Genomic DNA, 72089 nt, shown 5'->3' on the forward strand with positions numbered 1-72089 from the left:
TTTTAAGGCTTTATAGAATTTTAAAATGTTGAAGGTTTCTGACACAGGGTTTCCTCCAGGTCACAGAGCTTATTTGTATAAAATGTTGTGTCGCAAAAAGTTTTTGTTCTTTTTACAGGCTTAAAATTTTATAAAAAGTAAACAATCATATTTTGTGTTCTTTTACTGGTTCAAAATGTGACACAAAAGCAACAGGTAAAAAGGCAGAGTTAGATGTCCTTCCTTTCTGACAAACACTTAAGGAATCATGTGATTGACTTGCCAAAATACACCACGAAAATAAACCAATGAAATGAAAGCTCACTTTTTTTACACGGTAGTATAGGACCGTACTGTCTCTTTTCCTATTATTTTGTCTTATCTTTGTCAGTTCCTTGTTTATCAATCAGTCACCTTATTTGGTACGGGTAAAATTGTTGCAGTCAAATTTATGGTACATTTTCAGCGAACTGGTGGCCAGATCCACTACCACACAATACAATCAATATGTCTTTTGCAAAGTACATTCAGGTTCTTGCTACCCATAAAAAAGTATTAAATTATTTTTAATAGTTTATTTTTATAAAATTTTTTTTTTACTGGCTACCCATATATATGATTTAACTTTGTAACCCTTTTCCAGAAGTCTTGTTCGCCTCTCTTGTCGATGCTGTGAATGAAAACGGAGAACTGAGCCATTCAAATTTGAAAGGAGGAGGAGGGAGGCAAGAATAAGGTGTGAAGACAATATCCCTTTGGATAAAGAGAGAAGATGGAATGGACGAACAAATATTTTCTTCTTATATTAATCTATTATAGGAACTTATATGGTGATTTGAATGTACAGCAGATAAAATCAGAAATTTTAGCATTTGAATAAGTTGACTCAAAATGGTTATAGACTTACTGGAATTTATTTTAGTCAATTACAGTTTTTAATTGGTCAAATTATTTTTTTTAATTGGTCAAAACAGTTTCAAGTTGAAGATATTTAAAACTTAATTTCCAACCAATCATTTCAGACATTGCTTAGATAAAGGACTATTCAGTTAAAAAATAATCAATAATATTCCGGAAAGACCGGTATTATGAAGCGACGAATAACACTAAAATGAATAGTAATTCAATTAGTTGATATATTCATCAGCTAATTGCGGAGAATTTACCGACTGATGCAGTCATAATTAAGACGAAACGGTGTGTCCTATACTTTCTTTATTTTTTATTTACAACTTCTACTGAACCACATCAAGCCACACGAGGACAAAATAGCTACAAACCCTCTTCCTCCGCCCCAATTTATTCCAAGCCTTACTCATTACTCCCTCGCATAAATTTCCGACTTCCTTTAAATCCTTATAACCTCTTTCCACTCCATTCGGGGACGGCCTGCTTTTTTTAGGTCCTAGAAAGACGACTAAAAAACACATTTTTTGCAAACCATCTTTCTTTATAGGCCTGGAGAGAGGGCTCGAACCCTACATTCCGTACAGCTTCAAAGTGGATACGTCTCAGAGCCATATTTCATTAATTTCACTACTAGACTTCCAGTATTCTAATCTTAGTTGGACAAATTTCATGACGTGTTCAATTCTACCGCCACTTTACACTCTTTACTTGGTTCCCATGCTTTCTGGGTCACATGATTGGAACTGTTCCCTTTTTTTATTGACGAGATTGACGTCAAAATTGAAGAGCATTAAACCTAAACCAATATATTCGATTTTCTTCTGACCTAGGTAGCTTCTAGATGTGTATATCGAAATGGTTATTGACAGGAGTTCTGGCCAAAAACATTGTTTTTGAATCAACCAGCAAAGGTTATTATGATGAATTACCCCTGGTTCCACTGCCGCTTCAACCCCGACACGATTTTTTTTCTGGCGGAACAGACGTACGACAAAATCGGATAGAGGTTCACAAAGAAACGCAGACTTTTGCGTCGCTACGACAAACTCTAGAAGAATTCAAACTAGAAGAATAATGAAGAACTAGAAGAATTCAACTTTGATTATGATTTTTTTTTTTTTTTAATCAGAACAACGCATGCGATTTGTCGTGTGAGTTGAAATTATTTAATGCATCCGACATTGGAGCAAAACGGATGGTTTTGCGTCGTTTGTTGCACGATTTGTGTCATTTGTCGCATGTCGCAGGATTTTGCGCAAAATCGCAGCAGTGGGAACCATGGGTTATCGGTGGAATTTCCCAACAAAGAAGGTGTATTTTCGCTGTCCTATGTATAGCAAAAAATGTTTTATAACGCATTTATAACAAAGAAGGCGAGTTTTCGCTGTCCTATTTAAAGCATCCAACGTTTTATAATACATTTTAACAAGTACGAAGAATTATTGGTTACCAACAAAGTCGTTACTGTCCTATCTACAAGGAAAAACGGTTTTTACCCAAGCAAATGTTAAGCAACAACAATTTTTTCCAATATTGAGTACTGAATTTAAAAGTGGAATCCTAATATGAAGGAAGATTGCAAATAACAAATAAAGGCTAATTAGATAATTATAATAAGATAATTTGGGGAATTGTAAAAAAACTCCGCAATTACCTCTTAAGGTTCCGGTATCCTATAACATGTCCGACATTTCAATATGTCAAAGGAAGAGGAGAAGTTTAATATTTCTCCATAGATGAAATTCATTCCTATCCATTTACCGAAGTAAATTTTTGAAACACGGTGTAGAGGGATTTCTAAATTAAAAATACGTTGAAAATAGGCTAGAAAGGACGATTTTTTTGTTTTTTGAGATCCTATTTAGATCCGTTTATATCCTTCTTCAAAAAAGCCGGAGTAATGTAATAATTCTGGCCGGGTGAATGGAAAGATATGAGACTAAAATGCAATGATATAAAAACCTTGTCATTTTGTGCAAGTAGGCTTGTTACAAAATGCCTTGTTTCAGAGGAAACCTTTACCTTAAGAGCTATATAGACATGGGTTTTTCCTTTCGGAATCTTAAGACCTTATGCAAGTAAACAGTAAGCTGGGTTCTCCACAGAATACACCGCATTTTTTGGACAATTAATTAAAATTTTTCAAACGTACAGTAAAACACGGAAATTCTTAAGTTCAAGCGATCAAGCAGCATACTAAGTGATACTTAAATAGAAATTCAAATATTTAATAAATATTTGATTTAAATATTTTAATAAAATTTAAATAATAAAATAAAAAAAATTAAATAAATTTTTTTAATATTTAATAACTGTTAAATTAAAGTATTAATATCTAAATATTAAATAGACAAATTTATTGTAAAAAACGTTCTGTTTTTTGTCAACCTCTCCAACCTAAACAAGTCATAAGAAAATCTTCATTGATTTTGCCACCAGGATTGAAATGGGAATATTTCTCATTTCCATACGGTGATGAATTTATGTCTAATTGCCTCGTAATTAGCAGGCGGGTATAGTGCCTTCCTAGTGGTACCCATGAAAGCTGCGGCAAAATAGATCTTGGTTGATTAGATTGCTCCATCCGTCAATCCTTTACTGTTATTTTCTTCATGCTGCACAAAATCTACCAACAGTTTTGACAAAACAAAAATTCTTTTTTCAGCTCATTCACTTGCAATTTTGAATATAACGCTTAACCCATACCGGTCAGTGCCGACTATCCATAACCATGTTCAGTCCATGTAGATTCAGTAGACGAAATCACATGACTTAGCGGAGGATCGAAAAAACATTTTTCAAAATCCAGGGGGTGCTAATTTGCTGACTAATAAAAAAAAATTCAATGAAAGTACAAAATAATTTTTTTTAACGAAACAACGCATAAAGATATGTTCCAAAATCTAGAAGGGAATAATGTTCGTTTTGTGCTGCCATCTATTTTCTTATGATTGCTTTTCCATCAAGAAAAGGAATTGTAAGTCGTTCAGATATAACAACTATAAAAAGCTAATTACATAATTAGTTATAGTTGCGCTACTTTGATATGTGAGGACTAAAGGCTCCGTGCGCTGAGCGGATGAAGGTCACAAAAATTCATAAAGTTAATTTTTTTCTAAACGAATGGCTAGCAAAGCCATTTAGTACTTTCATTATCCCTGAATGATCCCCTTGACTTCCTTCGTTCGCAAACATACGAACATTAACACTAGGTACAAATCATTACCTTTAGTTGACATTTTAGAAAAGCCGAGTTGTTTTCGGGGAACTTCGGGGGAACCCCAACGAATTTAGACACGGGAAGTGCTAAAGCGTCTTATTCTTAATGGCTTTCAATCTTATAAAAGAAAAAGAAGCCAAAAACGTAATAATAGCATGTGGAGAATGTACGCTCGTAGCTGCGTTGCAATAGGAAAGATGATAGTGACAGTAGTGTCCCGAGGTATCCCTAAGGCTTCAGTTATTTGCATTACCTTCGTGTCTACTTAATCAACAATTTTACGTTTTTAAGGCTCTCTATGTTTAAAATGCGATGTAGCGAAGGAACGATGCGAAATTTTTCTTGATTCCAGCATTAATCCCATTCACCCTTCAATATTGTGATTTCTAAGCATATTTATTCAGAAGTTCAGGTTGGTTCATTCCATTGACTGGGTTTCTGTTGAAATCAAGCGGTGAAAAATCTGACAATAAACAACAAAACAAAACACAATTAATTAACTATAAAAGAGAATTAATTAACAAGCATTAATGAATTCAATGAACATAATTTCCGTCATTATTTTACCCTTTTTTTTGGAAGACGACCAAATCTTTCGGATACTTCAGTTACGCATTGCTTTAATAAATGTTTAAGGACTTTCTGGTAAGGCTAATCCAGTTCTTCAGTACCAAGGTCGGAATTATTCAGGTCTAAAGTTGGAACAACAGCTTGCGAATAGTGGTACCTACGACATTTGAAGGTATCTAAATCGGAGATGCCAGTTGTTAATTTCGGTGCTCAGAAAAATCAATAATATAACCTAGATGGCATAATAGTACTTCTATGCATATAAGCTACCACTGTGATTATTTCTCACTAAAACCGTTATGGTAAGTCAGCTCAATTTCAAAATATAGAGAGAAAACTTGAGGACAATTCTTTGCTGATACACCCCCCCCCCCTGCTCTATGAATCAAAAATATAAAGTCATGGAAAAATAAACATTTGTTTTTACTAGAAAATCTTCGCTGTTGCTGTTATCGAAGAAAAAGTTCCCAGAGGTCTATCCCACAGAACCACATTTTAAAAACTTGTCAGACCTGAAACATAAACACTAAAATTTTCAATGCAATTTCGATAGCTAGGGATGAAAAATAAGGAACTTCATTCAAGAAGCTCCAACCCTCTCCTAGAAAAAAAAATCAAGTCCTCAGACTTCAGAAAGTCTCCAAGTATCCGTGATCAATAACTAACAAACGTTTTTAGGGTTTAGCACAAAGTGCGCAACATGGCAAATTTTAACCCTTCAGAGGCGACGACAAAGGTATCCTGCATAGAACTGTTGCATGTTTCAATCGCAAAACAGCATATTTAATTTGAAGTGTAGTCAAAATGCTGACATACCACACAAATTCGAAAAAAAAACTAAGAAATGTGACGTCATGATAGAAGCGTGTAATGGCGCCGAAGAATCCAGTAGCTAACCATGGAACCGTTGATTAGTAAATTTTAAATTAAATGTATTTTATGCATAAGGAAAGAACATATTTTTGGATGTATCTTTCTTGTCATCACATTCTACTTTTGTTTTGGTTTCTGTAAAAAAAAAGGCGCACAATGATTCAATCCAACCGCATTACTTATAATAAATAAAAAGAGGCAAATCCAAGTTCTTTCCGTCTTTATTATTGTCTCACTCGTTATTTACTCATTTTTGATGTTTTAAACTAACTAACCTAAGAGCGTGTTGGACACAGAAAGAACCCCTCCCTCTGCTCCTCCCCTAACTGACGACGCTAAAATTAAGTAACAAAATTTGAAAAAGAGAGGAGTTACACCCTCTAGTTAAAGACTGACTGGATAACCTACTTTTAGACTAACTAACCTAAGAGCGTGTTGGAAAACAAAAAGAACTCCTCCCCTAACTAACGACGCCAAAATTAAGGAACAAAATTTGAAAAAGAGAGGAGTTACACCCTCTAGTTAAAGACTGACTGGATAACCTACTTTTAGACTAACTAACCTAAGAGCGTGTTGGACAACAAAAAGAACCCCTCCCTCTGCTCCTCCCCTAACTGACGACGCAAACTTTAAGGAACAAAATTCGAAAAAAGAGAGGAGTTACGCCCTCTAGTTAAAGACTGACTGGATAACCTACTTTTAGACTAACTAACCTAAGAGCGTGTTGGACAACAAAAAGAACCCCTCCCTCTGATCCTCCCCTAACTGACGACGCAAAATTTAAGGAACAAAATTCGAAAAAGAGAGGAGTTACACCCTCTAGTTAAAGACTGACTGGATAACCTACTTTTAGACTAACTAACCTAAGAGCGTGTTGGACAACAAAAAGAACCCCTCCCTCTGCTCCTCCCCTAACTGACGACGCAAAATTTAAGGAACAAAATTCGAAAAAGAGAGGAGTTACACCCTCTAGTTAAAGACTGAGTGGATAACCTACTTTTAGACTAACTAACCTAAGAGCGTGTTGGACAACAAAAAGAACTCCTCCCTCTGATTCTCCCCTAACTAACGACGCCAAAATTAAGGAACGAAATTTGAAAAAGAGAGGAGTTACACCCTCTAGTTAAAGACTGACTGGATAACCTACTTTTAGACTAACTAACCTAAGAGCGTGTTGGACAACAAAAAGAACCCCTCCCTCTGCTCCTCCCCTAACTGACGACGCAAAATTTAAGGAACAAAATTCGAAAAAGAGAGGAATTACACCCTCTAGTTAAAGACTGACTGGATAACCTACTTTCAGACTAACTAACCAAAGAGCGTGTTGGACAACAAAAAGAACTCCTCCCTCTGATCCTCCCCTAACTAACGACACCAAAATTAAGGAACGAAATTTGAAAAAGAGAGGAGTTACACCCTCTAGTCAAAGAAAAAAAAAAGCTAAAGATTGAACATAAAGATAAATCGTACCCATAGTTATCCCCATAAGTCTTTTAATAGCGTACTTACCCCTTTAAAAAAATTAAGAAGTTTCTTGAAAGTTTCAACTGGATTCCCAGGCCATGTAACAAGACACGGTGTATTTTCTTAACTACATGATAAAACATAACGACTGGATGCACTCTCCATGATGAAATACTCTCTTGTCTGGAAAAAAAGCGTCCTCTTTTGTGAGCATTCAACAACCAACTGACTGATCTCCGTTCTCTCGAATGACTTTTCTGTTACGGGCTCTATAAAATCTACAGAGTCGTCTATTGGTTTCAGAACAGCAGCTGGCTGGTTGCATATCAAAGACACTGTCCATCATGTACGGTAGATGAGAAGGTAGATCTAAGAAACTATTAAAAAGAAAAAATACACTTCATAGAAACCATTTATTAAGGCAAATTTTATTCCATCTCCTTTTAACAAACAAAACACTTGCAAAAAAAAAATTGAGCATTTCATGCCAGTTGATGAACAGAACTACAGCCGTAACCATCATAAGTCAAGCAAAATTTAAATTTTATATAAAATCATAAATTTATTTTTTGTAACTCGCTCTGTTATAAACGAACCAAGAAATGTGACCCTTTTAACTTCAGGCGCAAAAATATTTGATTTTCAGCACATATTACTCATTTTTTTTTAATAAGAAATCTGCTTCACAAAAAAAAAGAAGAAGAAAAAGATAGAAATATATCTAAAATTATACTTATTTATGTGTAGCGAAAATATCCCAGGTTAAAAAAAAAAGCTAAATATCATTTAAATGAACTTTTAGAGTAACTTTGGACACATAAGCTCGATAATATTTTATATAAGTCGTTTAACTATAATCAAACGCCTTACTTTCAGTTTTCAGTTTACTTACTTTCAGTAAGGCGTTTGACTATAATCAAACGCCTTACTTTCAGTTTTCAGTTTACTTACTTTCAGTAAGGCGTTTGACTATAATCAAACGCCTTACTTTCAGTTTTCAGTTTACTTACTTTCAGTAAGGCGTTTGACTATAATCAAACGCCTTACTTTCAGTTTTCAGTTTACTTACTTTCAGTAAGGCGTTTGACTATAATCAAACGCCTTACTTTCAGTAACTTAGTTTCAGTTTCCAGTTTACTTACTTTCAGTAAGGCGTTTGACTATAATCAAACGCCTTACTTTCAGTTTTCAGTTTACTTACTTTCAGTTAGGCGTTTGACTATAATCAAACGCCTTACTTTCAGTTTTCAGTTTACTTACTTTCAGTTAGGCGTTTGAATATAATCAAACGCCTTACTTTCAGTAACTTAGTTTCAATTTCCAGTTTACTTACTTTCAGTTAGGCGTTTGACTATAATCAAACGCCTTACTTTCAGTTTTCAGTTTACTTACTTTCAGTTAGGCGTTTGAATATAATCAAACGCCTTACTTTCAGTTTTCAGTTTACTTACTTTCAGTTAGGCGTTTGAATATAATCAAACGCCTTACTTTCAGTAACTTAGTTTCAGTTTCCAGTTTACTTACTTTCAGTGTTTTTGTACAATTTAAGTGGCTTGCTGTAACAAAAGTGACAATGCCCCGGTAAATACTAAAAGCAATGAAGATAATGCCATATAGCTTGTGGTTGCTACTGAAAGAAATGGTGTAATTTTACAGCACATCAGCAACTGCTGAAACATATCAACCAATGCACAAAAGCTTAATCGTTTGCGTTATCAACAATGTTTTGGTATGTTACTATGAATATGTAACGAAAAATAGATTTTTTGGCTTTCATGTTAAATCTCAAATTTATATTACTTTATAAGAGAGAAAATAACACTAACATAACATAAAAATAACAGGCACATTTCTTGCTTCGAAATTGAATTAGCGGTATAAAGGAATGAACATTTACAAATAATTCTGAATTCCAAAAACCAACACCGATAGCCTAATCAATCAATAGCCTAACAAGCAACGTTTGGCGAAAAAATTTGTTATCCAAATAAAACATAACACAAAAAGTCTTAGTTTCGTCAAATTCAATCAAAAAGTTAAAAGCTAAGGGCCCACGAGAATGTTTAACCTAAATGGGCAAATAAAACTACTTGTCTTGTCCATTGTCTATAGGCAGGAAAGAGTAATTTTGAAAATATAGATGATATACATCAAAATGACAAATTCGTGACTTCTAGTGAAAGACAACTTCGAAAACGTTTACTTATTTTTTTCGGGGTATGGGATGTAATCAAAGAATTTGTCGAGTGTTGGGGGGGGGAGGTAATAGAAAAAAACGTACTAGATAATTTGAATGATAAGTGCCTATAAATTAAATGGAATTTAGGATTTCGAGTAGCTTGAGCCCCGATTGCCCCTCCCCCCTTAGAATTTGAAAAATCCTTTTTTTTCCATTTAAAAAAAATACCCATAAAAGTATTGCGTCTTCATTCAAAAAGTTCTCGCCCCCTCCTTTTATTTTTGTGCATCTGGGTCATTGTGGCCACACAATTTAAGAACGCCTTTAAAAAAATGTAGTTAAAATAGTTTCATACCTTTCGCACTAAGAGGTTCAATACCGTGCGAGTAGAGAGCATAGTTCCACAAAAGTAGATTTTTTGGAAACTAAAGCAGCACATAAAAGTTACTACCCAAATTTATTTTTTCTTGGAACATTCCAAGTTAGGTTATTGCAATATTATCTTAATAAGGGTGAAATGATAGTTCTAGGAAAGACAACGCTTTGCAGGTAATTTTTAAATTTTGGCCACTTCCTGAGACAGATTCCTAAGTATTACTGATTTTAGAAACAAAACTAATAAAATACCAGGAAAAAAAGAAAAATATATTATAGATTAAACCCCCTTTTCTTTAATACAATAAGCAAAATTTGTGGTCGACGTTTTTCTTTGCCCTAATTTAGTTAAGATTTACAAATGAAACATCCCAAACGGGTTTTTCTGAAGTGGAGGAGGGTGTGACATTTTATCAAAATCTGTTTCACATAACAAAAAAGATTAAACATAATAAATAAAACTGATGTTCATTGCCCATAAAAACACTGGGGTTAAAAACACATTCTAAAATCCTGATATACTAAAAAAAACTTATCTAATAAAACAGTCAAAGACGAGATGGGTCGGTCATTCATCAATGTAAAAAATAACTCTTTAAAAAAGGGGTAATCAGTGGTCAATATTGACCCTCGGCACATAATTTGTGATGGGCTTTGCCAGAATCAACGAAATAGCCTACATAACTACCATCGTTTTTTATGCTCGTCCATTGATACGCCACCTGGTCCAAGCGATACAACCATCAACAGTCCGCCAATGACAGATAGCGTCTAGAAAAAATAATATATTAAATAAAATAAATAAATAGTCATGCTATAACTTAAATCTATCTATATAGGGGTACTTTGAACTGGGATAATTTCCAAATTTCCAAATGAATACTAATGATTCCAGGGACACAAAATTGGCTGCAGTAACCCAAAAGGCATGAAGTAAATGAGGCTATCAAAAATAGCCTCAAAAATCTGTGACAAATACAAGTAGAATTATTCTACGCAATATGAAGAAAGAATTGTCCAGAAACCAAAATAAGGAGTTTGGTGGGGGGGGGGGGGGGGATTTAGCCCAAAGGCCCTCTGATCATACACCACCTGGTCCAAGACATACAGCCATCAATAGTCCACCTATGACAGATAGCGTCTAGAAAAAGTAAGATATTAAATAAAATAAATAAATAGAAAATACAATGATTAAACAAATATTATAAAAAAATAAAAAAATAATTTCATAAAAATATAAAACTTTAAATTAATAATAAAGTAGATAATAAATAAAAATTAAGAAAAATAATATCCACTAGAGCTCTATTAGATAGATGGACAAAATAAATGTGTGTATACAAAATAAACATTGCAAATTTACAAATTTATATCCGTATATCCATTTTCACAATTGTTTTTAAGGAGTCGGGAAAACACTCAGGGGGAGAGCTCAAGCCCGGTAAGATTCACCCAAATAAAAAATGGCTGAAAACAATGGCGTTACCCTACCCTCATACATTACACCCCTGCTAACAAGTATATCAGATAACACCCTGCAATCAAGAACGCATCTAATAGGTGTACATCACAAAGCTTCCCCGTCTGAAGTACCTTTAAGGAACTTTTTTCGAAATTTAAATAACAAGGAGTCAAACTCTAAGTCAGAAACAAGCAGACTTAAAATAAGAGAGCACGCTATTCAAAATAAACAAGAGATAGTTTAATAGCAGAAAGTTTTCAAAAATTCATCAAGCCCTGTACACAAAAAAGAACTGGGAAACTTCCACTAAGTGTACATCAGAATGTTTTCCAGCCGGTAGAACCTTTACTTATATGAACTAAGCAACTTCTAAAAAATGAATACGTAATCATGCGGCATTATTTCTTTTGCAACAGGGATGCTCATTTTATAATTTTCTTTTAAATACTTTTAATTCGATTGGCTATCTCTGCAAATCCTTTCAAAAATTCGTTGCTTCGGGTACAACACCCACAGTCTTCTACGGGCATACCTGAGCTAAGTACGCCCCATACTTGAATACGCCTGTCCCGTCTGGGGCCCATCAGTATTAAGAACCGCCTATTTAATACAGGAACTGGAGTCAGCCCAAAAACGGGCAACCAGGATCATCCTGAGTAATAGAGAGATTTCCTACCACGATGCCCTAGCAACCCTTGAATTTCAAAGTTTGGAACTCTGTTTGGGTGCCCTTGTCCTGAGGTTTGGCAAAATGCTGCTGTCTAATCCTGCTCACCGTGACATTTTACTCCCAGAAGCCCAGACAGTCAGCCGAAGGAGACAGAAGCTAAACCTTGTGCCTGTGCGTGCTCGGACAAACCGTTACCAGAACTATTTCGTCCCTTCTTTACGTCAATGTATAATAGCGCATAAAAACATGTTTTGTATTTAAACATCAAATTAGTCATTTGAGCTACGATTGTTGTTTAAATAAACCTTTCTCTCTCTCTCATCTAAGAATTTTGGTCGAAAGCAAATTGACCCTCCGTTGGGTAAAATCTTAGTCTGGCTTGGAGGCCAAAAATGGCAGAAAAGGCCACTTTACCGTGTCAAAATCTGAGATTAGTTTGAAAGGGCTCTAGATCTTGGAGTTATCGTTGGTAATTTTAATCTTCTAGGACAATTAGTTCAGTAGGATCACCCCTCAGGGAAAAAACAACAAACAAATAAACACACATCCGTGATTTAAGTCCAGGAAAAAAGCAAACTTCAAATTTTTTTTTACATAGGAGCTGGAAACCTCTATAGTATGGTTTCTAGTATACCGAATCCAATGGTATGATTTTCGCTAAGATCCCTCGCCTTTTTGGAGGTATTTTTCTCATTTTCAAAAATCAGACAAATTTTTTCAGGCCCGTAGTATTTGATGTGTATAGCTTCATATATTGGAGCTTTATATATTGGGAAGCGGCAGAAAAGGCCAATTTTCGATGCATTAATTGCCATCAATATCCTTTATTTTTGAGTTTTGGTTACTATTGGCCCAAGACGCTCCTTACTTACAGCTCGTTTCCAAGGACTGTTTGATTCGACACCATATATTCCGTATGTATTTCAGAATAGAAAATTCCAGAATTGCTTCTTTTCTCCATTTTTTATTTGTCTTTTTCTTTTCTTTGGCTGTTCAGCTTCACAAAAGGAGAGAATTTTCCAGGAAAACACACTGGAACCCTTAAAATCGAGGATCCCTTAAAATTCACCTGTTTTGCTCTTGGCATTTTGTAATTTGTCCCCGTATATACGGCAAAGCAGCAAATAGATGGGACATATAAACAGCTGGAGCAGAAGGCAAATTCAAAAAGCCTCCAAAACACATAAATTAAATGGATAACACTAGAAATTAGTCACCTTTTCAATGAAATTACCAATGGAGATCAAATTTCAACTTAATATCTTAATAAATTTATCTTTCAAATTGCAAAAGTGTAAGAGACACTAATTATATCCTGTGCTAAGACATACTTTAAGTCAACAAACTCTAAAAAAAATAGAACTTTGTGTCCGTACTTTCTTCTACCAGGAGGGAGGGTGGGCTGGTGTACCAAATTTTACTACACAAAAAGGCCCAAGTAAATGGAGGTAGGCTAAACAGAGAGCCAGCAATTTCGGTTCTTTTGGTAGTACACATACCGCTCTATAGTAATTTCAAGACATTACTATCTTGTCACTCAGCCAAAAAAAGAAAGAAGATGACTCCCTGCATGTTAAAAAGGGTTACGATAAAGGTTACGATAAGATAGACAGCGAAAATGATGATCAGCAGAAAAAATTTTCAACCTTGTAACTCACAACCAAAAATTTCGGCTTCTTATCATAAATCCTACTTATTTGCTATTAGGAGGAGACGTTTGTCTCCTCCCAAAATATAACTCAAACTTACGGTTATAAGTTTGAAAAATAATAGAAATGACTAATTTCAACTTTAAGGATTTAAATAGGGGAAACAAAATTTTGGATGGGTAAATTTTTGCAATAAAGTACACCAAAGCCGTTCCTAGGGTTGGTGATGTCTGGGGCAAAATTACTTACAGCGCCCTCCTTCTGACAAAAATATAAACAAAAAACCCGAATCAAAGACAAAAATTTGATCTAAGTGGGCACTTCCCTAGTCTCAGTGACCCTATAGTTTTATTTGGACAAGACTACCTTTTTTTGTCAAAGTATAATTAATCAGAATAATTAATTGATAAATGATCTTTTTATCCCTGCACCAGAACAAACTAAACAATTTTGTTCCACCTAGTGAAGGAGCTCAATACTCAGTGCTATTTGCATTTGCAGATGATAGTACTCTTAGGTGTCCAGAAATTAAGGATTCTTCCCTTGTCACGAAAGCGTATTCTGTTCTAGAAAGTAGTAGTAGTAGAAGACAGGTTAAATAGCAAAAAACTTGGCAGCTATCGCTGATTTGTGTTTCTTTGCAACATATTCAAAATCAAACTACACTCGTAAATATAAATCAGACTATAAACATCAACTCTTATTGTACCTATCGATGAAAACCGGGACGATAGAATTACCATATCGGTTTGTTCTTGCTTTAACGGGAACTAACTTATCTTGCTTTCTCGTTCTTGATGGTAGATGTTGATCAGGTAGAATGTCACGGTGCTGGGATTTAGAAAGCAAGAACTTTCCAAAACTCACTATCAGAGTTTCTTACCGGTTTTGGAGTGACAGCAGTCCGAGCACTTCCAGAGCCTTTTTGTAGGGGATGTCATGGCGACCCAGAACCTTTGCTTGGTTCGATACAAATCATCTTGCCTTAAATCTAGCTAAATCTAGCCTACTTATTTTTTTTTTCAGATCAGGTACTTTTTATCCTTTGGTTCAAACTATTTCTACCACTCATGGTGATATAACTCATCCCCTTGATGGACATGCTTGATTCCTGGGTATTTTATTGGACAAAAATCTTACTTTCAAACATCAATGTGCTCTTGTCAAACTTAGGATCTCCAGAAACCTAGGCGTTCTTCAGAAGCTTCGTCATTGTTTCCCTGGTTCAAGAATAAAGATCATCTTTCACACTCTTCACTTGTTTCATTGTTAAGTATTTTCATGGACTCCTCCCTAACTTTTTCAAACAGATTTATCTTTTAAATTCTGAACTACGAAATGAATATTGTGTTTCTTTTTCTTTCAGATATGACATGGATATTTGCATTCATAAAACCAAAACCATAAGATCAGATTTTAACCCAGATTTATGTTGTGCCTCTATATGGAATTTCCTATCAGTTAAAATTCGGCTATGTCATTCTTATGGACAATTTAAAAAAGAGCTAACCCACCATCTCTTATGCCTAGAGAATTAGTCCTCACATCCTTTCTTTTCCTTCTCTATCTTCCCTTTTCAATTTGTTTAATTCATTTATTTTGATTGGCATGGTAGTCTTTGTTGTTGCTGTTTAATTTTTTTTGTGTTTTTCTTCTTTTTTCTTCTTGTCCTTCTGTTTGATTTTAGTGCTATTATTTAATGTTACCTTTATTCTCCCACTCTCAAATGCCAGAGTCTTTGTGGGGGTCTAAAGTTTTGTAATTTTTTCTTTGTTTTTTTTTCTTCAAATAAATTGATTGATTGATTGGTTGCATGATTACAGTTTTAACAAGCTGCAATATTCTTTTGTTTTTTTTACTCAATATATCTATAAAAAAAACGAGCCAATTGTATTTTCGGGCTCTTGTACTCCAGGGCTGCGTGACTCATACCCTCCTTGGTGGCAGATATTACCATCTTTCAACCTGTCTCAGAAAAACAGCTGCCTTAAAATCTGCATAAGATACCAAGAGGGGTTAAGAGGGTGTCCGGGAGCAGAAAGGTTGTGGGATGGAGGACAGAATTATTATGGAAGAATTAAAACTATTTAAAAATATTAAAATATTTATATTTAATTTAATATTAATCTAATATTTGAATATTAAAATGTATAAGTTAAAATTATTACGGAAGAATTGTTTTTATTATTAAGAGACTCCAGCCAATCAGTTATAGCTTTTCAAACTCGAAAGAATAACTCAGAACGAAGAAATAAAAGGTTAAATGAAAATATAATTAATTTTTATATTTAACTCTATATAAAAGAAACAAAAGGAGGCTTACCTGGAAAAAATCATATTTCAAGAAATCCCTCAAGGCTTTGTAGGCAGGGATAGTCCAGAAGGCATTCTGATAAAAGTTTATAACCGTTAGCCAAGCAACTAATAATAAAGCAGTTAGTTTTGTCTTGTAACCAACTGTGACAAAAACCATAAATGCACAGCCAATAAAATTCTCCAGTATCTATAAAAGAATTTTTAATTAAAAAAAAAGTCTTTAAAATTTCAGGACCTCATCTTTTGAGAAAAAGATTTAGTAAAGATCCACTAGCTATATCCATTAATAAAAATAATGGTCCCTCTTATTTTCCACTCATAAACTTTATATATATATATATATATATATATATATATATATATATATATATATATATATATATACACATATATATATATATATATATATATATACACATATATATATATATATATATATATATATATATATATATATATATATATATATATATATATATATATATATATATATATATATATATATATATATATATATACAGAAGCCTATTCAAATTCAAAAGAAAACCATGTCTAAAAGTTAAGCTTTCTAAAATTGTTGCAGTTTTATCTTTTGGGACAATTGAGTGACCTCAAGGATCTTTTGGGGATCCTATGAAAAGTTTGCATAGAAATTTTTAAAAACAAAGGTTCATGGTACATAATCTTCGACGAATTATAAATTGAAATTGACGGTGATTGTCTAGAAGATGCAAAAAATGATGATACTATTTTAATGTTTAATAAATGCTAAAAAAAAAATGTTAATGATTAACAACAGTTAAACCAAGTCTCACAAAAGTATGGGATTTTATGAGATTTCTTAAGGTTAATCTCTCTAAATTCATTGCAATGTTAATTTTCCTACGCTATGAAAAGAGGCCTTGCTCTCTGACCAGACAAGTCAGCAAAATGAATTTGTTCACAAGGATCTTTGAAAAAGGATCTAAAATTTGGCCAGCTTGTTTTTTATGACTTAATTCCCTTGAAATAGAAAAAAACTAAAATGAAACTTGGTAGCTTTTTTGAAAAAGGACTGGAGCGTTAAAAAATGGAAAATTTCAAAAATCGAAAGTACCGTAAATTAAAAAATAACTTTTAAAATTGACTGGCCGGAAGAAAATTATCATTTTTTGAATTTATTCCTCCACGATTGTTTTTACGTTCTCACAATTTAGACTCTTTAGGGCATGTATAAAAGCGACGAAGTCGAAACTAATTTCAAATTGTAGCCCTTTTTTCATTTAGTATATCCCATGCTTTTCAGCTTTCGAATCGGAGTCGTAAATTTTATATCTATTTATAAAAAATTACTTTATTTCTGCTGTTCTATTTAACCCCACTTTACACCCCCTGGCTGGATACATACCTGAGGCTAAGACAAATCAGACACATTTTTAATTTGAGTTTGACTGCTGAGAGAATAACATAAAAATGACTAGGACAAAAAGATCAACAAAGAATGGCTTAATCAAATACAAGTGCGGTAAGTACCTAATTATAAGTAATTTGATTGTTCGGATTAAAAATTTGGTATTGTATTTGATAAGTAGCGGTTTTGGGCCTCATAGTCAGGGGGGGAGGTACACCACAATAGTGCAAGAATATAGAATACAAGTACTGCCCCCTCCTATCAAGGCCTAAAACCGACAATGCATTTGATCAAAACAATGAGGGCAATAGAGGCGTAAAAAAACAATGTGCTCATATACGAAAATCGTTTTATTATTCTTACCTTTTCCTTGCCGACTGAATTTTACTTGTGGAGGTCTTTTGAGGATATTGTCCAGGGAAATTTTCATCTGGGTTGTAACTATCGGGAATTTTCATGAAAAAAAATTCTTCATGGTGAAATTATCCATTGAAGCAGTTTTCAACTGAAAAGGGGAGGGGGAATCTTTTTTGTTTGGATTAAAAATTCGTATAGTATTTGATCAGTAGCGGCCTTAAGAGCCAATAATATGGGAGGGGGAAAGGTATACCACTGAAGTATAAATATGCAAATACAAGCGCTGCCCCCCTCCCTGCCTTGACCTAGAACCACCAATGTATTGGATTAAAACGATGAGGGTACTCATTACTTAATTTTTTTTAAAAATCCCAGGGGAGAAGAAAAGAGTACTCATTTGCAATGAGCAGCCAACAATGGAAGGAACTGATCAAAATCTAATCCAAGGGTATATTAGGTTTATTTGGGTGGTATGCAACGCGTAGTGTATGGGTAGCAAGCTACGTAAATTAGAAAACGACAGAATCATTTTCCTAAACATAATCATGCTTGGAACGGTTGAAGAGGGCAAACAGTAACCAAGGAGAGTGGGAGAGGGATAATGGACCTGAAAAAATTCATCTAAATTTGAAAATTATTTCAAAATTATCTAACAGTAATAATATTCTTTTGTATGTCTTTTTTTTTTTTTTTTACCGGAATTAATCTTTTTCGTAAATCAAGTTCCCACACTGTCCCATGCCAACTGACGACTCTTGAGGTCAATTCAGCAACAGCCACCAAATACACAAACGTCCAAAAGATTATATCCGATGCCGTATCAACAGTTCATGGTAACAAACTAAAAGACAAGAGCAACTCGGCCCGATGGTAATCGAAGCTCTAAAAAGCAGAATTTTTGTAACGATACACATAAAAAAGTTGAGTTTTTATGCTGATTGTATATTCACTGTGATACGTAATATTTATTAATTTTAACATTGTTCGTTTTTCAACTTTTACCTCATTTTTTTTTTGTTTTTATCCTAAGGCTCAAGTTTCATTTTATCAAATGAAAGCGGACAAATACCAACTTCGCCGCAATTGACGCTACTGTTCACAATTCATCATGAACTACTGTTCACAATTGACACTACTGTTCACAATTCATCATGAACTACTGTTCACAATTGACACTACTGTTCACAATTCATCATGAACTACTGTTCACAATTGACACTACTGTTCACAATTCATCATGAACTACTGTTCACAATTGACACTACTGTTCACAATTCATCATGAACTACTGTTCACAATTGACACTACTGTTCACAATTCATCATGAACTACTGTTCACAATTGACACTACTGTTCACAATTCATCATGAACTACTGTTCACAATTGACACTACTGTTCACAATTCATCATGAACTACTGTTCACAATTGACACTACTGTTCACAATTCATCATGAACTACTGTTCACAATTGACACTACTGTTCACAATTCATCATGAACTACTGTTCACAATTGACACTACTGTTCACAATTCATCATGAACTACTGTTCACAATTGACACTACCGTTCACAATTCATCATGAACTACTGTTCACAATTGACACTACTGTTCACAATTCATCATGAACTACTGTTCACAATTGACACTACTGTTCACAATTCATCATGAACTACTGTTCACAATTGACACTACTGTTCACAATTCATCATGAACTACTGTTCACAATTCATCATGAACTACTGTTCACAATTGTGAACTACTGTTCACAATTCATCATGAACTACTGTTCACAATTCATCACAATAAAATCCTACTAGCAAACCAAGGATGGTGACAAATAAAGAACCGGCAAATCTTGCGCAAGAAATGGATTAAACATGTAATGACATAATTGATTTGATTTAATACAAGCTAAATCAGTATACTTTTTTACGTATATAAGGGGGTTCGTCCTCTCGTCAATACCTTGCTCTTTACACTAATGTTCAAATTTTTACCAATTCTTTAAGAACGACCCTGAATGACAAAGGCCGTTTAATTAAAATAAATAGCTCTTTTGAGAGTACTAAAAAACTTTAGCCTAAAGAGCGAGGAATTGACGAGGGGGCGAATCCCCTTATATACGTAATAATTTCTGTTCATTTTCAGTTTTAATGCTGCTCCTTACTTTCAGTTAAGAAAATATTTCCAATCGTTATTTAAATATATCTGGGAAATCCGGCGCCTCCTTCATGAAAAATGCTCTTCCCCCATGGAAAGATCCTCCACCGCAACCTTCTACCCCTGAACCCTCCCCCCGGGATAAAATAGCAATCGCAAATAACAATCAAATAACAAGCGACAATCGGTAGAACTGAAATTCCAAGATCTTGGGGAGAATCACAAGGAGAGGCAGCCCTAAACTAAATCATAACTTTGTATTAGAAGAATTGAAAGGTCTTAAAGACAAGGGTTAACAGTTGAACCAGATCCCTCTTATTTTCACTCAATAACCCGTGTTCAGATATCCCTAGTAAAAAAACAAAGAATTGAAAGGCTTTAGAAGACAAGGGTTAACACTCGAACCAGATCCCTCTTATTTTCACTCAATAACCCTTTCAGATATCCCAAGTAAAAAATGAAGATTTCGAAGGGTAAAATTTCGGAGGGCGAGGGGTCAAACTGGGTACCCCATCTTGCCTCCTCCTCCTGGAAAAGGCGTTGATATGCAATACACTTTTTATCTAGAGTGCAACAAAAAATAAAATCAAAATACTTTATGCTATGCAGTACAGTGTAAATCGATTATTTTTTTTTTTAACTTACCTGCAAAAATGAAAATTCTAGTCGAATGAGAGAAAGGAACATGAAGACTAATAAAATTCTGCCAGTTAACTGAAGGTACGATTTAGGCTTGTTGTCACCGAGGGTTGGCACTCCAGCAAAGAGACTTCGAGCTTCGGCGCGACTTTCTGCTAACAACAGCAGCAACCCGCCAACCAAGGCAAGATTCCTAAATAGGAACTGCATGTCCCACAAAATGCTATATGCGATCGTCTGAAAAAGTTAAGGCTCTTAGAAATAGAACTACTTTTTTTATTACTAGGACAACAGTTAAGAGTTTTTTTTCTAATATTTAACAAAACTGAAAAACAAGTAGCTGCTATAATTAACGAAGAAAGAAGGAAGCTATCACGTAACAAAGAAAGTAATCCAAGATATTAAAGAACCTTTAAAAAAAAGTAAAAAAAAAGTTAAAAATAAGTAGATAGTGTAATCAATGACTCATTTTCTGTAAGGGGGGGGGGGGAGAAATATTAGTGTAAATATTTTTGGTTCAGGTAGTAACCATATTTTCCTTCAACTACAATGTATTTTACTAAATCAACATTTACAGTCTCAAATACTGTACTATTAACTTAATTCACAAGGTAATTAATTCATAAAATAATATAGTAGCTCAACTTCTGAGTCAATGAGGACAAAGAGGAGGAATAGCGGGAACACATTCCCTTTCAGGAATAAACTAAAATGTGAATGTTCCCAATTGTATGGTAGTTCATAAATCGCTAAATATGGTAGCTCAATAATATAGTAGCTCAACTTCTGAGTCAATGAGGACAAAGAAGAGGAAAAGCGGGTACATATTCCCTTTCGAGAATAAACTAAGATTTAAACGTTCCCAATTGTTTTAACAAAATGCATTTTTCTTATACCGTTTCAACCCTACCCCATAGGTTTAGTTAACATATAATAGAGACAAACTTTCTGGGCTTACCCAAAATAAAATGTCCCCAATGGAGTAGAAACAAGTAACATACCTTACAAACGCAAATTTTCCGCTTTGGCTGAAATGGCCATGGTTTTACACATTCATTGGGTACTCTTTCTTTTAAGGACTACACTTGGTAAAAATTAATAAATTTTAGCAAATTTTATTTATTATCTTATTATATTTAAGGAAATACTGTATAGACAGAAGTAGGACTTGCCATGAAATAGTTAGGCATTCGATTAACCCTTGAGTAGTACCAGAGAAACAATACAAAATCTATGCTATCAATTATCGCAGCCTATCGCTACTAAATATGTACTGTCAAATCTAACACTCTATTTTTGTTCTCAATTTTTTCGTTTAGCTTTTCATTCTTCTTTACTCTGAAAAACATTACGTAGATTTCCTCAATTTCCTAACGGGGCAAACAGCCAAAAAAGTTCCGGTAGGGCCACTAACAGATCCTATTTTTCACCTGTTCATTAAAGCTTCACATTGATACACTCATTCTTGATTAGTCTTGAGTAATTTATTTTTTATCTCATACCTTTTTTACTCTTGACTATTCTGTGAGTTAGCATTTGAATCACATATGACTGAAAAATGTGATGGTCCAATCAGAGCTGTTCTTAGGGTTGATGGAGTCCGTGAAAAATTGATTACAGCACCCCTCTCCTGACTCAGATATAAGGAAAAAAGCGGAATCAAAGTGAAAAATTAAATAAGAGCGGTTAGTCCCCAAGTCCACTGCTGTCTACTCACCTCTATATTTTACAACGGTAACAACTCTTGGAAAGAGTGATCATGGGATAAAAAAAAAACAACAAAGAAATCTTTCTCACTTTTGAAACAAACCGAAATAAACTTTTTGTGTCAAATACAACAGAAATATTGCTTCACCAGTAAACGCAACACACGACATCTGACAGATAAAGAAGTACCCTAGCAAAGTCAACAGCATACGTCCACACAGAGGGGTGGTCACCCCCCATTATAAATTGCGGCTTAAATAAACACTTCTTTTGCGTTTTGATGACTCTCTAAAAATAGTCCGACCCCCCCCCCCCCCCAAGTGCCACACCTGCGTATATCTATTAATGTATTTTATAAATAAAATGCTGAATACCTGCATCATTACAATGGAAAACAGAAGAATACATGCAATAGCAACACGGAACCTGAACAACACCATAAAACAGCCAGCTAACTGACCACCCATGTTAAAAATAACAAAGATGGTGGCCAAAAATCGTCCACAGCCCCAGGAAATGTCCATATAGTCTCTTTGTTCATTCCACTGAAAGTACATTCGGATCCCATCTTCTAAAAATGTAGAAATCAAACAGAGTCTAGCTATTGTCGGTAAAAATAACTTTGAACGCCGTAGAACCTAAAAAGATGAAGACAACAATGAGAATACTGAAGGAAACAATGAACTGAAATAATAAAAACAATAACTAAAGACTGGTAAAGCTGTGTTGGAGATGAAGCTGGTTTTTAATGAAAGAAAATAAACAATAATAAGGAAGCAACAATGAATATACTGAATGAAACAATGAACTGAAATAATAAAAACAATAACTAAAGACTAAAGACTAACTTTGAACGCCGTAGAACCTAAAAAGATGAAGGCAACAATGAGAATACTGAATGAAACAATGAACTGAAATAATAAAAACAATAACTAAAGATTGGTAAAGCTGTGTTGGAGATGAAACTGGTTTTTAATGAAAGAAAATAAACAATAATAAGGAAGCAACAATGAATATACTGAATGAAACAATGAACTGAAATAATAAAAACAATAACTAAAGACTAACTTTGAACGCCGTAGAACCTAAAAAGATGAAGGCAACAATGAGAATACTGAATGAGACAATGAACTGAAATAATAAAAAAAATAACTAAAGACTAAAGACTAACTAAAGACTAACTTTGAACGCCGTAGAACCTAAAAAGAATAAGGCAACAATGAGAATACTGAATGAAACAATGAACTGAAATAATAAAAACAATAACTAAAGATTGGTAAAGCTGTGTTGGAGATAAAACTGGTTTTTAATGAAAGAAAATAAACAATAATAAGGAAGCAACAATGAATATACTGAATGAAACAATGAACTGAAATAATAAAAACAATAACTAAAGACTAAAGACTAACTAAAGACTAACTTTGAACGCCGTAGAACCTAAAAAGATGAAGGCAACAATGAGAATACTGAATGAAACAATGAACTGAAATAATAAAAACAATAACTAAAGATTGGTAAAGCTGTGTTGGAGATGAAGCTGGTTTTTAATGAAAGAAAATAAACAATAATAAGGAAGCAACAATGAATATACTGAATGAAACAATGAACTGAAATAATAAAAACAATAACTAAAGACTAAAGACTAACTTTGAACGCCGTAGAACCTAAAAAGATGAAGGCAACAATGAGAATACTGAATGAAACAATGAACTGAAATAATAAAAACAATAACTAAAAACTGGTAAAGCTGTGTTGGAGATGAAACTGGTTTTTAATGAAAGAAAATAAACAATAATAAGGAAGCAACAATGAATATATTGAATGAAACAATGAATTGAAATAATAAAAACATTAACTAAAGCCTGGTAAAGCTGTGTTGGAGATGAAACTGGTTTTTAATGAAAGAAAATAAACAATAATAAAGAAGCAAAAATGAATATACTGAATGAAACAATGAGCTGAAATAATAACAAGAGCTAAGAGCTCATATGGCACTTGTGACGAGGCAAGAAGAGCTAAGAGCCAAGAGATCATATGGTATGAACTCTAACAAAATTCTATGAATCAATAGATTGATTTAAAAAAGAAAATAAGAGGCTTAATGGCGGTCAGGATTTAAAATAAGAGCTCTGAGTCACGATGTCCTTCTAAATATCAAATTTCATTAAGATCCGATCACCCACTCGTAAATTATAAATACCTATTTTTTTCTAATTTTTCCTCTCCCTTTAGCCCCCCAGATGGTCGTATCTGGGAAAACGACTTTATCAAGTCAAATTGTGCAGCTCCCTGACACGCCTACCAATTTTCATCGTCCTAGCACGTCCATAAGCACCAAACTTGCCAAATCATTGAACCACTTCCCCCAACTCCCCCAAAGAGAGCAAATCCAGTACGGTTCTGTCAATCACGTATCAAGGACATTTGCTTATTCTATCCACCAAGCTTCATCCCGATTCCTACACTCCAAGTGTTTTCTAAGGTTTCTCCCTCCAACTCCCCCCAATGTCAAAAGATCTGGTCGGGATTTGAAATAGAAGCTCTGAGACATGAATTCCTTCTAAATATCAAATTTCATTAAGATCCGATCACCTATTCGTAAGATAAAAATACCCCAATTTTCACGTTTTCCAAGAATTCCGGGTTCCCCCTCCAATTCCCCCCAATGTCACAGATTCTGGTCGGAATTTAAAATTAGAGCTTTAAAGCACAAGATCCATCTAAATATGAAGTTTCATTCAGCTCTGGTCACCCTTTCGTAAGTTACAAATACCTCAATTTTCAAAATTACCCCCCTCCCCAACTCCACCAAAGAGAGAAGATCCGGTCCGGTTATGTCAGTCACGTATCTTAGACAGGTTTTTATTCTTCGCATCCAGTTTCATCCTGATCTCACCGCTTTAAGTATTTTCTAAGATTTCCAGTCCCCCAACTGCCCCCCAATTACGCTGGATCCAGTTGAGATTTAAAATAAGAGATCTGAGTTACGAGGTCCTTCTAAATATGAAGTTTCATGAAGATCCGATCAAATCTTCGAAAGCTAAAAATACGTCATTTTTTCTAATTTTCAGAATTAACCCCCCCCCCCTCCCTAATAGGGCAGATCCATTCCAATTATGTAAATCACGTATCTAAGACTTTTGCTTATTTTTCCCACCAAGTTTCATCCCGATCCCTCCAATCTAAGCGTTTTCCATGATTTCAGGTTCCCCCACCCAAATCCCCCCAATGTCACCAGATCCGGTCGGGATTTAAAATGAGAGCTTTGAGACACGATATCCTTCTATATATCGAATTTCATTAAGATCCGTTCACCTTTTCGTAAGATAAAAATACCCCAATTTTCACGTTTTCCAAGAATTCCGGTTTCCCCCTCTAACTCCCCCCAATGTCACAGGATCTGGTCAAAATTTAAAATTAGAGCTTTAAAGCACAAGATCCTTCTAAATATCAAATTTCATTAAGATCTGGTCACCCTTTCGTAAGTTACAAATACCTCAATTTTCAAAATTACCCCCCCCCCCCCAACTCCACCAAAGAGAGCAGATCCGGTCTGGTTATGTCAGTCACGTATCTTAGACAGGTTTTTATTCTTCCCATCCAAGTTCATCCTGATCTCACCGTTTTAAGTATTTTCTAAGATTTCCGGTCCCCCCCTAACTGCCCCCCCCCCCAATTACGCTGGATCCGGTTGATATTTAAAATGAGAGATCTGAATTACAAGGCACTTCCAAATATGAAGTTTCATGAAAATCTGATCCCTCCTTCGTAAGTTGAAAATACGTCATTTTTTCTAATTTTTCAGAATTACCCCCCCCCCCCCCAATAGAGCAGATCCTTTCCAATTATGTAGATCACGTATGTAAGACTTCTGCTTATTTTCCCTACCAAGTTTCATCCCGATCCCTCCAAGCTAAGCGTTTTCCATCATTTTAGGTTCCCCCACCCCAAACTCCCCACAATGTCACCAGATCCGGTCGGGATTTAAAATAAGATTAGAGATCCAAAAGTTGGATCTCTCCATAAGTCAGATGCCCATAACCTGATGACGACACTAGGCAAAAAAAGGACAGATAGGGCGCTTTTGGTATTCTTAGTGTGCTAAATACATATTGAAAGTAATCATAGGCCGCACTACCTAAGTAAAGAACGATGCTGGCACAATGTATGATTTTTTTTTTCTGGGGGGGGGGATTGTTTGGACCAGGGCATGTCTTTGAGGATGACATAGCCCATAGCCCTTAGGGCAAGTGTTGTAAGTTATGCCCTTTGGGCGTATAAAGTTTTTGTAGAAAGCGCTGTCGTAAAAACTTCAAAAAAGGCTCATTCGATTGGAAAATGAGAGGACCAGTGCCCTTTTTATTGATCGAAAGTGATCGGAGGACAAATGCCCCAAATACTTCCAATCAAATTTTGAGAGAGCCTTTTTGTTCAACGTTGTTGAAAAGACTGGAAATCATTTCTTTGAAGATGACACCCCGCCCCACCCCCCAAAGCCCTCAGGACAGGGGTTGTAAGTTATGCCCTGGGGGCATATAATGTTTCTATATAGAGCGTTGTCGTAGAAACTTCAAAGAGGGCTCATTCAATTGGAAATTAAAGAGGGTCACTGTACTTTTTAGTAGACCAAAGCAATTTGACGGCAAATGCCCCCCCCCCCACGGCCATCATTTCCCCCAACAATTCCGATAAAAATTTTGATAAGCCCATTTTGTTCTGCGTACTTTAAAAGTCCGGAAATTATGTTTTTGAGGATGACACCCCCCCCACAGCCCTCAGGGGAAGAGTTGTAAGTTATGCCCTTGGGGGGTAAAAGGTTTTTTATAGAAAGCGCTGTCGTAGAAACTTCAAAAAAGGTTCATTCGATTGGAAAGTGAGAGGACTAGTGCCCTTTTTATTGGTCGAAAGTGATCGGAGGGCAAATGCCCCCCATCATTTCCCCAAACACTTCCAATCAAAGTTTTGAGATAGCCATTTTGTTCAACGTAGTTGAAAGATCCGAAAATTATATCTTTGAGGATGACACCCTCCCAGCCCTCAGGGCAAGTGTTGTAAGTTATGCCCTGGAGGGTTTTAAGTTTTTTTTTTATAGAAAGCGTGGTCGTATAAACTCCGGCGAGGCTCAAGAAATTGCTAAAAAGAAGTTCTAATGCCCTTTTTAAGAGTCAAAGTTAAGAGTTAAGATAAGATTTTTTAAGAGGTAAGGAGGACACCTACCCCCTCCTCCCACAAACACACGTCGTATTGTCCCAAAACACATCAAATAGAAATCTTGAGATAGCCATTTTATTCAAAATAGTCCAAAAATCATATAACAAGGCTCTTGTAGTTGAAACAAACCCCCAGATCCTGGGGACAGGGGGTTGTAAATTATGTCCTGGGGGCATTTAAAATTTTTATGGAAGGGATGGTTGTATGAACTTTAGAGGAGGCTCATTTGGTTGAAAATTGGAAGTTCCAATTCCCTTTGAAGAATCAAAAGTGATGGAGGGCAGCAAGATCCCTCCCCCCGACTACCCCTCTTCACCAAACGAATCTGATTAAAATTGTAAGATAGTGATTTTGCTCAAAATAGCCAAAAGAAAATATAACAACGCCTCTAGGGTTGACACAACCCCTCAGTGTCCTGGATATAGGATTGCAAGTAACGCCCTGGGGGCATATAAGGTTTTTATGGAATGGGTGGTCGTATGAACTTCAGACAGGGCTCATTTGATTTGAAATTGGAAGTTATAGTGTCCTTTTTAAGAGTCAAAGTGATTTGAGGGCAACCAACCCCATCCCCCCTCCACGCTCGTAATTTCCCTTAACAGCTCCTATCAAAATTTGGAGATAACAATTTTGCTTATCGTAATTAAAGGGCCCGAAAATTATGTCAGAAAGGAAGACTACCCTCCCCTCGCTCCTACAATTTTCAGGACAAGGGTTGTAAGTTATGCCCTGGGGTATAAAATGTCGTATATGCTTTGGAAGGAACTCATTGAATTGGTAATCAGAAGTTCCAGTGCCCTTTTTTAAGAGTCAAATTGATCAGAACGCAGCTACCCCTCCTTCCCAGACATACACAAACACGCTGTATTTTCCCAAGACACATCCAACAGAAATTTTGACAGTCCTTTTATTCGAAATAGTCCAAAAATCATATAACAAGGCTTTTGGGGTTGATACAAATCACCAGAACCTGAGGGCAAGGGTTTTAAGTTATGCCCCTGGGGCATTTAAGGCTCTTATGGAAGGGATGATTGTATAGACTTTAGAGGTGGCTCATTTGGTTGAAATTGGAAGTTCTAGTTCCCTTTTAAGAGTCAATAGTGATGAAGGTCAACTAGCCCGTACCCCAAATTACCCTTCTTTTCACCAAAAGCATCTGATTGAAATTATGCAATGACAATTTTATTTAAAATAGTCTTAAAAGCATATAAAAATCCCTCCAGGTTTGGCACAACCCCGCAGAGTCCTGGGACAAGGGCTTTAAGTTACCCCCTGGGGGAATATAAGGTTTTTATGGAGTGTATGTAAAGGCATGCATGTTCGATGCCCTGGGGCATATAAGGTTTTTATGGAGTGTATATAAAGGCATGCGTGTTCGACTTCTACTTTCCCAAAATAAGAAGGCATTAAGATGAGTCTTTCAGGGAATGTTGCGGGGAGTGTTGTACTAAATCAAAACGTGTTATGTGTATATGGGTTGTCAAAAGGGTGTTACTCAGGGATTACTGAGTATATTAATATGGAACTTTCAGGAAATGATAAGGGAGATGATCGATTGACCAAAAAGGCAATACCTGCACACTACTACTACTTCTACTGCTACCACAAGTACTTTTACTACTACCACTACCATCACTACAACTACTGCTTCTGTAGCGAGTACTACCAAGGCTAAGGATATTGAAAAAATATCTGAAGAAACGTCGAGGGGAAAGTTGAATTAAATCAAAACATACTATGACAATACAGATTGCTAATACAGACATATCAGCAAAATTTTCGGAATGGCTTGTCTTATTAAAAGAGGAAACTTCAGGGGCATCATGATTGGGACGTTCAGTTGACCAAAAGGTAAAATGTACCTGCTACTACTTCAATTAATACTGCTGCTACTACTGTTACTATTAATAATTATACACTATTACTGCTACTACTTTTTCTACTACTACTACCACTACTACTATGATACCAGCACAATTATTGCTACATGTGTAAAGGTGAACCGTTGACAGAAAATTGAGGGGGAACTAGATCTAAATCAAAACACACTAAACGCATGCAGATTGTCAAAAGGGCGTATCTCAAGAATTGATCTTGATATTAATTTGAAAATTTCGGAGAATACTTAAAGGGGAAGATCAATTGACGAAAAGGCAATATATGCATGTCACTACTAACGCTAGTGCCAATGCTATTTTTGCTTATCTTACTATTGCTACTTAACTACTCCAACTATTACTTCAATTGCAAAAACTTGTAAGGCTTAGAGTATTAAGATGAAAAGGGTGTCAAAAGCGCACATCAACAATATTTTTGGAACGGCTTAACGTGTCAAGGTGAATCTTCCAATGAATCATGAAAACGATTTTCAACTGACCAAAAGGCAATATGCATATTCTGCTACCGCTATTAATACTGCTTCTACTACTACTAATACAACACTAATACAGCAACTATTTCTACTACCAAAGAAACTAAAGTCATATAATACTATTAAGGCTACGTCCATGAAGGAAATATTGATGGCACGAATATTGATGGCACATTTGAACTAACAAACGACACTGTGTGCATTTAGAATGTCAAAATAGCGTATCTGAAGAATTGACTTGCATATTAAGTTGGAACTCTCAGAGAATACTTAAAGCGGAAGATCATGGGAACAAAAGGCAATACGTGCACACTAGTAATAATACTACTACTGCTGCACCATTTAATAGTTCTACTACTACTATTACTATTGCTCCAATTATTGCATCTATTGCAACTACTTGTAAGGTTCAGGGCATTAAGATGAGAATTTCAAGAAGTATATCAATATACTTGATTGATTTATACTTAATTGGTTATCAAAAGAGCAAATCGACAATGTCATAGCAATGGCTAATTGTGTTGAATTAAGAAATTATACAACTGCTGTGACTACTATTACAACTCTGCCTAAGGGTATGAAGTGAAATTTTCAGATAAAATTTCTGAAAATTTCTATTGTAAAAACGACAGCCTGTTATCCGTATGCAGGTTGTCAAAGGGGCATATCAGCAATATCTTAGGAACAGTTTCGTGTGTGAAAAACCAAAACTTGCAACGCTTATTGTGGGAGATATTGAACTAACCAAAAGACAATATTTTCATCATAATACTACTGCTTCTACTACTACTACTGCTGCTAAAGCTAACACTACCACTATTAACTCTACTCCTACTGCTACTACTACAACTACCGGTGCAACTACTACTACTAATTAACCTAAGAGTATTAAGGCGAAAATTTTGGGCAATATTGTAACTACATTGAAACTGAATTCGGGACCATTTGATGGTATTTTAAGTTAAAAGTTTCATTGTATGTTTTGAAGGGGATTTTAAAAAAAATGGCTATGTGCATACTGCTACTAATGCTAGAACTACAACTATGCTACTGCACAGGCTAAGGGTGTTAAGGTGAAGCTTTCAAGGAATATTTAGGCGGATGCTGAACTACATAAAAACGAATTAAGATCATGAAGATTGTCAACAGGGTGGCAAAGCAATATTACAAAAATGGCTTAGATTAGCAAGTTAGACTTTTCAGAGTAAATTGTAACATAGTTTGAGCTAGCAAGAGGATATTATGCATGTATTTTTGATACTATTTCTACGGCTACTGTAACTAATAACACTAAGAGCATTAAGTTGAAATGTTTAGGGGGGGGAGGGTCTCAATTAAACGAAAAAACTATACGCATGCAAGTATTAAAAATGCATATAAGTAATATGATAGGCAGTGCTGCTCTTTCATAGCTAGTAATATCATTGATATTTTAAAGGAGCTAATTTGATTGGAAATTCAAAGTTCTAGTACCCTTTTTACCCTTTTAGAAGAGGGTAATCGGCCCTCTTCTTTAGCTCATAGTTGTCTAAACACTTCCAACCAAAATTTTAAGATAGTCATTTTGCTCAGCATAACTGAACGGTCTTGTAACTGCAGCTCTGGGACTATTACTTAGGTCAACCCCCACAGTTATGCAATTTGCCCATTATGTTTAAAAACTAAATGTTGCCTTAAGATTAAATCAAAAGCACTGTGAATATGCTGATTGCCAAAAGACATCTCAGCAGTATCCCAAGAGGGTATTATGTTCAAACTTTTGGGGCTACTGCTGCTGCTACTCCTGCTCTTAAAATTTAACTAAATTAAAATAGTGTAAGCGTATCCAAGCTATCAAAGAGCATTGATAGATTCTTTTATAAATGGTATAAAGTTTTATTTTTCAGGTCAACTAGATGAGGTATATAACTAAATTAAACACAACTATTGGGTCCTGATTTTTAAAAGGGTGAATGTTGCTAAAATCGTTGAAGAATTTTCTCAAGCCTACAAATATCATGCCAAACTATAAATTCTTATATATCGTTATATATATAAATCGTTGAAGAATTTTCTCCAGCCTACAAATCATGCCAAACTATAAATTCTTACAGAAACACTGAAAAGATTCAAACTATTATTTTCTTTTTCCCCGGAAAGACATTGTGAATATTAAATGAACGGAAATTAATTTAAAAAAAACTTTTTCCACAAAATAAGTTTTTCAAAGAAAAGTAAAGAGCCCTATTAAACCAAAAATGAGCAAAAATAAAATGTCAAACACAAATCAACATAAGTAGGGCTCAAGACTCCTATGCCTTCCCAAGGCCAGAACATAATTTGCACTTTACTGAAAAAGTTTATTATTTAAACTTATTTAAGTTTAAAACTTATTTAAGGAGTAAATATCAGAATATGTATACTAAACTGACAATGCACATTCATTTGTCTTTTTTCAGGTTCAAGAAATAGGTTTTTCAAGAATAGTTTTCCAGTCAAAATATCCAATACATTTGGGCTTGCTCATGCCCCACTTATCTGACACACATACCTAAAAGTACCATGTGCACATGCTACTATTATTATCGATTAAAAATCCCTCTTCATCCAAAAAGAAAATGACCAACCACTGGGCAAAAAGCAAATGAGCACTATACAACTATGACAGTAAAGCAGTATAACTAACATGGAAGGATTTGGTTCCAAGGACAGTTTGAAATCTTTTGGTTTTGCTTTTCTATAAGGTTAGCAACAGGTATGGCAGGATCTCCTATGCAAAGACTATTAATAAGCTTTCATCTGTATATCCAAACTGGATATCTCAGTAGGGATATGCATTAAGGTCATTTAAGACTTAATGGCACAAAAAAACAACCATAAAAGGAACAAAAATGATTACCTCATCTGCAATATCCTCTCCTTTGCTAATTAGCTGATTAGTATTGAATCCTGACATAGTGATGATTCTGTCCTTTTCTGCCAATCCTAAAAAAAAATAAAAATACTTAACAACATTGTTCAGTGATACTGATATTGCTTGCACTCCTGAGCAGGCTGCCCACTGTGCACGTCTTCCAAAAATGGGCTCTCATTGAAGGGTGTAAGCCTAAACTGGAACAAAAGTGGTAAATAAAACCTACAAGAAGAGACTAAAAACTGCAGAACTTAAATCATTAAAGATGATTTCATAGGACAAGATCTCAACTTGCAAATTACTAAAAAACAATATAACAAAAAATAAACAAAAAAACAAAAGCAAGTACTATAAAAAAAATACCCTTGTCTCTCTTTACATCCAATGCAGGGTGTAGAAGGTGAGGACCGGCAAAAAAGATGGTCAAACTACATTCCTTAAATATGTCAGGCCCAAACTTTCTAGTATGTGGTGTAATTCCCAGACCTCTATCTTTCTCTGTGGAAACCTGTTAAGACTGAGAATGCGAAAAATTTCAAAAAGTTTTGCCAGGAATGGGGGAATTCTCCCATTCAACTGTGAGTTGCTAAAAGCTGTACTAACCTTAGTTGAAAAAATACACACAAAAAGTTCAACTTTGGAAGGCTAGTTCCATAATCTGCTTAACCATTGTAATTGTTCTGAATAAGACATTCAATATTTATTAAAGTGCACTCCCTTTTTTTGTTTCTTAGCCTGATAGAGCACAACGGAATATTCTAGAAAGTTAGGTAAGGGCTGATTCAATGGCAACTGCTAATATCCCAGTGTCCATTTATAGTATCAAAAGATTACCTAATATACTGGTTGGGTAGTATATATTAGGTACATTATACCAGTATATTATATTAACTGATATATTATGTACCTAAAAATTGAAATAGCCATTTTGATCTGAAAATTTGGTACACCTAAAAAAAAACAGCATTCAACTATGATATACTGTGTCTTGTGTGTGTACCAAGCTACATATGAATAACCCACTCAAGAGTACTGTTTAATAGGTAGGCTATATTCACTAAGCTAAAGAGTGGAAATATTATGTCTTATTAGAATTAGGATCACATAACTGGTAGCCAGCAAGAATAGAATGTTTTAGGTGCCACTGATTTTGGAACTACTGCTATATTTGAGGTACTGACTATAAAATTAATTTGTGTCTATATCCATGTATCTACCATGTTTATTTCAAATTTGAAATATGCAAAGGTGAATGTTTGAAATTTTAATTTTTTAAGAAAATATATATCATCATATTTGATCATACATGTTTTATCATTAAATTAACATCAGGCTCATTTAATTTTTGAATTCAAATATTTGTTTTTTAAAGCATTATAATGTTGAATATAAAACATATTAAAAGGTTGTGTTTAAGCAATCAATTCAACACAAAATTAATAGTTAGAAGAGCCAATTACCTTTCTAGAATATGTGTTGTTGAATAAAGCAAAAATGAGTTCAAGAAGTGTGAATCATTCTCATATGTTTTGCTACAAAAGCAGAGGCCAAGTGTTACAAGGAGTCAGAAAAAGTGTTAGTGACTTTACAAAGAGCTTATCTTTGAAATTTTTGCAGTACATTTGGTGATCAGGATAAAACTGAACACCGCATCTGGCTGGTGAACCTTGCATAGAACATTTATAGCACCAGGTTAAAAGCCATAGTCTGAAATTGAGAGAATAAAGTTGTGGAGTGAAGTGTAAGACCATCTAAATAACTCCTATCTTTGCCAACTAAATATTGATGGAGTTACTAAAAAAAAAAATAAAAAACCAGACTAATCCTGATTTGGCTTTTGCAAGATGTGCAGTCCATAACTTGGCAGAAACAATGTTTTATAACGAGCAGGTAGCAGCCAGAATTTTACAAGGACAAGAATTCATCTCAATTAATTAGATCACTTTAGGATATCTTCAGTTTCACTAAATTTCAACCAGAATAAGTTAAATGACAACCCTATACTCCTTAAATAAATTATTTTATGATTGTAAAATTGTTTTATTGATGTGATCTTTTGAGTAAGTTTTGTTTTGTTTTTATTTGTTTATATTGTATTTCGCTGAAGATAGCTGTTGGATTATTCACAAATAATTTACAATGATTGTACTGCTGTGTTATTCAATGTCTTCTCAAATTCCTTTGTTATCTTCTTTTGTTTGATAGTGTTGATACTGGCAATAACCATTGCAAGAACATTACTGGACTTTTAGTTTTATTAATGCTGACAGCTTAACTGCAATATTTCAGGAGATCGGATTTTTCTATGCAAATGAGGGATATATTTATGCTTCTTGTGAAATCAAACCAAAGCAAGCCTCCCTACCCATGATTAAAATTGAAACACAGATTGATAACGAAATTTTCTATGGATAGCAGTAGATCAATAGCCATATGTGTGAAAGATGAGATTTAGGAAGGCATAATTAATATTAAATTAGATCATGAGCCAAGAGCAGAACAAATTTGGATATCTTTTAACCTACCTGGGGGTCCCATTACACTCAGTTGCTTTTACATGAGTCCTACTTAGACAAATTTGAAGGACTCACTCTTGGCTATTCATCACTCTATTGATAGTGTTACCCAAAAACATGAGTTTATTCATACTTGGCAACTTTAACCTACCTGGGATTGAGTGGACTGATGGATATGGCCACACAAGCTCTAAATAATGCAGTCTTTTCTGGACTGTTTAAAGGAACACACACTATTCCAGGCAGTGACATTTCCAACAAGATTTTGAGAAGGACAAAATTCTTCACTCCTTGACCATGTTTTGAGAAATAATCCTCAGTCACTCATTAATATAAAATCACAACCGTCATTTGGGAATAGTGACCAGATTGCAATAAAATACTGATTTTTATTGTACCCACAGACATCAAACCTAACTGAACATGTGAACAAATTTACAGCAAGATCAGGCATGAACTCAGTCAGTGTCATTCCTCACATTTATGGAGGTGGAAGGCACGTGGAAGAAAATGAAAAATATGTTGCTGGACACTGTGGATATAAAAACAATTATCATGTGGAGAGACAAACCAAAAACTCTCCGCTTTATTTCCAAAGAATTCAAAATTGTCAGGAACAAGAAGAAGAAATTATTGAAGCTCATAAACCAGAGCCTGCATTGGGCTGACTACCTAATTAAGTTCAAAGCTATAAGGAAAAGAGTTCAGGGAATGTCTAGAAAATTGACAGAGAATTACAAGGGGGCCATTGTGGCAACCTCAAAAACCAGTCCCAGGAAGTTCTGGAAATAAACCTCTGCACATAAGCTTAGTAGACACATGGTTACTGAGCTGGTTTGCAATGAAATCCATTAAAATCACCCCCAATAAATTGCTGATGCCTTGAATAACCAGTTTACATGATTATTCACACCTGTAGATGCTGTCCCCATCCTGACCCCACCACACTCCCTAATCACACTCGAACTTTTCCAATAATAGTGGACAAGGCTAGCTTAAATCTCGGCTTTAACAGCTCAATCCAAATAACTCTGTTGGGTCAGATGGGATTTATCCACAACTCTTAAAGGAAGCTAACAATCAATTAGTACTGGCATTCTCAAGGCTCTTCCAAATTCTTATGATGCAAGTCACATCATTGGACTGGAAAGTTGTACATATTTTGCCCACACAAAAAGGAGGTGACAGCACCAAGGTTCCCAATTATTGGCTAATAAATTTTATCTGTACTGTAGGGAAAACCCTAGAATGTATGGTAAATGCTGCCATTCACAAACACTTGGCCACAAATAACCTTCTACCAAAACACCAACATGGATTCCAACTGGGTACATCAGTTGAAACAAATCTGAGTGACCCAGTTAATATGGATCTGCTAGACTTTGCTAAAGTCTTTAACAAAGTGTGTCATCAAAGGCTTCAGCTGAAACTAAGATCAGTGGTATTGAAGAGGGTGTGGAGGACTGGATGTCTTTCTTAAAGGGAAGAAGGCAGTGGATCAAATTTTTTTTTTTAGTGAAGGCAATACAGCTTTATACTCCAAAATAGCAGAGGTTTTAAGTGGGATCCCTCAAGGAATAGTTTTGGGACCTACACTTTTTAATGTCTACATTAACAATATTCCAAGAAACATTACTGGTCCTGTCAACACACAGAAGGGTCTAGCCTCAATAATGTCAGATCTAGACAACTTTTATAAAAGGGCCAATACATGAAGGTTTGAGTTTAATGTTGAAAACTGCAAGGCTTTCCATTTCAGAAGAAATGACTTGCAATAAAAATACTGAGTGTTATCAAATGCAGTGTAAGACAACTCATTTCCAAGAGTACCTCGGATAGAGATAACTATGTATCATCCTACACAATGGAAGGAATGTGGCTAACAGCTTATACAACAAAATTGAAAGCACAAATGAATAAAAACATTTTTTATCAAAGTATGAATAATTTAAATTTGAAATTTTTACACACTTGCAAGGGTATGTTCAATATCACCCAGCATGCCATGTCTCTAGCAAAAGACAGATGATATGGGTTGTCATTAGTTTATAGAGCATTAAATTTTAGCTAAAGTTATTTGACTAACATTTACAAAAGCTGATAACTTGGATAACTTCGAAAGCTAAAGTTCAGCTTAGAAAAGCTGATTGTACATCTAACAAGAAGAATATTTTCAAAGCAAATTAGAATCACTTAGGAGACATTGAATTGACCACCTCATGCTATAGAAAAAGACAAGCAGGACAAATTTGATGCAATTTTCTTGCCAAAAAGGAAAAAAATTGAAAAGTCACAGAAGACTCAAAGTTTATCTTATTTTCTTTATCTTAATCTCACTTTTATTCATTAAACTTTTGTACATTTATTTTACTACAGCCTACAATTTGTTGTTAGAATCTCCCTATTTTGCAGTCCCTGTTCTTCAATAAGTAAAATAATAATGATGCTCCTTTTGATGGAAACTAAAATTGGTTTTACATCAGCATTGGTAAAAATGATCCCACTACATTTGGACTGTTTCATAACTTACCATAATAGCCTGTAGTCCAAAGTGGGTGCATAATCATTTGTCATGTAGGCCTAGCCTATTGTAAAATTGAAATAGCAGTTTAATTTATTCAAAGTGTTTGTAGGGTGATTACTGAGTAAATTTATATTGGAACACAGATATCAGATAGACAAAAAAGAAATACACCATTCAATTCCATATTAACTAAATTCCATATATAATGACCACTGCTGTTCCAATTACAATGGGGATGGCTATTGGTCTTAGCTATTTACATATGTCTACCTCTTTTTTGGCTTTATTTTGTCCTATGAACCACATGTTGATTCAAAATAAGTGCAAAAAGATATAAACCTACAAGACTGGCATAGTTTATGGTACATCCTGTTATCCTAAGATTGGGAAGGTGGAAAAGACATGGACATAATTGCAATTGCAGTAACTATAAGGTTATACCTTGTACAGATTGTCAAAGGGGGAATCAAAATTGTATATTCTTTTTTTTGTTATCAGACCTTAGCATTACAACACAAATTTATCAGAAATTTTGCAATTTTAGTAATGTAATGGACCATAAGTCAACCATACACTGCCAAGCTCAGGCAGTAGTTGTGATGTATTTTTGTGACCTAAGCAGTCGCAAATTTCCAGCACTTACCAGTCTATCCAGCACTATCTTGACAGTATTCTATAAACCAAGCCATTTTTTCTGGCTGCTTTTCTGATAAATAGAATGGTTAAAACTGTCTATACATGGCCTTCTTTACCAAAACAACAGCATTTCAAAAATACTCTCTATGGTTAATGGATGGCAATTAACAATATTGCAATCCTTAATCAAGGATAGCAATATGGTAATTACCTTAATCAAGGATTGAGCTTTCACTAAATAAAGGTATTGCACGTTACCTTAAATCACAGTATAGAGTAAAATAAGGAAAAGAGAATCCTGTAGAGTTGCTGGTTAGTGATGATTAGGAACCATGGACTCAATAGCATCCCACTCTGCCTTGCATGGCTTGATGTATCAACTCTTGTTGACAGTAATCTTAAAGGTGTCAAAAGAGGGACCAATTACAGCAGTATCAGGAAGATTGTTCTAATAGGTAATCATTCAATTGGAGCAGTAGTGGTTGCAGACTTTGGTATCTGCCCTCTTCCAGGACAACTTCTTACTATGCCCCCTTGTCCTGGAGCATTCAAAAAACTGAAATAGATTTTGACAGGAGGAGTCAACATCCAAGAGATTATAAGTCATTATGACATCCCCTCTTTGATCCCTGCACACAAGTGTTAGGGGACAAATTGTATTTTTTGCTTATCAACCTTGTTCAGGGGGTTGTAACACACATCACAAATTCATAGCAATGGTTACACATGACCCCTGTAGTTTGGTCATAACTTTGGATGACCTGCTACATATTGTATGCTTGATTATATCAGAGGTCTGGGATGTTTTGGCAACTGCTGTTTGAGCATGCTTTTCCAATCCTAGTTCCTCATCAACAACAATTCTCAAATCTCTCTCCTCTGTCAAAGAGACAATCAATTGCCTAGAACCATCCCCTTCTATCATATGGTACTGCCCCCTTATGTTCTTTTTCCCAAAGTGCATTGGCTTACACTTCCAAATGTTAAATTCAAGTTTCTACTCATGGGCCCATTGTGAAATTAAATATATAAAAAAACAAGTTTTATTTAACTGAAAGTAAGGAGCACCATCAAAACTTAAAACAAACAGAAATTACCCTGTATATGAAAGGGGCCTTTCCTCCTCAATGCACCACTCTTTATGCTAAAGTTTGACTCTTTCTCTTAATTCTACTTTTTAAAACAGTAAAAAACTTTAGTATAAAGAGCAGGGCATTAAGGAGGAAAAGCCCAAAAGCCAGAGGGTTCTCTGATATGCTGAATCTGATGGTGTGATTTTTGTTAAGATTGTATGACTGTTAGGGTTTCCCCCCTATGTTCTAAAATGATGCAAATTTTCTCAGGCTTGTAACTTTTGATGTGTAAGACAAATCTTGATAAAACTTATATATTTAAAATCAGCATTAAAATGCAATTCTTTTTATGTAACTATTGGTTTCAAAATCCCATTTTTTAGAGTTTTGGTTACTATTGAGCCAGGTTGCTAAATATGCTCAATGGTTCATTACCACAAACTGTTTGATCAAAATTTGGACAACTCTGCAGAGCCAATAAGCTTTGAATCTTCAGTATAAAGGTTCATCTTATTCCTTACAACTTCTGGAGCATCATTAATGAAAATTTTGAGCAATGTTAGAGCTGGGAATGTTCACTGAGGCACACCACTGTCAACTTCAGGGGAGAGTTCTTGCACATTGTCTCCAAATAACTTGACTCTCTGCTTTCTTCCTGAAAGGAACTACATCACCCATTCTACAGCCTCCAGATGGATACCAATAGCTATTAGTTTTTCTTCAGCCAGTGATGACAGACTTTATCAAATGCTTTGGCAAAATCTAAACAGATCATATCAACTGGAGCACTGAGATCTAGCCACTTATTGATATAGTCATAAGCATCATGTGACAGTTTGTTGTCAAATAAATGTTTTATAATTGTAATATTCACAATTCCTTCAAGAATTTTACCAACTATTAAGGTAATACCAATGGGGTGGTATTTGGAGACATTATTCCTACTTCCACCCTTTTAGACAGTTGTAAGATTTGTATTTCACCAATCTTGAGGAAATACTTTGGTATCTGGAGACGTTTGGAACAGTTTTGTTAAGGGAGGGGCAAGCTCCAAATGAGTCTCTTGCAAGGTCTGGGGATGAATTCCATCAGGGCCAACAGAGTTGAAGTTGTTAGAGAGTTGTTGAAGTTAAACAGAGTTTAGTTGAATTTAATCTTTTGAGCCTCAGTTATATGTGGACAGGTTTGAAGGTGATAACTTGCATAGGCCTCTGTAATCCCAAAAAGACACTCCCTACCCAGACCCTGCTTGTCATATACTGTTTCTAAACTCATTCCTATTTTATCCCCATCCATTACTTTATCTCCATGTATGAAAAAACTTTTCTTCTCTTTATTACTGATGAAATAAACTGCTAGCTTTCCCTTTTCTGTTTTGTTGGTAGTGGTGATACCCAAGATTTTATGTTCATTTGTTTCTTTTGCCTCCCCTCTTTTTATATGTTCTCTTTTAAGCCTTTTTGATGTACATAAATTCATATGTACATCTGCAGCAAAGTCTCCCTGTAGTCATAGGCTGTTTTTATAGAAGTCCAGATCCCAGTCCCAGATCCAGACAAGTTCCCTTCTAGCAATTGCATATTCTATTAATAATGTCATGAAGCAATATTATGAGAATGTCCTTATTGTAGGAGATTTTAATTTACTGGAATTACACTGGATTGATGGGTTTACTGTTGCAGAACAGGTTGAACACTCAAATTGCCCTCTTCTGGACTGCCTTCATGAACATTCGCTATACCAAGCAATTGATTTTCTGACCAGGTATAGAAGTGGGCAGAACCCAACCCTAATAGACCTTTTGTTTATTAATGACCATGAGATGCTCATTAGTGTCAACTTGGAACCACCATTTGGAGTGAGTGACCATGTTGCAATTACTTGTAGGCTTAGGTTGTACCCACAGAAGGATAATTGGATTAAGCATGTGTACACAAATTACAACCAGGTCAGACATGAGTTAGCAAACCAGGATTGGTCATTCATTGATGATAAGAATATGGAGGAGGCTTGGCTTGAAATGAAAAGGGTTTTAATTAAAGCAACAGAAAAACATACAGTAATTTCCTGGAAAAGAAGACCCAAAACCCTACCATTTATCACTCGTGATGTCAAGCAAGCTGTACAGAAAAAGAAGAAGTATTAGAGCAAATATAAAAGTAACCCCTCCCATGAAAATTATGAGAAATTTAAACAAACCTGGAATAAAGTTAGGTATCTCACGAGAAAGCTTACAACAGAATATGAAGAGGGATTGGCATTGGATTCAAAATCTAATCCTAAGAGATTTTGGAAGTATGCTTCAGCTCGGAATCCAGGGAGACACTCAATTACAGAACTACTTGTGAATGGCAATATAGTTAGTACCCCAAATAATATAGCAGCTGAATTGAGTAGACAATTTAAGTCAGTGTTCACGCCTCCAGACAATGCCCCCTTACCAGAAGCACCAGAATATTCTATTGAGGAACCTATGCAAAAGATAACTGTGGTTGCCTCTGATGTGGAGAGGCAGCTAAAGCTGCTTAATTCTAATAAATCAATTGGCCCTGATGAAGTTCACCCACAAGTATTGAAATAAGCTCATGCAGAATAGCCCTTCCCCTTATGAACATGCTTCAGAATTCTCTTGATACTAAGCAGATTCCTCAAGACTGGCAGGATGCAAACGTTACACCTGTACACAAAGGGGGTAGCTGCAATGTTTCCAATTATTGACCCATTAGTCTTACATCTGTAGCTGGTAAAATCTTAGAAGGAATTGCTCACATTGTTGAACACCTGACCACCAATGAGCTATTCTGTGATAGTCAGCATGGCTTTAGACATGGATGCTCAGTTGAAACTAATTTGATTGATGCATATGATTATGTTACTGAGCATCTAGATCAAGCAATCCCTGTTGACTTAGTTCTATTGGATTTTGCAAAAGCCTTTGATAAAGTATGTCACTGTTGACTAAGGACCAAGTTATTTGCAATTGGAATACATAATTAAATCATAGAGTGGGTGTTCCAGTTTCTTTCCAGGAGAAAGCAAAGGGCAAAAATATTTTAAAAAAATGGACAGGTATTCTTTTCAGAAGAGATGGAGGCATTAAGTGGAGTACCCCAGAGAACCATCTTGGGACCAACTTTATTCAACATTTATATTAATGATGCACCAACCACAGTCAAAAATAAAATAAGTCTTTATGCTGATGACTCCAAACTCATTGGAACTGTCAATACACCCGATAAGAGAGCCTGTATGCAGAATGACCTGTGGGTACTTTCCCATTGGGCAACTTTGTGGAGGCTTGAATTCAATGTAAATAAATGTTGAACTATCCACTTTGGAAAGAAAAATGAGAAATGCCCTTATCATGTTAGGAATGGATGGATCAAGACAGACTATTATCTTGTCTGAAGTGGAGAGAGACTTGGGGGTCATAGTCAATAAAGAATTAAAATTCACTATACACACAAAGACAGCTGTAGCCAAAGCACTCCAAACCCTGTGCATTATAAAAAGAACAATCACTAGCAGGTCACCTATGGTGATTACTAAAATGTATAAGGCATTGGTCATGCCTAATTTGGATTTTGGGTTGTGTGTTGCTAGCCCCCTTAACAAAGGTGACCAGCAGAAGTTAGAAACAGTTCAGAGACAGGCTACAAAAGGCTACTCCCCACCCTTGCCTTCAGACATAAAAGGGGTGATATTATCATGATGCATAAGCTCTTGAATTACAACTCTCTATTAATTAAGCTATTTCAACTTGACCAGTCTGCAGAACTAGGGGGCATAGTTGGAAACTGTATCAGAAGAGAGCTGCCACTAGACTACACAATATTTTCTTCACTTACAGAATAGTGAGTTTGTGGAATTCTTTCAACAAAAAGCAGTCACTACCCCCAGCACTGCTGCCTTTAAAAGGGCTGTTGATGGAGAATGGTCATCAAAGCTGTGGCGAACTGAGTGGGATGCCATTGTGACATTCAACCATTGTCATCACTAACCAGTGATTCTACAGGACTTAATTCAGATTTTACTGGACAATGTGATTTAAGGTAATAAACTATCTTATGCAACCCTTTTTTAGTTTTACCTTTTTGATATCTTGCTGCTTAATATTTCTGACTAATGAATGGTTTTGCCATTCTGATATAGTTATATTTGTATTAATTTGCCAGTGTTTTAGTTGTTTACTTTATTTATGATTTTTTTTTTGGTTCTAAGACCCCAAAATGCAAATTCAGCCCTTCATGGCTTGTGATAGATATTTAAAAAAAAAAATATCTTATCATAGCACTAAAATGAAACTGTCCAACCTCTAAATGTACTCTGAATGAAATTGCCTTTTTCTTCTTTACCCTTAGTTACTAACTTGAAATAGTTTCAAGCAGTAAATTTTTATCTACTCTGAGAGACTCTAGTTTGTTTGTTGTAGTCTCTTTTCAGGATACCATAGAAAAAAACAAATGTCTAAAACTCTCCTGAGAGCCTAAGTAGTTCTGAATACTGAAAAGTTCTAATCAGAGTGCATTTGAAGGTAAGATAGTTTCATCCCAGTATATCAATGTATCTGTTGAGAGAGTTTATATTGTGAAGGTAAAAACTAACTATTATTAATGTTGAAAAGAGCATAAAACAGCAAATCTCATTGTGTTATGTTGCTTTCTATATAGCCTGGTAAAGTTATAGCAGTTCATATAACTGGCTTTCCAATAAAGTGGATATACTATTTTATACCTTGTTTTATGCTCTCTACAAATATAATAATTGCTTCTACCTTAAATTGAGATTTAAGTGCTTTCTTAGCTCTTAAAAATGACAAAATTTCAAAAAATTATGACAGTTCATACAACTGACTTACCAATAAAGCAAACACACCCCTTGATGCCTTTTTTTCTGTTCTTTACAAATATAATAATTGCTTCTACTATGCTACAATTTCAAATTTAAGCACTTTTTTAGCTCTTAAAAATGATGAATTTTCAATTAAAGTACAAGTTATCTGTCATTTCCAACAGAATAATACTATATTTTCTCTATGCTGTTTTTGACAAAATAATAATACATTTTCTCAGTGCTATAATTATTTATAATAAGGTTAGGTTTAAAAGTACTTAAATTTGAATTGAAGATAGAAGCAACTATTATATTTGTAAAGAGCATAAAAAAGGCATCAAGTGATATGTTCACTTTATTGGTAAGCCATTTAGGCCTATATGAACTGCTATAATTTTACTCATAGCCCAAACCTATTCTATATGAGGGGTCTAGGGATGACATGACATAGATTTGAACAAAAGAATAAAAAAGGAGCATAAAATTGACTAGGCCTTTCTAAAAATGCCTCACTTTTGGTTATGTCTTTTTCAGTGAGCCACTGTTCTTAGTCTTGGATTTCATCAAAATTTGTTGAGTAAACTCCATCTCTCCTTGATCTCGTTCTGTCAAACAACCCCGAAAAAATTATGTCAACAGCAAACTTACCCCCCCCCTTGGAGCAAGCGACCATCTTTGTATCCTGAGTGCAATAATCTTGAATCGGATACCAACCAACAAAATCAAACGAACGTTTGTTGATTACAAGAAAATACGCCAGGACCTACAAGAGATTGAATGGGAAAACTCCTTGCAACAAGACACTGAAGCATCCTGGGAGCTTTTCAAGGACATACTACTGAGTCTTGAGTTGAAGCATACGAAAACTTACTTCTCAGAACGTCCCAGAACCCTTCCGTATATGTCACCACAGCTAAAAAAAGTCATTAATAAGAAAAAGAAAGCTTGGAAAAAGTATAAAAATTGTGAGAGTGCAGCCCATCTAGAGCAGTACAAAAAGGCCAGGAACAAACTGAGAAATGCGACCAGAAAAGCAACCATAAGATATGAGGAGTCGATAGCACTAGAGGCAAAAACCAATCCAAAAAAGTTTTGGAGATATGTCACTTCAAACAACCCAAGCCGCAGGTCGATCCATCATTTTACCTCCAGCGATGGAACCAAAATAACCAACCCATTGGTAATGGCAGATACCCTCAATCAATGCTTCTCGTCAAATTTCTCTAAAGACCCTGGATGCCCCCCACCGGATATGCCAACCACCCACATCAAACACCCTATGCCACCGATCCAGTTCACAGCTTGTGATACTTACAAGCGCCTAAAAACTTTGGACCCATCCAAGGCAAAGGGACCCGATGGCATCCATCCTAGGTTGCTGAAGGAGACTGCAGCTGAAATAGCGGAACCCCTGACAAGAATATTCCAGATGTCAATAGCTTCCAAAACTATTCCCTCTGACTGGAAAACAGCAAATGTCATGCCAGTTTTCAAAAAAGGACAGAAAGATAAACCACAGAATTACAGACCCATCAGCCTGACTTCTGTCCCATCAAAAGTCATGGAAGGCGTCTTAAATGATGCAATCGTTGCACATCTGGAAACTAACAGCCTGTTATACGATGGACAACATGGTTTCAGGAAGGGTTGCTCTGTGGAGACAAACCTAATTCAATCATATGACATAATCACCAAGATGATTGAGGAAGGCCTTCCAGTTGACGTACTCTTGCTGGACCAAGCCAAAGCTTTCGAGAAGGTAGTACACTCGTACCTGGAAAGGAAACTAGAGTTCTATCAACTCCACCAAGATGTAAGGGAATGGATTATCCAGTTTCTCAAGGATAGAATACAGAGGGTGATGATGTATGATGAGGAGGGGAATCAAATCATGTCAAACCCAACTCCAGTGCTCAGCGGAGTTCCGCAAGGAACTAAACTGGGACCTACCCTCTTCAACATGTTCATCAATGACTCAGCCCAGTCAGTGCAAAATGACCTTAAACTGTTTGCAGACGACTCGAAATTGTTTGGCCCAGTCGCAAACAACCAACAGTGCGCAGCTCTGCAGGCAGATCTGCACACCCTCAACAACTGGTCCTCTTCCTGGTCCCTCGAGTTTAATGCTGAAAAGTGCAAAGTCCTACATCTTGGCCCTAAGAACCCAGGAATGACATATACAATGACAGATCGTACTGGGAAGCTCATAACTTTGGAAACTGTCACCGAAGAAAGAGACCTTGGGGTCATTGTTGATGACAAAATGAAATTCCATAGTCACAGCAAATACCTAGCTGCAAAAGGCAACAGGTCCCTTGGTCTCATCAGACGTAATATCACCAGTAGATCTCCCAGGACAATCAGGAAGCTATATACAGGACTGGTCAGACCGCAACTTGAGTACGGAGTCTCTCTTGCCGTTCCCCACTATGTCATGGACAAGAAGATCCTTGAGAGCGTTCAGCGGAGGGCTACAAAACTACCAACCAAATGTAAGAACCTCTCGTACCCTGAACGCCTCAAGAAACTCAAGCTCCCAACCCTGACGTACAGGAGGAAACGCGGAGATGCAATCCTGACCCACAAGCTGCTGGAGAATGGTGTCACACCAGGGCTTTTTAATAAGTCGCTCTCTAGCCACACCCGGGGCCACACCAAGAAGCTCCAGCAACAAAGAAGCTCACGGAGAGAACGTTCCAACTTCTTCTCAACTCGTGCTGTTCCACTGTGGAATTCCCTTAGTGAAGAAACAGTTCAGTCCAAAACTGTTGACAACTTCAAAAAAGCAATTGACCGAGACTGGGCAGCGATGGAGTGGAAACTACACTGGGAGGCCAGTGGATCTACTCAACGGAACTAGACAACGCACTTCCACCTCCATCACTCAACCGGCGAATCTACAGGATGTTCACCCAACCTTATTCGCCGGCCAGTGCGATTTAAGGTAATTTAAGGTAAACTGCATAATGGCCTAATTTAGGCTGGGGAACAAAGTGGAATCAGCTTACATTTAGAAATGACATAGGCCTAGTTGAGAGCTTGATTAAGGTTTTAAAGTAGCTTCCAGAATTCCATAGTTTTTTTGGTAAAATCCTAGTTAGCCTAATTGACTTCTTGCTATCTTGGAAAGGGTTTAGGCTAGGAATATGAAATTTTCAGGGATGAATCTACAGACTAAAGTACATCCTAGGAAGTTATTTTGAAGCAACTACCTCTACTACTTCTCCCTCTAGAGGGCCCTGACCTTATACCTAATTTTCTATTAAGCAGAGAATAGCCTTACATGAAACTTTCAGCCTAGAAAATTTTTCCTAAACAGTAGGCTGCCACTCCAAACTAGGCCAATTTTTGGGCTATGATAAATCCATAAACTGATAATTAATTCCTCTTTGTTAATCTTTTAGTCTAATTCTTACCAAGCCTAACTTGACGTACTTCAATTCTCAAAATTATATTCTATTTTATAAGAAGTGTTGTAGGTGTATAGTTAATGACGTTGCTGGTACTTGAAAATGACTGTAATCCAACTGCAAAACAACTAAATCCTTAAACCAAAAGAATCCAAAAAGTCAAGCAAAATTGCGAGGCCAAGAAAATAACTCCACAGAGAAGACCATTGAATACCTTTCAAATAAAAAGAGAAATAAAATATAATATTACAGTTAAAATGAACATTAATTTGAAATAGTCAGGTGTTCAGTATTAGACATAAAATTATAACAATTTACAAATATTTGTGCTGCATCTTTGACCTGGGAAATAGGGCCAGAGAACCAACTTCTTATTTAAAAAAATAATAATTGGTAGTGATTATTAGCATTCTAATAAGTGCATTATTTTCTTTTACATAAGCCTAAGAAATACTAGGTCCAACGTAAAACAGCTTTAGGCCCAATTCTTTTCAAAAATGGTGTAAAAATCTTACGAAGAGGTTTTTTTATGAAGAAAAGTGGGTGGTTCAGTCCATAGAATAAAAAAGATCAATGCTTTGAATGGCATTGATCACATTTTGACGTGACGTCATTTTCTCGTGGTTCCAAGCTACTTCCGAAATTGCCGTGAATACGGTTAATCGAAGTAAAAGCTGTCATTCTTAAATCAGCTTCAAGTCGGAATTTTTCCTCAATTTAAAGTTGTTGTTTTAAAATGTGTTTAAATTTTAGCGTACTAGGAGCTGGAATTCTCTCTTCAATAGGTTGTATTTGACGCTGCAATTATGACATATGTTTTTCAATCCCTGGTTTTCTTGAAGTTTTACACCCTGGTTTTACACCCTTAGGAACAGCAAAGAAAGGCACATTTTTTGCCTTCATACGTTCTAAGATTTTTTGGGATTTTAAACACTTGATCCTTCCATAAAATTTGCCTTTTTTCAGCATTTGCTATGATGTCGTAGAAAACGGTATCCAAAAAACATAAATGCCTTTTACTATCAATGTTGTCCTAAAATCGCAACAAAAACAGCACATATATTTTGACAAGGGAGTTATATCTGTATGCACAGATAAACGAACCGTGAGGGGAAAGTTTTATTTTAAGACAAGAGTACAGGGGATAAAATCGGTTGCTTGGTAAAAATGAGAACAGACAGGTTACCATTCGAGTAAAGAAGGAAGTATATGGGTCGCTGAAAGTAAAAAAAAATGGTCGTTTCTTTTACTCGATATGTGAGAAAATCAAGGAAAACCTTTTACATTTGGCCTGGGAGTGGAAGGAAAAATAGATTCAAGCAAATAATTTGTTGGGAAACATTTTATTGATAATGGCACTAACAATGAAATATTTTTGAGGGGAGGGGGGAATTCAAAGGCAATTCTTAAAAGCAAGGCTCAACCAGTATACTTTTAGAGAGGATAATATATTTATTCAAAACTTTGTCATCACAAGCCCAGAAGAGGCGAAATCGAATTTTGGGGTTAATGAATTAAAACGGGACAAGCAAAAACGTGAAAAAGCTATTAAAACTAAAAAAGTGGTAAAACAACAACAAAACTACAAATCGATTCATTATTCATTGCTTAAACTGAGATATATCGTAAGATTTAAAAGTATATAAGGACATGTAAAACACAATTTAAAGGGGCAATAAAAAGAGGAAGGGAAAAAGAAGCGGACACGGTCGGCACCTGTGCCAAAAAATAAAAAAAGGAAAATTGGATTATGCTTTGTTTGATTCTTTGGTTTAATCGTGGTTACAAAGGCTTTTATATCCATAGGTACACCAGCAAACGGATGAAAAAATAGGAAAAAGGCTGAGAAAAATAGGAAAAAGGGGAAAAATAGGAAAAACAGGAAAAAGGCAGAATGTTGGAGGAGACTATCTTTTCGGATTAATGCCTACAGTGCAAGGGACTGTAGATGCATTTTCTTGAAAGAAAGCGGAGGCATATCCTACCTCTCCTTTACTCAAGTATTTTTAACGAAGCTTTAATTTTGAAGGATATAGTATGACTAAAAAAGAGGTTTCTGTTGGACTACATTTTTGAGTTAGGTATTAAGTAATTATGCATGTTGGTTAGTGTCTTGTTCTATTCGTCATGTCAGTCTGGGCATCTTATACAAAAAAAGAATTATTATTAGTGTATACGATCAAAAGCAAATCTATTTATTCTTTAACCAAAGTAAGACTGCTAAATAGATGGCGATACTATACATCCAAAATAACTGCTCAGAGATAAACTGCCTTCTTTGCGGTTTGTAACAAATCTGGCTAAAAAATTTCGAAATATTTTTGCAACTTGACTTGAATTTTTTTTAACCAGTAACACTATCCACAAAATCGGTAAAAAGGAAATAGAGAGGAAACTCACATGTCTCCTTTAACGATAAAGAAAAGGTAGAACTCAATGATTATCCTTTATTACAAGAAGAAAACCAAAACAACAACAAATGCACATTTCAAAAAAAGAGAAAGAAGAAAAACAGGCTAAAAAACAGAAAGAGAGAAAAAATATCTGGAGGAAAAAGCAATTGTAGATAGGAAAGATAACCATTGATTAACTTGCAAAATAGAATAGCCCCTTACTGTAGGTTGAAAGAACCGTCGTGTTTAAATTATTTTTTAATGTGAACGGCAAAGTTACTTCATTTACCAATTCAAATAATTTGTATTTATGTACAATTAGTGGAATTTGATATCTTATGCTTATCTGTCGCTCTCTCAATATTAACAATCAGGAAAATAAATTTTTCCTTAGCTCTCGATAAATGATATTCAATTCTATAAATTCTTATTTTAAAATTTGTGTGGAGATCCTTATTGTTTCAATCCTAACCTGGCATTATTTGACTGCTAAGCTATCTTGGCTACCTATTTTGCTAAAATTCGTAATTTGTCTCATAGAAAAGAAATTGAAGTTTTGGTTTAGCTTCTTTTGTTTATTTAGGGAGAATCAAAAATTGTTTATTTTTTTTCTTTGTTGCTGTTTGGAGAACCGACGGAGTCATCATTTTTTCCATAGCATAAAACTTATTGTTGAAAATAAGAATAGCCATTTATCAATATCTAGGAACAATTACCTTTTCCCGCTTGTAAAAAATGAGACATCAAGACTAAGTCTGAGATATCAACTTTCCGAGATTACCAACAAATATCATCTATTTGATATAGCAAGTCAATCACCATCATTCTCTATACATAAAAAGAAATTGAAAGAGACAGTTCTTTCCGCCCAAAGTATCGGAGATTGAATACATTATTGATTTATTTATAACATGTTTTATAAATTCTTTCCCTATCTCCGTGAGTCAGTGTTTCCTTTGTTCCTTTTTTTTTCTTTTTTTTCTTTCTTCCTGTTTGTTCCATGAGAATTATTTAAGTGCAATTTATCTTTATCATTAAAGGAGACATATGAGTTGCCTTTCTGTTTCTTTTGTACCGATTTTGTGGATAGTGTTTTTGGTTAAAAAATTCAAGTCAAGTTGCAAAAGTATTTGCAAATTTCTTAGCCACGTTTCTTGGCAAATTGGGAATAAATTCCAATAATACAAACCGCAGAGAAAAAGGAAGTCTGAACAGTTTTTGTTGGATATACTGTAACACCATCTATTTAACAGTTTTTCTTTGGTTAAAGAATAAATAAATTTGCTTTTGATCGCATACACTAATATTAATTCTTTATTTGTGTAAGAAACCCAGAATGCCGAAACGAATAGAACAAGACACTAACCAACGAACATAATTAATTAATATCTAACTCAAAAATGTAGTCCAACAGAAATCTCTTTCTTAGTCATGCTATATCCTTCAAAACTAAAGCTTCGTTAAAAATGCTTGAGTAAAGGAGAGATATATTATGCTTCTATTTTTTTCCAAGAAAATACAAACACAATCCCTCGCACTGTACTCATTGACCCGAAAAGATGATCTCCTCCAAAATTCTTCCCTTCTCAACCCTTTTACTACCTTTTCATCCCTTTGGTGCTGTACCTATGAATATATAAGTTTTTGTAACCTCAATTCAGGCAAAAAATCAAACAAAACTTCCTCATTTTTCCCCTTTTTAACGCTTGGTACAAGTACAGGCGGTGTCGGCTTGTTTTTTCCCTTTCTCCCTTTATTGCCCCTTTAAATTGTATTTAATGGGTTTTTATATTTTTTAAAATGTTATGACACATCTCAGTTTAAGTAATAAGTAATGAATCGATTTTCATTTGAATATTTGTGATTTTGTTGTTGTTTTACCACTTTTTTAGTTTTAATAGCTTTTTCACGTTTTTGCTTGTCCCGTTTAAATTCATTGACCCCGAAATTCGATTTCGCCTCTTTGGGGCTTGTGATGGCAAATCTATCTATATAAAAATAAGTTGTTTGTGTGTGTCTGTTGACTGACGTCATGTTTGTGTGTCGACTGATGTCATGTTTGTCAACTGACGAAATTACAGACCGGGACACCGGGACACAAATGACGACCGGGACACCGGGACATCTATATATTAAAAATAAGTTGTTTGTCTGTTGACTGACGTCATGTTTGTGTGTCAACTGACGTCACGTTTGTCGACTGGCGAAATTACAGACCGGGACACCGGGACACAAATGACGACCGGGACACCGGGACATCTATATATATAGATGTCCCAAATGACGGGACATCTTTTGGGACGGGAAATGACGGGACAATATACACAAATGACGACCGGGACATAGAGAATATAAATGACGACCGGGACACTCAAAGAGAAAGCGACCGGGACACAAGGAATGTTCGATTAGCAATCACCATCAACAAAGCACCGGGACACAAATGACGACCGGGACACAGGGAATATAAATGACAACCAGGACACTCAAAGAGAAATTACAGACGGGACACCGGAACACAAATGACGACCGGGACACAGGGAATATAAATGACGACCGCGACACTCAAAGAGAAATTACAGACTGGGACACCGGGACACAAATGACGACCGGGACACAGGGAATATAAATGACGACCAGGACACTCAAAGAGAAATTACAGACTGGGACATCGGAACGCAAATGACGACCGGGACAAAAATGACGACCGGGACACCGGGACACAGGGAATATAAATGACGACCACGAGACTCAAAGAGAAATTACAGACTGGGACACCGGGACACAAATGATGACCGGGGCACAGGGAAACAACAACAACGGGGACGCCGGGGGGCAGGGGATATATAAATGACGACGGGGATACAGGGAATGTTCGATTAGCAATCACCATCAACAAAGCTCAAGGGAAATCATTAGAATAATGAGGTATTCATCTGAATACGGATTTTTTTTCCCATGGACAATTATATGTTGCATGTTCAAGAGTCGGTAAACCTGACAATCTATTTATATGCACAGACAATGGGACAGCCAAGAATGTTGTATATTCGCAAGTTTTACGTAGTTAAAAATATATCTATATATATAAAAATAAGTTGTCTGTCTGTGTGTCTGTCTGTCAGGTGACGTCATGTTTCTGTGTCGACTGACGTCATGAAGTTAGTTGTCGTCATTTTTGCTATGACGGTGACGTCATTAAAGATATTTAAGACATATATGTTCACGTAGAAATCTATTAATGTTTAAGTTTAAAATGACTGATGAACTTACAATGGCAAAAGCCGATGAAGATGCTCAAAGAGTCTATGCCAAAAAACTTGCTGCTGATAGAGAAATTCAGAAAAGAAAGCGTGCCGAGGAATCAAAAGAACAGCAAGGAAACAGGCTTGAGGCTAAAGAACGCAAAACCGCGCAGTTAGATGAAGATCCACCTGGACAGCGAGAGTCAAAACATATCAAAACTGAAAATGATAGCGATGATGATTGGGTTTGGGATTTTGACTTGGATAAGGTCATCAATGCCTACCAGATTTTAGTTAAAAAACAAAGGTTTGGCGATATGTATTTCATAGTGAAGCTGAAAAATAAAGAAGAAAAAGAAAACTGAAAAAAGAAAAAATGTAAAAAACTAAAAAATACTAAAACGAAAAAACACTCAAAGAGAAATTACAGACTGGGATACCGGGACACAAATGACGACCGGGACACAGGGAATATAAATGACGACCAGGACACAGGTATTTAAGAATATCGTTCAAAGACAAATTTTTAATTGTAAGAAGACCGTTGAAAGAGAAATTTATAATTGTAAAATGACTGAAGAACCTACAATGGCAACGGTACCACCATCGAAGTAGATAACCAGTGGGTTGTTCCATATTCCCCATTATTATCAAAAACATTTAATGCACACATAAACGTTGAATACTGTAACTCCGTAAAGGCAATCAAATACATATGTAAATACGTCAACAAAGGCAGTGACATGGGAGTTTTTGGCTTGCAGCCCGAAATCAAAGATTTCGACGAAATCGTACAATATCAGGCTGGAAGATACATAAGCAGTGATGAAGCTGTTTGGCGAATTCTTTCATTTCCGATACATGAACGTAGTCCAGCTGTTGTTCACTTAGCGGTACATTTACAGAATGGTCAACATATTTATTTCTAAGAAACCAACGTGCAACAAAGAGCCCTGAATCCACCGGATACAAAATTAACAGCTTTTTTTTCGCTTTGCAAAAATGATTCTTTTGCAAAAAAAACTGCTGTTTACTGAAGTGCCTTCGTATTACACGTGGAATACTAAAAATAAAGTATTTGAACGTCGAAAACAGGGTAAGTCAGTCGACGGTCAACCTACCATCTTCAAAGATACCACGATAGGAAGACTCTACACCGTTCACCCCAATCAACATGAATGCTTCTTTCTACGCCTGCTTTTGGTGAATGTACCCGGTCCGACATCCTTTGAGTATTTGAGAACTGTAAACGGTACTATACATGACACTTATCGTAGTGCATGCCAAGCTCTGAATTTATTGGAGAATGACCAACACTGGGATAACTGCATCAATGACGCGTGCGAAACGTCAACCCCAAGTCAAATTCGTGCATTGTTCGGCATCATTTTAAGAACTTGCTCTCCATCAGCTCCTACAGAGTTATGGGAAAAATATAAGTCAAAAATGTCCGAAGATATACTCCATCGAAAACAGTTAGAGACGTCAGATATGACTTTTGATTTTACATCAGAAATTTATAACTACACTTCAGTTATTATAGAAGATTTGTGCGTACGTATGAAAAACAAACATCTTCAGGATTTGGGAATGCCTTCACCTAACCGTATCGCTGCTGTTTCGACATGTGTAGAATTGGATCGTGAACAAAGTTACAGTACGAGTGATCTATTGTCGTATGTAAAAAATAACATTTCCAAGTTAACGTCGGAACAAAAAGACATTTATGATACGATAGACTCAATTTCAGGACGTATACAACTACCTGCTGATTTCTGTAATTTAGTGACGTCCAAAAATGAATTGATTGAAAAAGTATTTCCGAATATTCTAAAAAATTAAAAAAATAATAAATGGCTAAGTGAAAGAGCGATTCTCGCACCCAAAAATATAGACGTCCACGAAATCAACAATATTGTTTTGACCAAGATTCGAGACCAGGCAGTCCTTTACAAGTCAGTCGACACAGTTTTGGAACCAAATGAAGCGGTTAATTATCCATCTGAATTTTTAAATTCCATAGATCTTTCAGGGTTTCCACCACACGTGCTACAACTAAAAATAGGCGTACCAATAATACTTTTAAGAAATATCAACCCACCAAAGCTTTGCAATGGCACGCGACTTGCCGTAAAAAAAAACAATGGAAAACCTAATAGAGGCCATAATCTTGACAGGGCCTATTGAGGGTGAGGCTGTTCTTATTCCTCGCATTCCCATGATTCCAACGGATCTGCCTTTTCAATTTAAAAGATTGCAATTCCCAATTCGATTAGCATTTGCAATCACCATCAACAAAGCTCAAGGTCAATCATTAGAAAAATGTGGTATAGATCTTAGTACTGATTGTTTTTCCCATGGACAATTGTACGTTGCATGCTCGAGGGTCGGTAAACCTGACAATCTATTTATATGCAGCGACAATTGGACAGCGAAGAATGTTGTATATTCGCAAGTTTTACGCAGTTAATTTGTATTGTATCTATCTATCTATCTATCTATATAAAAACGAGTTGTGTGTATGCATGTTTGTTTGTTTGTAAAAAGAGCGTTTGCATATGACGTCATTATTAGTACATACGGCTTTGTATATGCACAGACAATGGGAAAGCCAAGAATGTTGTATATTCGCAATTTTTACGTAGTTTAACTCCTGCAGACGAAATGAATGCTTGCCTGAAAAATTCTAATTTATGGGCACACGTAAAAATATTAAAATTAACTACAAATATGCGTGTCCGATTGCAAAACGATGACTCTGGTCAAACATTTTCAGATCAATTACTGGCAATTGGAAACGGAAAGCTCCCAGTAGTGGGAAAGCCAAAAATGTTGTATATTCGCAATTTTTACGTAGTTTGAAACACATATATAAATCTATCTATATTCACAGGTGGGACACAGGGACACAACTACAATGGCGCGTAACTAATATGGCGCGTAACGACTTACGCGCGCGGGGGGGTGCGAAGCACCCAACCAACTAGGTGTTGGGGTGCACCCAACAGCTAGTATATATATATATATATATATATATATATATATATATATATAGCACCCAACAGCTAGTATATATATATATATATATATATATATATATATATATATATATATATATATATATATATATATATATATATATATATATATATATATATATATATATATCTATCTATATTCACAGGTGGGACACAGGGACACAACTGCAATGGCGCGTAACGACTTACGCGCGCGGGGGGGGGCTTGGGGGGGGGGCGCGAAGCGCCCCCACCAACCAGGTATTGGGGTGGCGCGAAGCGCCATCCCAACAGCTAGTAGGGAATATCAATGACGACCGGGACACTCAAAGAGAAATTACAGACTGGAACACCGGGACACAAATAACGACCGGGACACGGGGAATATAAATGACGACCGGGACACAGGGACAAAACTACAACGGGGACGCCGGGGGGCATAGGGGGGATATATAAATGATGACCGGGACACAGGGAACGTTCGATTAGCAAACACCATTAACAAAGCACCGAGACAGAAATGACGACCGGGACACAGGGAATATAAATGACGACCGGGACACAGGGACACAACTACAACGGGGACGCCGGGGGCACAGGGGGATATATAAATGACGACAGAGACACAGGGAATGTTCGGTTAGCAATCACCATCAACAAAGCACCGGGACACAAATGACGACCAAGACACGGGGAATATAAATGACGACCGCGACACTCAAAGAGAAATTACAGACTGGGACACCGGGACACAAATGACGACCGGGACACAGGGAAAAATAAATGACGACCGGGACACAGGGACACAACTACAACGGGGACGCCGGGGGGCACAGGGGGATATATAAATGACGACGGGGACACAGGGAATGTTCGATTAGCAATCACCATCAACAAAGCTCAAGGGCGATCATTACAATAATGAGGCATAGATCTGAATACAGATTGTTTTTCCCATGGACAATTATATGTTGCATGTTCAAGAGTCGGTAAACCTGACAATCTAGTTATATGCACAGACAATGGGACAGCCAAGAATGTTGTATATTCGCAAGTTTTACGTAGTTAAAAACATATATATATATATATATATATATATATATATATATATATATATATATATATATATATATATATATATATATATATATATATATATATATATATATATATATTTACAGGTGGGACACAGGGACACAACTACAATGGCGCGTAACTAATATGGTGCGCAACGACTTACGCGCGCGGGGGCCTTGGGGGGACCGGGACACAGGGAATGTTCGAAGAGAAATTACAGACCGGGACACTGGGACACAAATGACGACAGGGACACAGGGAATGTAAATGACGAGCGGGACACTCAAAGAGAAATTACAGACTAGGACACCGGGACACAAATGACGACCGGGACACAGGGAATATAAATGACGACCGGGACACAGGGACACAACTACAACGGGGACGCCGGGGGGCACAGGGGATATATAAATGACAATGGGGACATAGGGAATGTTCGATTAGCAATCACCATCAACAAAGCTCAAGGGCAATCATTAGAATAATGAGGTATTCATCTGAATACGGATTTTTTTTCCCATGGACAATTATATGTTGCATGTTCAAGAGTCGGTAAACCTGACAATCTATTTATATGCACAGACAATGGGACAGCGAAGAATGTTGTATATTCGTAAGTTTTACGTAGTTAAAAACACACATATATATATATATATTTATATATATATATATATATATATATATATATATATATATATATATATATATATATATATATATATATATCTATCTATCTATATTCACAGGTGGGACACAGGGACACAACTACAATGGTCCGTAACTAATATGGCACGTAACGACTTACGCGCGCGGTGGGGGGGGGGCCTGGGGGGCGCGAAGCACCCCCACCAACTAGGTGTTGGGGTGGCGCGAAGATAAACATCTTATGATTTCTAGAAAAAAAGCTTACTGGTTTAGCCTTGGTCTCAGGAATTACCTCAGCCTTATGATTCATCCCCTCCAAAATATCCCATTATTAGCATCATTATCAATTAAATGTTTCCCAGAAAAATATTTATTTGAATCTAATCATTCCTTCCACTGCGAGGCTAAATGTAAAAGGTTTTCCTCAATATTCCCACACATCGGGAAAAAGAAAGGATGTCGGGGAGAAGGTTGGGCTAATAAAAAGGGCATTAGAACTTTGGAAAACCAATCCATTGGGCCCCACCCGAAGTTTATATGATCACCCTTTGCATATAAGCCTTATATGCCTCCAGGTCATGACTTAGAACCCTTACCCTGAGGGCTCAGGGGGAAAGTTGTCATCCTCAGAGACATAATAAATTCCGGACCCTTCAACTACGTTGAATAGAATGGCTATTTCAAAATTTTAACTCGATGTGTTTGAAGAACTGATGGGCGTGGGGGGGGCTATTTAAACTCCATTCATCTTTGACTATTAAAAAGGGCTAATAATTTCCGGACCCTTCAACTACGTTGCATAGAATGGCTATCTCAAAATTTTAACTCGACGTATTTGAGGAAATGGTGGGCGTTGGGGGGAGTGTCATTTAACCTCCGGTCATCTTTGACTATTAAAAAGGGCACTAGCCCTTTAAGTATCCAATCAAGTGAACCCTTTTGAAGTGTCTTTGACAACTACGAAGCAGCCTGGCCTAAAACGAACAAACCGAAAAAAAATAATAATGAAAACCTTGCGCCCGCATCGCTCTATACTTGGTAGCGCTATTACGCTGCCTATTAACAACACAAGTACCTTAGTTTGATAATGACGTAATAGAAAACGAATTTAAAGGCTGATTAAGCCTCATATTTGTAGCAACAAAAGATATTACAAGTTTTTTTGCTTGCAAATAAAGTTAATTATACTTATCTGGTAAGTTGATAAAAGCCCTAAAACAGAAAATGCTTTACATTGCTACTAAATTCAATAAAAAAAACTCATAAAATATGTTACAAGGCCATGTAGTAGCCGTTGTCTAGCCAATGTTTTTCGTCGAGAATGCCGAAATATCGTGATGATATTTCAACTATTAATAACGTTATATATCGAACATTCACGATAATTCTGTATATCAGACACATAGTTCTTATACATGATACAAATATTTTTGTTTTGAAAATGATCCTTTGTTGAATCTCTAATCCGTTTTGTCTTGACCACGGAGAAAAATATTTTTAATGTGGAGATTATTTATACAATAATGTAGTATAAGAATAATTTAACTTAGCTCCAAAACATCGCAAAATAAACAATCCTAGATATTATTTGTTTCACTGAAAGTTTTTTTTTCACCTTCACTATAAACTGTCATTCACGTATTCTGGAATGAATCAATAGAAATAAATAAATTATGACACATAACCTTCTAAGCCTTCTAAAGCACACTGATTCAAATCAAAGTTCGTCATGGTCACCTTTCTCCTCAGGCATGTCAGCGCCAGCACTGCCACTTTGTTGGTAGAGTTTAACGATAATCGGTTGCACTAAATCTTCAGCTTCTTTCTTCACTCGTTTGAATTCCGATGCCTCGTTATCTTGATTATCATCTAGCCATTTTATCTTCTCTTTAACCACCTCTTCAATTTTAGATTTATCATCATCTGACAATTTTGCCCCAAGTTTATCCTTGTCACTAATCTGATTCTTCAACGAGTAAAGATACGATTCAAGTTCATTGCGAGATTCAACTTTTTCTTTGAACAATTTGTCTTCATCGGCAAAATGTTCAGCGTCCTTGATCATACGCTCAATGTCTTCAGGGGTGAGACGGTTCTTATCATTACTGATCGTGATTTTTTCTTTATTCCCAGCTCCCTTGTCCTCAGCCGAAACTTGTAAAATTCCATTAGCATCCATTTCAAAAGTCACTTCAATTTCAGGGACGCCACGTGGCGCTGGAGGGATGCCTGTCAAATCAAATTTTCCCAAGAGATGATTGTCCTTTGTCATTGGACGTTCTCCCTCAAATACCCGGATGGTGACAGTGTTCTGGTTATCGGCAGCTGTTGAGAAAATCTGTGACTTCTTTGTTGGAATGACCGTGTTCCTAGGAATCAATTTGGCCATCATACCACCTAGGGTTTCAATACCCATGGTCAGAGAATTCACGTCAAGAAGGACGATATCCCCAGTCTCCTGTTCACCACTCAGAACTCCAGCCTGAACTGCAGCACCATATGCTACGGCTTCGTCGGGATTAATGCCTCGACTGGGTTCTTTACCATTGAAAAAATCTTTGATCAGTTGTTGGATCTTTGGAATCCTAGTGGACCCGCCAACCAGGACAATTTCATCAATTTCTGTCTTTTTCATTTCGGCATCTTCCAATACCTTTTCAACTGGTTTGATAGTGGCTTTAAACAAGTCCATATTAAGCTCTTCAAATTTGGCTCTTGTCAAAGTTTCAGCAAAATCGTCACCTTCGAAGAATGAGTCAATTTCAATTTGAACTTGATGAGAAGAAGACAAGGCGCGCTTAGCCTTTTCAACCTCACGTCGTAGTTTTTGAACAGCGCGGCCATCTTTGCGGACGTCCTTTCCTTTTTTCTTCTTATACAATTTAATAAAATATTCCATAATTCTATGATCAAAATCTTCACCACCCAAATGAGTGTCCCCATTCGTTGAAACAACCTCGAATACACCATTATCGATTGTTAGCAATGAGACGTCAAATGTGCCACCACCCAGATCAAACACAAGAATGTTCTTTTCTCCTTCTTTTTTATCAAGGCCGTAAGCAATGGCAGCGGCAGTTGGTTCATTGATTATACGCATGACTGTCAGGCCAGCAATAACACCTGCATCTTTAGTAGCTTGTCTCTGAGCATCATTAAAATAGGCGGGTACAGTTACCACAGCATGTGTCACTTTTTTCTCCAAATATGCCTCTGCAATTTCTTTCATTTTACCAAGAACCATGGCGGATATTTCTTCAGGAGTAAAAACTTTGGTGCCTTGCTTCATATCCACTTGAATATGGGGTTTGCTGCTCTTCTCAATTACTTTGAATGGAAAAAGTTTAACATCACTTTGGACAGTTTTTTCGCTCCATTTACGGCCAATAAGACGTTTGGCATCAAAAACAGTGTTCTCGTGATTTGTTGTCAACTGATTCTTAGCAGCATCACCGATTAACCGATCACCATCTGCTGTGAAGGCAACATAAGACGGAGTGATTCGATTACCTTGGTCATTTGGAATTATTTCAACACGACCATTCCTGAACACACCAACGCAAGAGTAAGTTGTTCCAAGATCAATTCCAATAACTGTTCCAAGTTCTTTATCTTCCTTGTCAGGTTTTGCAAGAGCATAGCCAAAGAGAGTCACAAAGAAAAGTAGTTTCACAAGCTTCATCTCAACCATTTATACCACTAGACTGACCATTCTTAATGTCAAGCTTATGTGCAAGATCTTTCATCTTTGATGGAAATGTTGTAAGTCTTTATGAGTTAGTCAGTTTTCAATCTCTAATCCACTACACTTTCTCGCAATGATTGAAACAATATTTTTGCTGTTATAGGAATCTTAAGAATTTCAATACAAAAAAAAATTCAATCGGTCTTACAAATTTTCTTGTTCTATCGTCATTTAATAATTAGGAAGATAGTATTTCGGCTTTATGATATCTACATGTAGCTAGTTAATATAGTTTTAATAGATCGGTGCCGAAACAAATAAGAGTTTCCAGAGGGAGAGGACCTTTTATTAAACAGTGAAAAACACATACAAAAGCTACTGGATATTTCGACCACATACATCCTTGATGAAAATATCCAGTTGCTTTTGTATGTATAGTAAAAGGTCCTCTCCTTATGGGAACTCTTGTTTGTTTTGTCATAGAAAGGCAGTTCGGTCTTGGGAAAAATTTAAAAAGATCACATTTTCTTTCTGCTTTTTAACAAATCACACAAAGTTCCGCTTTCGTATGGTCTTTATTGGTATTTCAGAGCCAATGACTTGACTTGGCTGCAGGGAAGTGGCTAGCATTCAAAATAAATCCATCGAATTTTTTCGAAATTTCATTTGCTTTCGAAACTAATTTGGCATGAACAAACTCGCCTATAGCAGGTACTTCACACGGACTGAAAATAACAAACTTCGGGATAAGAACATTTTGCTTTGCTGCCGTGACTAGCAACTTGCACATGACAATAATATTGTCCTCATCCTCGGCATATGAAACCATCCGGGTTTGGATATCCAGCTCACTATGAAGGGTTTTCTTAGCTTGGCTTGTTTTCTTTAGCAGGTTACTGTACGGTGTTCGACATAACTAATAGTAATCTTGACGAGGAGATCAAGTTTTACCCCCATCTACTCAAAAATTCCAAACCGGAGCTGAACACCAATTTTTCAGCCTTGAGACAGACAGCTTGTCGCTGTCTCGGAATCTTGCTAAGCATACTTTCTTCTCAGATATTGCTCCCAAATTATACAAGTAAGTTTTTTAAACTCATTTTTCGCTTTTTCTTAGTAAAGAAACTGGGAGGGGGAGTATTCATTATGGGTAAATTAAAAGTCCGGTTAATGGTTCTTGATCATCAAAAAAGTTAGTGATACACTGTTGAATGCTTCTAAGCGTATCCACTCTTGAAGTGTAACACAGTACTTTTGTTGCCATATACCGCCTTGCGATGACGTTGTCCAAACAAGTTTATACTAAGCCCTTAGATGTTATTATTAGCTTTCAAACGAGGGTAAAATTGTTTCAATTTTTCCGTGCCCTGAATTCATGAACATTACATCTGCGTTCTTTTCTGGAAATTCTCGACAGTTGTTTTTTGGAATAAACTTTTGTCATTAGTACTTTTGTTGCTACGCATTTTCTTAAAGGTAATTTTTAAAGACAATTTCATACACTAGTTTTTAATTCTGTGAAATTGGGGTCATTTACAACAAAAAGTAGAATTTTTGCTCTGTATGCATTTGCTTCGACACCTAGAAATGTCAAAAATATGGCTCTGGTATTCAGGATTTTGTCCAGCTATGGAAATATAGCACAATGTTAAAGAGTATAGGTTTTTTTTTTTGGCTCACGTTAAGCCAAAAAATGTTTCGCTTCTCCTTTAAAGAACTGTTGAGAAGAAGTACAATTAACAGACAAAGATGACTCTGTTGTGTTAAGAAAAAAATAGTCTTTAGCACCAACGGGTAGCTTCATTCCATAAATAGATTTAAATTCAGTAATCGCAGTCTTCTTTTGTGCACCATTTATGTATTTACTATGTAAAATATAGTTAAGAGGCTCTTGGTTTGTAGTTTTTTATCCATGTCAAATGGCGAAAACCCCCAAAAAGCTTATCTTCTATACCTTCAATTGAGTTATGTTTTTCACCGATAGTTTTTTTTTTTAGCTTTTCTTTTTAGTTTTCATATTTGCATTCTCCTTTAAAGTTTATGCTTTTCAATATGCGATGTTTGCACCTTAATTTGTTTGTTTGGTGAAAGAAGGATTTTCCAGAGGCTATATGTAATAAGATGTGTAACTGTCTGTAGATTAGTCTTGAAAAAGAAACTTCTCCCCGGAATACCAAGTCTTTTGGAGTTCAATTCGGTTCCCTTTTACTTCATGACGATTTTTAATCTCGTAAAACCAGCATTACCGTGGAGTTTGTAAAAAAAAATATGATACTGTTTTCACGCGAAAATATTCTGCCAATTACAAATATTTTATTATGAGGAATGAACAAAAATAAAATATCACAATAAGCAAAGTAGATTGCTTTAAAAAATGAAGAATAAGACTTATTTTCCTATTTATTCTTACTTTTTAATTTTAGCCTGCTGAAGTCAGTAATTTATTTTTGGAGCTTGAATCTGACAACACTGATGAAAACCACATGTTATTGAAATAGCAAAAGGGGAATTTTTTATTTTAAAAATAACTAACTTGCTTTGCTTTCTGATATAATTTCTTTTAATTGTAATAATCTCTTTATAAACAGCAACTTTAGATGGCAAAGCTGTTTCCTTTTAATCTTTATAATTTTGATTGTACTTAATTATCTTGCTTAAATAGCGATTAAGATCACACTGCCTTTCCATATCAAACAAACAAAACTTGGGAAATAACAGGGAAATTTTTTTCCAAGACATGGGATTCAATAAAAAGGAAAGGACGTCCGCAAAGATAACCGCGCTGTTCAAAAACTACGACGTGAGGTTGAAAAGGCTAAGCGCGCCTTGTCTTCTTCTCATCAAGTTCAAACTGAAATTGACTCATTCTTCGAAGGTGACGATTTTGCTGAAACGTTGACCCGAGCCAAATTTGAAGAGTTGAATATGGACTTGTTTAAATCCACTTTGAAACCAGTTGAAAAGGTATTGGAAGATGCCCAAATGAAAAAGATAGACATTGATGAAATTGTCCTGGTTGGCGGGTCCACTAGAATTCCCTAGATACAGCAACTCATTAAAGAGTTTTTGAATGGCAAAGAACCCAGTCGAGGCATTAATTTAGCCCAGTCGGCTTGCTACGAAGCCGTAGCATATGATGCTGCAGTCCAGGCGGGAGTTTTGAGTGGTGTCATACCAATAAAGAAGCATATTGAAGAGCTTTGTCCGTTTTAGGGCAGGCTTTGTATTGCTTTGTATAAAAAAATTTGTCATAAACACTTCAAAAGGGTTCATTGGATTGGGAATTGAAAGGGCCAGTGGCCATTTTAATAGTCAAAGATGACACGCCCACCATTTCCCCAAACATATCCAGTCAAAATTTTTAAATAGGCATTCTATTCAACGTAGTTGAATGGTTTGGAAATTATTATGTCTTTGAGGATGACAACCTTCTCCCTCAGTCTACAGGGCGAGGGTTCTAAGCTATACCCTGAAGGCATATAGTCTAAGGTTTATATGCAAAGGGTTCAAGTTCAAGTTCAAGTTCTGTTTATTACTACATAATTTCAATATAAAAAGCCAATTTGGCAGAGAGAGGGCTCGAGGCCAAATGGCAGACAATTAAATAAACTGTATGCTATAACTACATCAACATAAAATAATATCATAAATTAATCATAATCCATCCAGGTTCCAGATTCAAACCACCAGACTGAGTTGGGATTTACCGCTATAAACCACACATTTATTATTTATTTACTTTTTTTTTTTTTTTTTTTTTTTTTTTTTTTTTCATTTTACTTTAAACATTTTCTATGAGCATTGATTTTATTTTGTTTTTCAGCGTATTAATAGAAAGTTCAAGTTTGATTACATTATGATAACTTTGCCATACCCTCAATATTGTGTTTCTCAATGAAAATCTTGATCTTTCTGAAATTATCAAGGGTTGCCGGGCTTTACAAGGATTACGCGTGTTATGGTCGTGATCGGAATTAGTTCCAGAAAATAGATCAGGTTCATAAAAATATTCAGGTAGGGAATTTGAATGATGTTTTTTCTTAAATAAAATAGAATGAAAAATAATAAAAGATTCCAGGGGCAAAATATTCAAAAAAAGAGGAAGACTTTTAGTTGACGACTTATTAGGGCAAGAATCAGGAGATGGTACAAAAAGCTTAAGAATTCGGAGAGCTTTATTCTGCTGCCTTATCAATGGTAATATATTCGATCGAAAAGTATTCAAATATACAAGAGGACAATAATTTAAGTAAGAATGAATTAGCGAAAAATAAATACACCGCAGGGCATCATAAGGGAGAAAAGGTTTAAGAAGCCTGATCATACCGACGTTCCTTGCAACCTTTACCCTCAGGCAATTTATGTGCTCCTTCCAACTTAAATTCGAATCAACTATCACTCCTAGATACCGAAGATGGTGGACTCTGCTGATCGTAGTATCACATTTTTCAATTGTTAGGGAATTAAAAGTTGGCAATGCTTTTGAAATCCGAGAGAAAATCAGGAATTTGGTTTTAGTTGTATTAATACATAAATTATTCGCTGCGAACCATTCAAGCAGATATGTAAAAACTTTTTTTCATTTTTAAACGTAGTACAAGTTCAGTAGGACCACTAATATTGAGGGCTGTGTCATCCGCGAATAGAACCGTGAGGCCGAGATCTTTCATAGAATTATCAATATCGTTAATATAAATCAAAACTAAAAGGGGGCCAAGGATTGACCCTTGGGGAACTCAGACTTGTCCATCCAAAGAGATCAGTTCAGATCTCGTAGTATCAGCATCAACATACTGGCTTCTCTCAGATAGAAATGACATGATCAGGTTATTAGCAGGTCCTCGAATACCGCAATTCTCAAGCTTTCTCCGTAAAATCTTATGACAGATTGTATCGAATGCCTTTTTTATGTCAATAAATATAGATGCTGGAATTTCACCTCGATCAAGAGCATCATGAATATATTGCGTGACCGCTAGGATAGCTTGTTCCGTTGAATGGCTTTTCCGAAAACCGAACTGTGACTTACTAAAGTATTTGTGTTTTTCTAGGAAATTATTTACTCTCTTGTAAATGCACCGTTCAATAACTTTCTCAAACGCGGAAAGGATTGAAATAGGTCTATAATTAGATGGGTCTTTAGGGTCTCCTCCATTGTGCAGAACAATAACACGTGCAGATTTCAAACATGATGGGAACTTCCCGCTCCTGAAACAAATATTCACAATATGCACAAGGAGGTCAGCTACTTTAGCAATAATTAGTTTTAACAGTCGGGTAGATGAACCGTCTATCCCTTCAGCTCCACCAGGTTTTAGAAGATTAACTATGTTTATCAGCTCTTCTTTTGAAGTCGGCGTTAAAAATAGCGAAGACAAAGAAGATGGAGGTAGGTAATCTTCAAACTTATTTCTTTGTTCAGAATTATTAGCAGCTGCAGACTCCTTTACCGTACGTACACCAACATTGGCAAAATGCTTATTAAACACGTTTGCTATACCAGGTCTATCAGACACCAGTTCAGGACCATGATTTATAGATTCAGGAAATTTAGACATTTTTTTCTTTCCAATAATTCCATGGATAATCTCCCAAGATTTTTTGGGGGAACCCGAAGCTTCTGCAAAAAGTTTCGTATAATGTGACGCTTTTGCTGCACGGATCACTTTAGTTAAATTGTTTTTATATAATCTGAATTTTTCCTTGTTATCTTCACTTGGGTTCTCTATTCGGATTTTATAAAGTTGATTTTTTATTTTAATTGATCGGACAATCCCTTTAGAGATCCAAGGTTTTCTTGGCTCTTGGCGTCTTGATTTACTTGTTTTCGCAGGACACGCACGATCAAAAGCCTTTTCAAATTCTTGTATAAAATAATTACTTGCTTGATCAACATCCTGATTATCCAAACACGGACTACGGTTAATATTATTTAATTGTTTTCTAAGAGATTCAATCGATTCTGCATCAAGCTTTCGAGTTTTCCGTTCAGGATGTTCTACTTTTGGCTTATCAAGTGTAACTTCTGAAAGGATTAAAAAATGATCAGAATCATCATAAATAATCACATCACATGTTTTCAGATCCAGGTTGGTGATCAGTTGGTGATCAGATCAGATTTATCAATTAAAGACGCGGTAGTGTCTGTGACGCGAGTAGGGATACGGCATGCAGGAAGCATTCCAGTACTAAGGAATGAAGAAATAAATTCATTTGCTAAGCTAGAATTATTTTGAGCTTGTTTGAGTTTAGACGGAGCAAGGAGGTCGATGTTAAAATCCCCCATAAATAGTAGTTTTTTATACCGACTTAGCATGGAAGATAACAGTTTATCGAGAGATTCCAAAAATTTGGCTGGTGACCCACAAGGCGGTCTATATAACACACAGCAAAGCAGAGTTTCACTCTTAGTTTCAATTTCCACAAGGATAAATTCAAAAAGCATTTCTTCATAAAGGTTATCAAAATCCGTAATAATTTTAGTTGCCAGTTCATGTTTAACAAACATACTAATACCACCGTGTTTCCGTGTTTCTCTGTTCTTAAATAAATGTTTATACCCATCTATACGAGCTAGGGGGGCAGACGACTCAGAAAGGAATGTCTCACAAGCCCCAAAAATATCGACTCCGTGATTAGCAAGGAACAACGACAATTGGTCAAGGCATTTTAACAATCCCCTACAGTTAAGGGAAGCGATTCTTAAACTTCCAGGCGTAGGTCGGTATTTAGGGACTTTTTCCGGTAACAAATAATCATTTTCAGGGAGGTTATCAATAAAAAAATCACGATCATCTTTACTATGGATTCCCAGCTTTGAAAAATGCTTTGCAAGATCCAGGAGACTTTTTTGGAGACGGAGTAGTTTTTTAGCGGTATTTCCCAACTCATTTAAATTACTAAATATAATGACTTACCAGAGAATCCGGGGGTTTGAATCTGGATGGATGGTTACTTACACGAGACTGTGTACCAAACAGAAAGACATGTGATGACACTGAAAAATAAGAACCAGGACAGAAACGGAACTTGATTATTTCTACCACTACTACTAGGTCTAGAAAAAAGCACAAAGAACGTTCAACAGAAACACCAAAATCGTATAAGCTTCGAAGGGGCCCATTGGATTGGTAATCAGAAGTTGTAGTGCCCCTCTTGCATGCCCACCCTCCTCCCTAACATCCTTTTTTCCCGAAAGGCATTCAATTGAATTTTGAAATAGCCATTTTGTTACCAATATTCCAAAATTCATATAATAATATCCTTTGGGTGAATACAATCCCCAGAGCCCGTGAGTAAGGTTTGTAAAGTATGTCCCTGGCATAGAAGGTTTTTATGAATCGGGTGGTCGTATAGGCTTTGGATTTGGTGGATCTCAATCGATTGGAAGTAAGAAGTTTTGGTACTCTTTGTAAGAGTCAGAAATGAATGGAAGGCAGTCAGCCCCATCCGAGCCTATCAATCCCCAAAACATATCTAGTCCAAAATTCTAAGCCCGGAGTCCTCCGGACAAGGGCTGTAAGCTAAGCAATTCGTTAATCGTTTGCACATAGTATGTGTTATTGAGAAAGGTAGCCAACACATGTTTGTAATTCATTTTCTAAGAAGACGAAGGGCTTGAACCTTTTACAGAATTTTGACGGGAGTGCTTAACCAAATCAAAATACTTTATGTGTATTTGAAGGTTCTTTTTTGGATTGAAGGTGATTGGAGTGTGGATACCCCCCCCCCCTCGCAAACTTCGTATTGCTCCCAAATGTATCATATAGAAATTTTGAAATAGCCGTTTGGTGTCGTAGAAACTTCGAAAGAAGCTCCTACGACTGACTGGAAATTATAAGGACTAGTGCCCTTTTTAATAGTCAAAAGTAATTGAAGGATAACAAGCCTCATCCCCACGTCTATCCATTCCCAAAACAAATACAATCAAGATTTTGATACTGCTATTTTGTTTAGCGTAGCTGAAGGGTATGAAAACCATGACTTTGAGGATGTCCCCACCACCCACAGTACTCAGCGCAAAGGTTGTAAGTTATGCCCCGAGGGCATATGTTTTTGTGGAAAGGGCGGTCGTACGAACTCAGGGGGCTAATTGAAAATCGGATGTTCTAATGTCCTTCTTGAGTCGAAGTAATCAGGGACAGCCAGACCCCCGCCTCACGTCATATTTTCCACAAATGCATTCAATAGAAAATTTGTTCAAAATTGTTCAAAATTATTCAACATTATTTTGAAATTGTTCAAAATTGCCATTTGTTCAAAATTAGTTCAAAGGTCAAATAATGAGACTTAGGGGTTGATAGAATTCACCCAAGACTGGGGATAAGGATAGTAAATTATGCCCAAGGGATGTATAAGGTTTTAATGGAAAGGCCGATTATATTAACTTTGGAATAGGCTCATTTGACTGGAAAAGTATAGTTCTAGTTCCCTTTTAAGAATAAAACATAACGGAGAGCAACTAGCCCCCTCCCCGACATCCTCTTTTCCATGCAATTGTAATTGCGATATAGCCATTTTGTTACCAACCAAAAATCATATAACAATGTCTTTCATATAAAACATTATATAAAACGTTATATGAATCATATAACACTCTCTGTCTATACAGGTTGTGAAAAGGGTGCAATACAGGAACTACTAATATAAACTGAGTATGTTAATTCATGAAATGACAGGGGAGATGGTCGAAAAGGTGGTATTTGCATGCTATCTATACTACCACCACAACTGCTATCACACTGCCCCATTTAGAGTACCGAGGGGAAATTTGCATTAAATCAAAAGACGCTATGTGCATACACATTGTCAAAATAACGTATCTCAAGAACTGATTTGGGGATTAAGTTAGAATTTTCAGAGAATCCTTAAAGAGGAAGATCATCTCACCAAAAGCTATTATGTGCTTACTAATGCAAATACTACAGTTCTTGCTACATTTCTTACTAATACTACTACTACTTCTATTGCAACTACCTGTAAGGCTAAGAGTATTAGGTTAGGTTAGGTTCAATCGGGTTTAATTAAAAAAAGGAAATAACAAAACTTAAAGTGCACTGCTCTGTGACAAAACCACGTTGAGACCCATATACATAAAAGATTCTTCACTAACACGCAGTACGGCTCCCACTTCACTCTTCGACACAACCACACGCCTCCTCAATCTATAATTTTTTTAATCTTAACCATAGGGTTCCTCCCTCCCTAACTCGGACGTACAACCACCTCACCAGAATATACTAAAAAATCTAAACTTCATCTAATTTAATTTATCTTTCTTTTTTTTAACTTTTACTTATTGACCTTTAACTAAATATTTATTAAAAATATTTTTGAAAGACCCGAGGGAGCTCCTACATCTCAGCACTTCTGGAAGCAGTTTCCACACTTTAGCATATGCTACATCCGGGGAAAAATCTGAACGTACTGTTGGAGTTCGTCTCACTTGAAGGTCAAAGGCAGAGCGCGTGTTTCGATTATGTTGTTCAGATATCAACCGAAACAAATTGTGAAAGGGAGATGGAAGTAAACCGGATAAAAATTTAAAAACAAAAAATGAGCACGACAGACGGTAAAGGGAACCAAGGGACAGATAGTCATCTACATTTTCAATAATTTTCAATGCACGCTTCTGGATTGAATCAAGTCTCTTCAGGTGCGATTTGAAGGTTGACTGCCAAATTTTGGCACAATACTGAAGGTGAGGTTTCCGAGTCCGTTGTAAAATAGACGATGGGTTTTTTGAGGAAATACGTGCTTCAGTTTCCTGATGATGCCAAGATTGCGAGAGAGTTTCAGCTCCACAGCCTGGATGTGGTCTAGAAAGGAGAGGTTTTCGTCCAGGAGTACTCCTAGATACCTCGCAAAACCCGTTTCTGGCCGCCTGATCGTTCCTCTAGAAGTTGTAATTCCAGTTATATCTGAATGAATAGTTCCAATCCTTGAAAAGAATAGCCCATACGATTTGTCGACATTTATTACAAATCGATTTGCATCCATCCAGACGTAAGTTTCTTCTACGACAATCTCTAGTTTTCTCTGGAATGACGTCATGCCAGAGTCACAGGAGGCCATTGTAGTATCGTCGGCGAATGCCAGCAGCTCACTAGAGTCGTTGTCATTATTTAAAGTGTCTTCACCGCAGCAGAGTTTGCAGCACCGCGAGGTCCTAAAATTTGGGTTCAGAACACGACTTAGGTCATTCACATGAATCAGAAATAACAGTGGACCTAGGATCGATCCCTGTGGCACACCGAAATTTACCACCATATCGTTCAACAGATCTTCTCCTATGTACATGCGCCGATTGCCAAGGTAGGACTGGAACCATTTCGGTGCCTCTCCCCTAACGCCGATTTGTTCTAGTTTACCTAGTAGAATTCCATGATCCATACTGTCGAATGCTTTTTTGATATCAAGTAAAATAGCAGCTGGCAAAAGCCCCAGATCAAGAGCTTTGTTGATAAATAAGCTCAGTGACGTCAGCGCACCTTCAGTTGAATGTCCTTGTCTGAATCCAAATTGTCGTTGGTTGAGGAATCCCTTCGCTTCGAGAAAAGAGTAAAGTTGATTCTTCATAGGTTTTTCGATGACTTTGGAAAATACCGAGAGAATTGAGATGGGACGAAAGTTAGATGG

General features: G+C 36.1%; 3 protein-coding genes across 10 annotated transcripts in view; 1 reads left to right on the top strand and 2 right to left on the bottom strand.

Annotated features, from left to right (window-relative positions):
* The window catches only part of LOC136041065 (uncharacterized), a 134907-nt gene extending 134048 nt beyond the window's left edge, over nucleotides 1-859 (top strand). The window contains exon 10 of the mRNA XM_065725619.1: nucleotides 623-859. Within this exon, the coding sequence (XP_065581691.1) occupies nucleotides 623-714 (92 nt within the window). The 3' untranslated portion in view covers nucleotides 715-859. The remainder of the gene's footprint in view (nucleotides 1-622) is intronic.
* A 6550-nt stretch (nucleotides 860-7409) lies between these two features.
* Nucleotides 7410-47507, bottom strand: LOC136040819 (surfeit locus protein 4 homolog). 8 transcript variants are annotated; one of them, XR_010620890.1, is made up of 7 exons: nucleotides 47396-47507; nucleotides 32383-32468; nucleotides 22297-22560; nucleotides 20222-20452; nucleotides 15674-15853; nucleotides 8499-10340; nucleotides 7410-8380 (listed from the first exon to the last, which is right to left on the bottom strand). XR_010620890.1 is itself a non-coding variant. In XM_065725152.1 (6 exons), exons 2-6 carry the CDS (start codon nucleotides 32437-32439, stop codon nucleotides 10254-10256), a joined length of 819 nt encoding a protein of 272 aa, XP_065581224.1. In that variant the 5' UTR covers nucleotides 32440-32468; nucleotides 47396-47507; the 3' UTR covers nucleotides 7410-10253. The 8 variants fall into 8 exon arrangements, 3 of the variants coding, with proteins under 3 accessions (XP_065581224.1, XP_065581225.1, XP_065581226.1); XR_010620889.1 differs by having other exon boundaries at nucleotides 7410-8270; nucleotides 8308-10340; XR_010620893.1 differs by having other exon boundaries at nucleotides 7410-7880; nucleotides 8117-10340.
* Nucleotides 47508-59246: 11739 nt separating this feature from the next.
* Nucleotides 59247-61457, bottom strand: LOC136041058 (endoplasmic reticulum chaperone BiP-like). Its single transcript, XM_065725602.1, has one exon. The coding sequence runs from the start codon at nucleotides 61455-61457 to the stop codon at nucleotides 59484-59486; it is 1974 nt and encodes a 657-aa protein (XP_065581674.1). The 3' UTR covers nucleotides 59247-59483.
* Nucleotides 61458-72089: the final 10632 nt, after the last annotated feature.

This window comes from Artemia franciscana, chromosome 21 (genome assembly GCF_032884065.1).
Source record: "Artemia franciscana chromosome 21, ASM3288406v1, whole genome shotgun sequence".
NCBI lineage: Eukaryota > Metazoa > Arthropoda > Branchiopoda > Anostraca > Artemiidae > Artemia > Artemia franciscana.

Bases quoted from the DNA above. Each gene is read 5' to 3' on its own strand.
- LOC136040819 (XM_065725152.1), bottom strand. From the start codon at position 32,439: ATGTCAGGATTCAATACTAATCAGCTAATTAGCAAAGGAGAGGATATT. The intron at 22,561-32,382 runs GTAATCATTTTT...TCATCTTTTTAG, and splicing joins GAGAGGATATTGCAGATGAG to GTTCTACGGCGTTCAAAGTT. The intron at 10,341-15,673 runs GTAAGCCTCCTT...TATTTTTTCTAG, and splicing joins TGAAATATGATTTTTTCCAG to ACGCTATCTGTCATTGGCGG.
- LOC136041058 (XM_065725602.1), bottom strand. From the start codon at position 61,457: ATGGTTGAGATGAAGCTTGTGAAACTACTTTTCTTTGTGACTCTCTTT.